Source organism: Gopherus flavomarginatus, chromosome 12 (assembly GCF_025201925.1).
Source record: "Gopherus flavomarginatus isolate rGopFla2 chromosome 12, rGopFla2.mat.asm, whole genome shotgun sequence".
NCBI classification, from domain to species: Eukaryota; Metazoa; Chordata; order Testudines; family Testudinidae; genus Gopherus; species Gopherus flavomarginatus.
The window spans coordinates 3841824-3912422 of NC_066628.1; the positions used below are offsets into that span (position 1 = coordinate 3841824).

The 70599-nt window shown below is 48.5% G+C and overlaps 2 protein-coding genes and 1 pseudogene across 3 annotated transcripts; 2 read left to right on the forward strand and 1 right to left on the reverse strand.

The window, feature by feature from the left end:
* The first annotated feature begins 3753 nt into the window (after positions 1-3753).
* Positions 3754-25723, forward strand: LOC127032332 (C-type lectin domain family 2 member B-like). The gene is made up of 6 exons (XM_050919544.1): positions 3754-3784; positions 5687-5888; positions 16416-16514; positions 18602-18774; positions 20684-20790; positions 23527-25723. The coding sequence occupies exons 2-6, from the start codon at positions 5810-5812 to the stop codon at positions 23693-23695; spliced, it is 627 nt and encodes a 208-aa protein (XP_050775501.1). The 5' UTR covers positions 3754-3784; positions 5687-5809; the 3' UTR covers positions 23696-25723.
* Positions 25724-27191: 1468 nt separating this feature from the next.
* On the reverse strand, positions 27192-51475 carry LOC127032320 (killer cell lectin-like receptor subfamily F member 1). Of its 2 annotated transcripts, XM_050919530.1 has the most exons (8): positions 50880-51475; positions 43661-43806; positions 39424-40311; positions 36692-36790; positions 34461-34631; positions 31606-31760; positions 30932-31044; positions 27192-29776 (listed from the first exon to the last, which is right to left on the reverse strand). In XM_050919530.1, exons 3-8 carry the CDS (start codon positions 39506-39508, stop codon positions 29653-29655), a joined length of 747 nt encoding a protein of 248 aa, XP_050775487.1. In that variant the 5' UTR covers positions 39509-40311; positions 43661-43806; positions 50880-51475; the 3' UTR covers positions 27192-29652. The 2 variants fall into 2 exon arrangements, with proteins under 2 accessions (XP_050775487.1, XP_050775488.1); XM_050919531.1 differs by lacking the exon at positions 36692-36790 and having other exon boundaries at positions 43661-43785.
* An 11278-nt stretch (positions 51476-62753) lies between these two features.
* Positions 62754-70599, forward strand: part of LOC127032328 (C-type lectin domain family 2 member D-like) — a 15562-nt pseudogene continuing 7716 nt past the window's right edge.

Here is a 70599-nt window from a genome sequence, read left to right on the forward strand (position 1 = left end):
GAATACTTCCGCTGGCCTAGCGACCACCTGCTCAGAGGTGGATTATCCACAGCTACGGAAGAACCACTTCCATTGCTATGGTGCCAATACAGCAGCTACAACACTGCAGCGTTTCGAATGTAGACGTACCCTATCTCATGTAGACAAGGACTTAGTTACATCTGTGCAACTCAGAATCTAGACAAGCAGTCAACCTCTGGAGCTGATTCTGGCTTGTGTCCTCACAGGGCAGGATCCCTGGAATTGGGATCTCTGCTGCTTTCAGTGGTGGATTTTCTGTATGTTCTGACACTGTCTCCAGGATTCTGTTTTGCATCTGGTGGCTGCCGGGTTTCTTTTTTGATGTTGCCACATTGCACACATCTGGCAGGTCAGTGTGCGTTGTGGGTGTTCTGATTTTTGTTACAAATAATCAGCGGTTGTCAGGATATTTACTGCTAAGGCGCTTCCTCCCGGCTGCTCTGGGGATTTGCCCTTTTCAGGTGTGATATTCCCTTCTGGTGCTGCTTGTAAACCTTGCCGCCTCTCTCCCTCACTCTCTGAGATACCAGGTGCTCTCCCTTCCTGGCTCAGCCCTCCGGCCAGGTCAGTGTTCTTGGGACATCAAAGTCTTTGCCTGAGACAGTTTCTATGGAGCCTTCTCATTCACTGTCCAGGCAATGGTGCTTCCCCAGTGGCAGGGAGGGGAACCCAGGCCCACCCTCTACTCCAGGTTCTAGCTCAGGGACCCTTTAATCAGTAGCCAAGAAGATGGGCCAATCTTAAACCTTTCTGCCCTTTCCCTCAGCCTTTTCCTACACCCTCCCCCCAGGTTTCCTCCTTTCCCTCTCCAATGTCCACAAAGCAGCTACAGGCTCCTTCACTATAGCCCCTTCGGTTACCAGCTGCCTGGCTTGACACCAGCCCTGCCTGTTCCTTCTCAGCTGGCTCCATTATCATTCAGCCCCCTATTTCCCCTCAGCTGGGGCCTATCCACTTCATTGTCCCCTTTGCAGCCACATTAACCCCTTTCTAGGCTAGCATGGTGGAGAGCATCTCATCTCGGCCCTGTGAGGAGCTTTGCCTGTCCAGAACTGTCTGGAGGATTTGGGTTTCTGAGTCTGATGCCTTGCACCTTCGCTGGATGGAAACCAGACTTAGCTCATTTGAAGGGGGAGTGGGATTTCTGATTTATTTGTTGCATTTCTTCTTGGAAAGAGCAACAGCCTCTTTTGGCCGCTCAGATTGAAACAACAGCTCACTGCATTGAAGGGCAGGAATCAGCTAAAATTCTTCAGCAAGTCCTGATCGTAGGGCACCGAGTTTAACTGAGGGGCTGATATTAGAATCATAGAAATGCAGGGCTGAAAGGGGACTCGAGAGGTCATCAAATCCAGCCCCCTGCGCTGAGACAGGACCAAGTAAACCTAGACCTTCCTTGACAGGTGTTTGTCCAACCTGATCTTAAATACCCCCAATGATGGGATTCCACAACCTCCCTTGGAAGCTTGTGCCTGAGCTTAACTACTCAGGAAGTTTTTCCTAATATCGAACCTGAATGTCCCTTGCTGCAGCTTAAGCCCATTATGCAAAGAGTCACCACTGGAACTGGTTAAAGGTCCCAATTAAACTTGCCTCCCGAGTTGTAAGCAAGGTTTAAAAATGTCCCTCTCTTTTTCCTATATGCTCTTAGCTGATTCTCACGCAATAGGGAGCATGCTGCAGGTGCAGGCCAGCTGCAGAGGGAAGGGACTGTTCTCGATTCAGTGCTAAATATGGCAGGGAAAGAAACTTTTTCCCCTGAAAAGAAATACCCGTAAGAAACCCAACCAACACCAGCTGTGAGCCTGAGGTGAGGAGGCAGAGATGGGGATGGGAGTTGGAGTGAACAGTGTATCAGTGCCGGGGAGAGACATGGCATTTACAGAGTCGTTGACCCTTGCAATGGTTTTTCTCTGCGGGCAACGGGATTTCTGAGGGTGCTGGAGCTCGTTGGGCAAAGCTCAGAATTTCTCATAGGAGGGAAAGGGGGAGCAGAGAGAGGCCCCCCACAGAGCCGGCTCTGGCTTTTTTGCCGCCCCAAGCCGAAAAAAAAGTAGGGGGGTGGCGGGAGTGGCAAAGCAGTGGGGGGACAAAAAAACCGCACGGCTGGTGCAGCAAAGCGGGGGGGGACAAAACAGCAGAGAGAAGTGGGGGGGCCAGCTCTTCAGCGGGAGGGCTCCTCGCCTCTCTGGTCAGTGGGAGGGAAGGACGCAGGCTGCCCTGCTGAGTTTGCCACAGGGCGCTCCCCTCCTCCACTCCGCCGCCCCCTACAGGGCAGCCAGAGCAGCGAACAACAACAATGGTTTGGGCAGAATGCCGCCCGGTAGAATCTGCCGCCCCAAACATGGGCTTGCTCAGCTGGTGCCTGGAGCCGCCCCGATCTTCATTAATGGTCTGGAGGATGGCGTGAACTGCACTCTCAGCCAGTTTGGAGATGACACTAAACTGGGAGGAGTGGTAGATACGCTGGAGGGCAGGAATCGGATACAGAGGGATCTAGACAAATTAGAGGACTGGGCCAAAAGAAATCTGATGAGGTTCAACAAGGACAAGTGCAGAGTCCTGCACTTAGGACGGAAGAATCCCATGCACTGCTACAGACTAGGGACCGAGTGGCTTGGCAGCAGTTCTGCAGAAAAGGACCTGGGGATTACAGTGGACGAGAAGCTGGATAAGAGTCAACAGTGTGCCCTTGTTGCCAAGAAGGCTAACGGCATTTTGGGCTGTATAAGTAGGGGCAATGCCAGCAGATCGAGGGACAGGATCGTTCCCCTCTATTCGACATTAGTGAGGCCTCATCTGGAGTACTGTGTGCAGTTTTGAGCCCCACACTACAAGAAGGATGTGGAAAAATTGGAAAGACTCCAGTAGAGGGCAACAGACATGATTAGGGGGCTGGAGCACATGACTTATGAGGAGAGGCTGAGGGAACTGGGATTGTTTAATCTGCAGAAGAGAAGAATGAGGGGGGATTTGATAGCTGCTTTCAACTACCTGAAAGGGGGTTCCAAAGAGGATGGATCTAGACTGTTCTCAATGGTACCAGATGACAGAACAAGGAACAATGGTCTCAAGTTGCAGTGGGGGAGGTTTAGGTTGGATATTAAGAAAAACTTTTTCACTAGGAGGGTGGTGAAGCACTGGAATGGGTTACCTAGGGAGGTGGTGAAATCTCCTTCCTTAGAGGTTTTTAAGGTCAGCTTGACAAAGCCCTGGCTGGGATGATTGAGCTGGGAATTGGTCCTGCTTTGAGCAGGGGGTTGGACTAGATACCTCCTGAGATCCCTTCCAACCCTGGTATTCTATAAGCAGAGGGGCGCACTCGGGCTGAGGCTGGGCTCTGACAGCCAGATGGCTGCAGCGGGCGCATCTCTCAGAAGCGGGGGTCCCGCTGCAGGTGTCTGTGTCCAGCCACCAAGTGCCGGGGGACCGGGTCTCTGCAGAGTGGAGCAGGAGGCACTGGGGGGGTGAACAAAGGGCATTTGAGCAGCGTAGGGGGTGACCAGTCGCGCGCAGGAGTAAACGGGGGCCTGGCAGAGCTACAGGCGGGAGCGGCTGCGGCTGGAGGGAAACTTCTGGGGAACTTTCACAAAATGCCCCCGGCATTGGAGGCGCATTGCGAATTTGTTTCCCCGCTACCCCGCCCTCTGACGCTGATTGGTGGAGAGCTGGCCCCACTCCCACCCCGCTCCCCGGTCCCTGCGGCTGAGCGCTGGTCGCGGGTCCGGCAGCGCAGCAGCATCTGCTCCCAGCCGCGTGCCAGGTGCGAGCGCTGGGGCTGGGGCTGGGGCTGGGGCTGGGGCGGGAGCCCAGGTTTGCGGGGGGCTGAGCCATAACGGGGCTGCTCAGGCTCGGGGGAGGCAGCTGGGGCCCGGACCCCGCTGGGCAGTGGCCGGATCCCATGGAGCCCGCAGACCAGCAGAGCTCCCCGGGGCACGGCGGTGGAGGGAGATCCCCCTTCCTGCTGCTGCACCGGGGGCCCGCAGGCGAGTGGGGCTGGTGGGTGTGTTTGGGGGGGGACGACGATTTGGCCGAGGTGCTGTGAGGGGGCCTAGTGTAGATCCAGACTGGAGGGCGGGTGGCGGGTGCATTGGGGCTGGAACTGGCGGCCCCCCCCCCGCCCCGAAGTGGTTCCCATCCCAGACCCGGTTTGCTGTCTGGTTCAGTGGCTCTCAGCACCCTGGGCGGTGGGGTGGGGAGATCACGGGGCGCTCTCAGCACTGAGGCTGGGGTCCCTGTGCAGCGAGGCGGGCTGCAGGGGTGCTGGGAGGGAGGGTGTGCAGAATGGGAGAGCATGGACTTGGCAAGTGGCTCCCCTTAGGAGGGCCCAGGAGGTGGTGGGGACCCACTGAATCCTAGTGTGGATGCTCTGGGGTGAAAACATACCTCTCCGATCGGTGCTATTCCCTTTGTGAAGGTGGGTTGTTTTTTTTTATAGTGCTGGGACACGTCTCTGCCAGGACTGCACAGCCACCTGAAAGCAAAACATTGTTACTGCTCACAGAAAGCAGCAAAGAATCCTGTATCAGAGGGGTAGCCGTGTTAGTCTGGATCTGTAAAAGCAGCAAAGAATCCTGTGGCACCTTATAGACTAACAGACGTTTTGGAGCATGAGCTTTCCTGGGTGAAGACCCACTTCGCCAGATGCATGACCCACTTCGTCAGATGACATGCATCTGAGGAAGTGGGTATTCACCCAGGAAAGCTCATGCTCCAAAACGTCTGTCGGTCTATAAGGTGCCACAGGACTCTTTGCTGCTTTTACAGATCCAGACTAACACGGCTACCCTCTGATACTTGCTAACAGAAAGTTCTCCTTTTAGAATCTGGCCGCCTATTTCCTTTTCAGTCCTGGGAATTGCAGCTGTGTAGAACTTGCTAGCTAGCTGGGTGAGGGGGGCATGAGATAGGAGGACTCAGTAGGTTGTTGAAGGCAGTGTGGAGCAGGGAATGCAGGGGGAGGGTTGTGTGCAGGGGGCTCCTGTGTTGAAGAGACTAGAGCTGTGCACAGGGCAAGGGTCCGAAGTGGGGACCTTAGTCCCACCATGCTGAGACATCAGCGCTTAAAGGCTGCTTTGCACACCGAGGCAGCACTGATGGGAAACTCAGGCAGGAGTGCCAGGAGATCCTGGTGCTTTGGGTCTGGTGTCCTTCCCTGCTGTGCACCTTTCTGCGCATGAGGTCTCCCCAAGACAATCCTCCTAGGCCCAAAGCTCCCCCCACAGCATTGCTTCCCTCTCCCACCAGAAGTGTGTGTGGGGGGGATAAATGGCTGTGTGAGGGCATAAGGGGATGGAATATGGAGTGGGGGGGTAGGATAGGCCTGGTGGGGAGAAGGAAGGGCTGTGCTTCTAGAAAGTGCAGGGGTACTATGCAAAGGGAGAACCTGCATCTGGGGAGCTCACTCAGAGGCCTGATGTGCTCCTGCCTCAGTTTCCTCTGCCAGTGCATCTGAGGCCGCAGTGTCTTGGGGAGCAGTTTCTACCTAGCATGTGGCCTCAGAATCTTTTAAAGAGCGGGGACAGTCAGGTCTAGTAATCTGCCAATGGGAACTTTCCATGCCCCATGTCCCAGGTCGATAACAGTGATGACTCTGTGACCCACCTACTGATGATCCACAGAAACTGCCCTTTACATGTTCTGTCCGTTCCCTCTTGTGTTGCAGAACAGCCACGTCAGGAGCCAGAAATCTCTCCAGCCGACCAGGACTGAATCCCTGCTCTGGGTGTAGCGAGAAAACGAGGAGCCCAGCGTGTGCCCACGTGTCCCACTGAGACGAGAGAAAATAATGGATCCCGCTGGGACGAAACCGGGGCCGGAGTTTTATCCTGAGATCCCAGGAAACCCCAAGAGCGGAGCGGAGCCAGGTAACTTAAGCCCCTTTCTGAGCACTTAAATGGGATCACAGGGACCACTGTGATCACCTGTTCTGATCTATCTATCTATCTATCTATCTGTCTATCTATCTATATACATACACACACACACACACACACACCCCGCCCACACACCCCACTGCTGCACAGCACGGGCCATTGAATCTCACTCACTGCCCCCTGCATCCAGCCCACACCTGCTGGGGGGAAGCTAGCAGCTCTTGTAAAAAACATGTGCAAACCTCTGGCTCTGTACAGATGGGGCTCTGCCAATACCAAAGAGCGAGTGTAGGAGGAGTCTCACCTTTCAGTGCCTGTCACTGTTACATCTGTGTGGGTGGGGGAATTTGCTGGAGCATCTGCTTTGCCTTAAACACAACTCTGGAAAATGCTGGCAAAGGACCCATGGAGAGACTGAAACTGTTTTCTCAGCCCCAGATGGCCGGGTAGCCTGGGTTTATTCCCCCTGGGTAAGCAGTTTGACTGGATGCCAGGCCATCCAGCTTGCCCCAATCAGGAGGTTGTTCAGGAGTGTGCGTGTGCATGTGGGGTTAGGGGCACAGGGAGAGCAGGGGCCCTGGTGTCAGATGTGAGACCTTGCACACATGTCTCCGCCCACCCCATTGCAAGCCTTAAGAAGCTGGTCTGCCTCCAGCAAGCTACAGCTACAATCTCAGATGCTCATCAAACCCTCTTTTATCCCTCTCGACCTGAGCAACTCGCCAAAAATGTGGTTTCTTGCAGTTACGAGGAGAAACAGACAGTGGGATCTGGTCCCCTTTCATAGAGTCTGGCTTATTTACAAAGTACAAAGTCGTGTTACCCCAAACACAGGAGGAGTCAAATGATGGGAGACAATTTCCTTTCTCATAGTTCCTAGCCTCTTTCAGCCAGCACTGTGCCCAAAAGCGCGCTCTCAAGGTTTCTTCTCAGGGTCCCACTGCCAGCACTTCTGTGTCTGGCTTTCTGGCTTCCTGCTCCCTCCACTTCTCTGGTGTTTTTTCTTCTCTTTCTTGTGCACATGTACACACACGCACACATCTATTCACAAACAATACCCGGGCAAGCCCCTCTCCTACATAGCACGAACTCCTGAGTAGCCCAAATGTGCCTCTGTGTTGGGATAGGGGCGTTGTAGTTTCATAAAGGAGCTTAGCTATAAGAAAGAATTATTGTAAAGGAAGGGTGGTGGTTACACCCAGCAGCTTCAGCAACAACACAACCACCTACAACGTGATAAAGTCTCTGAGGATCTGCTAAGCCTACTAAAGCTGCTTGTTGGTGATGGTTGTCACAGGACAAGCCAGACCAGTGTTGCCAAGGTGTTGGAAGAAGCCAGTCCCCAGGTGTCTGTCAGAGGCAGGTATGCCCCACCCAGGATGGGGTCACATGCAGTGTTTGGGGGTTGACCTCCTGTACCCCGTTACCGTTGCTGTCATTCCTGTTCCGGTGGCAGGTCACTCTGTAGTACAATGTCTCCAGGGTCAGCCTTGGTTTTTCCTTGATGCTTTTCAATGAGACTTACTGCACTTGGAGACAACATCTGTCACTCCCTGATATGTGGGACGTTGCAGTGGAAAATGCCTCTGTCACATCTAGTCCACAGTCTCCCCTCTCTACTCAGCACTCCAGGTTTGTGGAGGGGTGTGTGCTGCAGGGATAGGACTGCGTTATTCGTTATCGGGTTTTTCTGTTGGGCATTTTGTACTGCACCCAGAGCCGTGGTCCCTGGTTTTTAGGATCTATGGTATAAATTAACAAAACAGGATGCTTTTACCAAGAATAGGTGAGGAAATTGTCAGTTAAGGTATTTTTATAACCGAAAATGACAACAGTCATCACATTCCCCATTTCACTAGTTCAAAGCTCGCATGAGTCATGTTTTCCAGTGCAACGCAGAGCTGGGTAAGCGACGAGGAGATGATGGTGCGTTTTAGGCTGGGCTGCACAGTAAACACACAGGGTATAACTTCCCATGTGGACATTCTTATTCTGCAGTAAGTGGCTTTTTTGGTTTAGCTCGAACCCCTTCCAAAGCAATATTAGCTGATCTAAAGGCCACTCGTCTACTGGAATAAGAGTCTTCCCATGGGAGGCTGAACTGGTATAACTATTGGTTTAAACTCCCACCTTGGCTTCTACTGGGATCACTTTCCCATATAGACAAACCTTTATACTCCAGGGGATGGCGACCAGTGGTCTGAAGTTTGTGGCTGTCTCCTTGGGTAGGAAGAGTGGGTAAAAAACTGGATCAGAGGAGACTTCCGGGCATCAGACAAAATCTGCCCTCTGCTCTCCGTGTTGGCTTTAGCTGAGAGGCTTTAGATGAGCAGGCAAAGACCAGAGCCACCTAAGGGGTGATCTGAAGCACCATGAAGGGGCCTGATGCTCATTAGAACTGGAATCTGGGAAGGAAATAAAAGGAACCTACGAAAATTGCCTAGGGAGGTTGTGGAATCTCCATCATTGCAGGTTTTTAAGAGCAGGTTAGACACACACCTGTCAGGGATGATCTAGATAATGCTTAGTCCTGCCATGAGTGCAGGGGGCTGGACTAGATGACCTCTGGAGAGACTGACACAGCAAACCACCAAAAAGCAAAGCCCAGCACCGCCCCTCTGCGCCCTTTGTGAGTTGTACTCTCAGCCCACGCCCAGTCACTGGACTTGACAGAGATTTCCAGGCTTTTTAGTCCAACCATCTTAACTGGAAAACTGAACCATCTTAGGGAGCCTGAAATATGTCAACAGCCTTTTAGTTTTCCCAGCATGCTTAATGGGACTTGGGCTAAGTGACTTCAAGCCTCTCCCCCAAATTCCAAGCTACCAGGCCATGCTCCAGAGGCCTCCAATCCACTGGGGTCTTTTCACTCTCTCCTAGAGGCAGGAGCCACTGAAACAGAGGCTGTTCATGGTGATAATTCCCAGCTCTGATAGCACTTGTCATCAGGAGATCTTTGAGCACTTTACCAAGGGAAGCCAGTATCGCTCTCCCCGTGTCAGAGAGGGAAACTCAGTCCCCTAGAGGGGATGTGACTTGCCCAAAGTCAGGCAGTAGCAGAGTTGAGAACAGAACCCAGGCTCCCAATGTCCCAGGGCAGTGAGCTGACTTAAGCAGGTTGCCCCTAGTGAAGCACTGGGGATGGGTGGGTGCAGGCCCCTGCCCTCAGCCTAAGGAGAGAAGCCACTGAACCCAGGCTTTCAGCTAGTCACTGGGGGACAACAAATGAAAAAACGGGTGGGAGTGAGGGTCACAGATTGAAAATCAGGGATTCAGAGGGGGACCTCGAGAAAAGAACCCAGGACAGCACCTGTTGCTCCTCAAAGGTGTCCTGGTAGCCAGCGACACGGCGCAGAGGAACTCTGCCCAGAGACGTGACTTCAGGAGGGAGCAGGTTGCAGGTGGGGCGACATGCTGAGATTCCCTTCTCCATTCCCCTCCCTCTCTCTGACCACTTTTTTCCTGCTCTACTCCCACCCCCCCCCAAAAAAAATTCCATGCTGTTCTCTGCAGACCCCTCCAGCAGAGCAAACATCTGTATGCACCTTAGCAAGGCTGCAAAAGTGGGGTGCAGGGGCTGGAAAGGGGCTCTAGTGGGGGGCAGCCAAGCAGGGGAGTGCCCTGAATTTTACTATCTGGCAGATGAAGCCAAAACCGACCTTTCACCATCTTGCTGTCAAGTCGGGATCTGGGGTTTTTTTGAATTTTTTTTTTAATTTTCTAACTCATGACAGTCGCCAAATAAAACTAACTTGAATTATTTGAATAGTAGTTTAAGAGGGGAGAGGAGGGGAATTTATTAGCCGCCCACTGATTGCAAATGTACTGTCAGTGCCCTTTTCTGATTTACCTTAATCAGTGTTGGGTTTTTTGATTGGGTTTTTTTTTCAGTGATTCATTTGCTAAATCAAAGCAGGACGCTACTCTTAACATCTAAACTAAGATTGTCACTGCACAGATTTGCCGGAGAGCCAAAACAACATGAGGGGTGAACTGAAAGTCACGTGGGTGCATGTGTGTGTGTCAACCAGTCCCTAACTCTGCAAATGCCCAAGCTTTTGTTTAAGGGACTGTCCATACTGCAGTCACGGGCGAGTGTTTGCAGACCTGAGCCAGCTTTGATTTAGTGAGTGGCAGTATAAATAGCAGCGGAGCAATGGCCTGGCTTTCAGCATGGGTGATGTGAGCCCCTCTGACCCACCACGTATGTACCTGCCCTCCTAGTGTAACCCTTCTGCCCCTCTGAGTTGGCAGCAACAAGGGCCGGGTTCAGTATCCAGGGGTTCCGTTTCAATAACACCATGCATAACCGGCTCGAGCCCCCACCCAGTGACCTGGGACATTTACATACCACACCCCCCCTGGGCGCCTCTAGGAGGCAATACTTCCCCTCTCGCAAGCACGGAGTCCGAGTGTAGCAAAATCCTTTTAATAAAGGAAGGAAACAATGTGGCATCCCACTGGAGAAACACCACAAACAGGATTATAACACAAACCATAAACAAAACCCACCTCCAAGTACGTTTGGCAATGTCCTTTCCCCTTTAGGGTCTTAAGTCCAATTACCCCAAAGTCCAACAACCCAAAAGTCTCTGGTCAGTGCCACCCCAGACTTCAAGAGTTTATCTGCTGAGTTTTACCCCCCACCCCAGCCTGGGTGTAAAAGGGGGGTGGGAGTCCACACAGGGTGTTAAGGGGCACCTTACGTGGCCAGGGCCAACTGTTCCACCTCTCCGTGAAGTTCTGCTGCAGCCTTCACCACGACCCGCTCCACCACACCAGCCATGCCACTCCTCCAGCTGTCCGTGCAAACCACTTCACTCTCCTCACTGCTCCAACACATTGCAAACCACTCCGCTCTGCCAGCTGCTTAACGATAGGTCTTCAGGCTCCCCCACAGGTTAACACAGCACTCAGTGAGCTCAGCTCAGCTCAGCTCAGCCGCTTCAGTGATTTCAGCTCTTAGTAGGGGAACCCTGGTGTTGGTGCACCCTTGGCTCAACATGAATTCAGCTCAGCAGTCTTTAGATGGACTCCTAATGGAATCAAAATTAGCTCTACTCTTTAACAATGGAGAGAAGAGGCTGTGCAATTGGTGTTCCAGGCCCTCACAAGGGGCCCATACCATCAGGTGTGTGTGTATGTACACACGCACGCACGCACACACACCAGTCCCCAACCTCTGTCTCTGCATGGGGTTTTGGAACCCATGTCCCATGTTTAGCAAGTACCACCCAACTGAAGTTGAGTCATCTCTGTCACAAAGCAGTCCCACAGCTCCCCATTCACACAATCAGGGTGACAAACTTTTTTTTCTTCCTGCCCCAATAACAAAGAAATTGGGGATCCCAGAGCTGTTAAAATAACCATCCCAGTCTGCTGTGGGCTTATGCTAAGTGGGGAGTGGATGCCAATGCAAATCTTTCCCCACTCTTTGAAATTCTTGGAATTCTTTCCACATTCCCTACAATTCACCACCAGATATCAGGGTAGCGCTCATCCTGACTCTGCTTACACTAGCTCGCACCAAAGCCTGCACTGACACCGCTTCTCTGCCAGTTTTTAGCAACACTCGTTAGATCCAAGCTAGCTCCGGCACATCCACCCAAGCTGCAGTCACACCTGCCGACTGCAGTGTAGACGTCACCTGGTCTGTTCCACACCAAGTTCCGGCTGACGCTGGAGGAAGGTAAATCAGCAGCGGGAAGGATAGAGGGCTGGAAGGATGCAGAGGTGGGTGGGGGAAGGGGACATCAGCCAAAGGATGAGCTGTGATAAGGAAGGGAAGGGGTCAGCTGTGGGTAGGAGAGAGGTGGGAGGAGGGCAGGAACCAGCAGTGGTGGAAAGGGAGTGGAGGAAGCAGCGGGGTAGGGCAGGAAGCCAGCGGCAAGTGGGGGAGGGTGTATGGGAGGGGAAGGGGCCAGCAATGGGTGGGATGGGGATGATGGAGCCGCAGTGGTGGGGAGTGGGCTGTGGCTGTAGGGGGAGCAGGAGGCCTGCAGTGCTCAGTGGAAGGGGATTCAGACCGTGAGCAGCCAGGAAGGGGATGTGGTAAAAATAGTAACGTTGTAGTATGTAGTAAATCCACTGTCGCGTATGGACAATGGAGGAAACTGGAGTTTGCCTTATGGAAACTCTGAACAGCGTCGATGCCGGCTGCTTCCTTTTGGTGTTAAGTCTTTCCCTTCTGGTGCTCTCTAAACCTGTGAGTGACTCAGACTGGAAACCCCCGAACAGCGTGACTGGTGCGTAAAGTGATCACAGGATGCCACGTGGTCCTCGGGGCCGACATCCACGTCCTACAGGAGCGTTGGAAGGAGCAGTTCCTCGTTTGTGACTCAATATTTGTAGCATCTTGGTCCCTGTGTCAATGTTGGTGCAGGTGGCTGTTAGCTGGGCTCTGGGGCTGTGACACTCAGACAGCCTAGGAAAGCGGGGAAGAGCTGAGATACAGCAGCCCCTTGACGGCCATGGAGACCCGCTGGAGCATCCCTGGCTGGAGATAGAGAGGCTGCGGCTTGCACAAGTGGGGCTGAATTTTCAGCGTTGGCTGTAAATGGCCAGGCCCTTTGGGGGAGCAGCAGGGAGCTGATCACGGTTAGGAGCGGGGCAGGCAGTTTGCATTCGCAGCGATGGTATCTGGTGTGCGCATCCAAGATCAAGGCCGTGTCCTGGGGGTGGGAGGACTTGGCAATAGCCCCTTGTCTCCCGTTATTCTCCTGTCTTCCCTGTCCTCTTCCTTCTGTTGGTGAGGGTGAGATTTTACAGGTGCATCCACCCCAACCAGCCTGAACAACGAGCTGGGATTCTGACAGGTGTGTATGGTGTGGGGGGGCAGATATATCCTTGGGAGCCTCATATTGCACCCCCATTTGAAGATCTTCCCTGTCTCTCTCCCTTCATCACCTCATGTTCTTTTTCCTGCTGTTCTTTGGGGCCAGTTTTTCCCCGTGCGTCTGTGTGGACACAGACAATCCTGCCACATGTTTCCCGCTCCCACGTGTTACGAACCCTCCTGTGTGAACCCCACCATCCTGCACAGCTGCTGGGGTGGGACTGCAACTCCCTCAGCTCAGTGCACACACCTGACTCTTTGTTGCTGTGATTCACATTGTTTGAGAGCGGGATTTTTCCCATTCACCCCTGGCACTGACTGCTGAGAGAAGGGTGGCCTAGTGGTTTGGGGGCTAGGCCAGGCATTGAAAGACATGGGTTTTATTCCCTGTGTGACTCTGGGCAAGTGTTAGTCTCTCTCGCCTGTTTCCCATCTGTACAATGGTCAGAACAGTAATTCCCTCTCTCATAAGGCCGCTGTGCAGGTAAATTCATTAACAGGCTGTGAGGGGCTCACATATTGTGGAGATGGGGGCCAGAGAAGACCTTACCTAGCTAGGGCAGATTTTTTTTATGTTGGGGGCTGATCTAGTTCCCCCAGACCCATGGGATTCCTCTCCCACAGGGGTTGCCTGGGTTCATTCTGTCCATATCTGAGATCATCATGAATCATCAGTGAGCAAAGATTCAAAAATTCTTTAGAGGAAATGAGGAAAGCTGGTGGGAACATTTTCCATCTAAGTATGTGGCTTCATTGAAGCTAAAATGTTTTGCACAGTTGTATCAATTTTGATGGGAAGGTTTCTGAGGTCCACAGCTCTCTGGTCACTTCTGAAGAGAGAGACGTGCACGTGTCTACGCTGCAGGAAAAGGTGTGTTCTCAACTGGGGTGAGTAACCCACATTAGCTAACTTGGGTGAAAATAGTACTGAAGACACGGCAACTCGGGCTAGCAGCTCACATTAAATCCTGAAATGGAGCCTGGGATTGAACTTTGGGGGCTAACCCCAGTTGCTTTAAAGGTCTTTGCTGCCTTTTTAACCCAAGCTAGCTAATACAGGTTAGCCAACCCGACTTCAGAACATCCTTTTTTTTTTTTTTTTTTTTTTTTTTCAGTGTGGACATACACAGAAAAAGGCACTTATGAAAAATTTGTGGTTTGAACTAAAACATATGAGAACTAATTTCCAAACTCAGAAAACTATCACAAAAAGGAATTGGTATCAGCTCACCAGCCTAAAATAGATTTCTTGTGAGAAGAAAGATACTCATTGACCTCTCTAGAGTAGCCCAGCCTCTTGGGCATAGCTAGGCATGCAGGCTTAGTGTCTGGGAGATGGCACAGGCTGGGCAGGCGTCACAGGCTGCCAAGTGAGGGTAACTCAGAGAGTAGTTATTAATGGCTCCCAATCCTGCTGGAAAGGTATAACAAGTGGGGTTCCGCAGGGGTCTGTTTTGGGACCAGCTCTGTTCAATATCTTCATCAACGATTTAGATGATGGCATAGAAAGTACACTTATTAAGTTTGCAGACGATACCAAACTGGGAGGGACTGCAACTGCTTTGGAGGACAGGGTCAAAATTCAAAATGATCTGGACAAATTGGAGAAATGGTCTGAGGTAAACAGGATGAAGTTCAATAAAGATAAATGCAAAGTGCTCCACTTAGGAAGGAACAATCAGTTTCACACATACAGAATGGGAAGAGACTGTCTGGGAAGGAGTATGGCAGAAAGAGATCTAAGGGTCATAGTGGACCACAAGCTTAATATGAGTCAACAGTGTGATACTGTTGCAAAAAAAGCAAACGTGATTCTGGGATGCATTAACAGGTGTGTTGTAAACAAGACACGAGAAGTCATTCTTCCGCTTTACTCTGCGCTGGTTAGGCCTCAACTGGAGTATTGTGTCCAGTTCTGGGCACCGCATTTCAAGAAAGATGTGGAGAAATTGGAGAGGGTCCGGAGAAGAGCAACAAGAATGATTAAAGGTCTGGAGAACATGACCTGTGAAGGAAGGCTGAAACAATTGGGTTTGTTTAGTTTGGAAAAGAGAAAACTGAGAGGGGACATGATAGCAGTTTTCAGGTATCTAAAAGGGTGTCATCAGGAGGAGGGAAAAAACTTGTTCACCTTAGCCTCCAATGATAGAACAAGAAGCAATGAGCTTAAACTGCAGCAAGGGAGATTTAGGTTGGACATTAGGAAAAAGTTCCTAACTGTCAGGGTAGTTAAACACTGGAATAGATTGCCTAGGGAAGTTGTGGAATCTCCATCTCTGGAGATATTTAAGAGTAGGTTAGATAAATGTCTATCAGGGATGGTTTAGACAGTATTTGGTCCTGCCATGAGGGCAGGGGACTGGACCCGATGACCTCTCGAGGTCCCTTCCAGTCCTAGAGTCTATGAGTCTATAAGCCCCACACTCCTATCCCTTCTCCCATGTTAGTTTGGAGCCAATTGCCCTTGGGACATTCTGAGTGACAGCTCTGGGAAGGAGCAAAGAGTGGAATTAAACAGCCCCATTCATCATGTGGCACAGGTCTGGAAGCTGGGCTAAGTAAGCCACCATCTCTGCAGTCATCCCAATGAAACTGTTGCATGCCAATTGGGAATAGAGTAAGACTGGTGATTGGTTGAGTTACCTCTGACATCACAATGGTCTAGGCCAGGAGCTCTCAACCTTTTTCTTTCCGAGGCTGTGTCTACACTGCTCCTTTCGGCACCAAAACTTTAGTGGTTCAGGGATGTGGAAAAAACAGACAAACCCTGAGCAACAAAAGTTTTAGCACTGAAAAGCGCCAGTATAGACAGCACGTTATTGTCAGGAGCTACGCCTCATTCAGGGTGGTTATTCTTTTTATCGCCATGAGAGCTCTCCCTCGGTGATAAAGCATGACTACCCTGCCCAAGTCACAGCACTGCTGCAGCCGTGCCCTAATGTGGGCAGTGTAGACATCCCCTGAGGCCCCCCAACGTGCTATTAAAAACTCCACAGCCCACCATTGCCACAACAGCTGTTTTTCTGCATATAAAAGCCAGGGCTGGTGTTAGAGGGTAGCAAGCAGGGCGGCTGCCTGGGGCCCCAAACCACAGGGGTCCCCAAGGCTAAGTTCCTCATGTTTCAGCTTCAGCCCCAGGTGGCAGGGCTCAGGGCCGCAGGCTTCAGCCCTGCACAGCGGCAATTCGGCTTTTGGCCTTGGGTCCCAGCAAGCCCAACACTGGCCGTGCTTGGTGGCCCCCTGAAACCTGCTTGCGGCCCCCGGGGGGCCCCATATCCCTGGTTGAGAACCACTGGTCTAGGCTCTTGGCATGGCATAGATATATCCCTTACTGTAGCTGTACACTGCATGGTGTAATCTGTAAAGTCTGAATGGCTGAGAACTTAAAAATTGGGCGGTAACAGGCCAGGGATGTCAGTGGTGAATGAACCTGGTGATAGTCCAAACAAAAAGAGCTTTTGGCCATATTAGTATTTACTTCCATTGCTTCCCAGTGACTCTGCAGACATTGTAGGTTCCAGAGTGACACAGACAGACTGACACTCCTGAGGTCCTATTCCATAGATAGATAATGGCAGCCATTCAGCACAATGCTCCTTGCACCAACACAACTCAGACCCTGAAGAAGTTACTGACTCTGGGTACTCCGCTATCAGGAGAATTAAGGGCTTTTTCTCTTTCAGGTAATGGCTGTAGCTGCAGGCTCAGGAAACATGCTGCATGTACAGTCTCAGTGAGTGTTGTACTTGTCGTTCTGGTTGTTGCTGTTGTTGCTGTGGCAGGTGAGTGGCTAATCCTGGTGTCTGTGTGTTCCATTTACATCGAGCTGGCCATGCCGCTCAGGGCTGTGAAAAATTCTATGCCCGGAGCACCACAGTTAGGTCAACTCAACCCTGAGTGTAGACACGGCTGGATCGACAGAAGGGTCCTTCCATCGACCTAGCTACTGCCTCTCGGAGAGGTGGATTAACTACCGTGATGGGGAAAACCCTTCCGTTGATATAGGAAGTTTCTAGGCTCTGGCACTACCATGGCAGGGCTTCAGCAGCGCAGCAGTGCCATTGTTGTGCAGACATACCCAGAGTCACAGGCTGTCTCCTCTGAGGCATCAGCCGTGGGGTCCAGGAACGCATCTTCAGACTCTCCCTCCTACTCCCTTCTGGAGCCTTGTTTGTGATGACAAAACTGGCCCTTTAAACTGTCTTCCTGGGTAAGTATGTATCATTGTAACGAAAGGGAGAAACGTCAGTTCCTGAGATAATTCAAACAGCAAAGGAATTTCTCCTCCAAAGAGCGTACAGTCTCGGGAATGTCTGCCCTACGGAGACTACACTGGCATAGCTGCGTTGTTCTGGCTATGCTGGCATAACACCCTAGTATAGATCCAGTGTACGTGGACAAAGATTTTTTCCGTCGGTGTTGGAACACCACCTCCCTGAGCAATGGTACCCATGTCAAAACCAGCCTGAGCATGGAACAAACCCATGGGTCATGCCCCCAAGATCATGAGATTGGCTTAGAAATTATGTGACTTTAAAAAATAAATTTGAGTTCTGACATCTGCACTGCAGTTTGTAGCCCTGCAGGCCAAGCCCCGTGAGCCCAAGTCAGCTGACATGGGCCAGCCGCAGGGGTTTTATTGCAGTGTAGATGTACCCTAACCTGCAGCTCCCAGAGTGTGTCTACACTCCACTGACAAGGAACAGCCACGACTAAAGGCCTGTTACATTGATTCCGGGTTTGATCTGGACTCTAGAATCTCCCCTGTATTCACAGTGACACCTAGTGGCTGGTTAGAGTAATCCCAGAGGTGAATACGCTGAAGGTAACTCCCAAAGCTGATTTCGGTATAAAAAACTGCTAGGTGTGTGTCCCATTTCCAGCTTGCAGGGGGCAGTGGGCCAGGCTCAGCTTTCCTGTTTAACAGTGGGTGTTTGATTGTGATGTGGGATTTTGGTTTCTAGCTGCTGTATCCCCCAGATCTCCTTTTCCACCTCCCCACTCTCAGGGGAGTGGCCAGATTTTTCAGGACTGTGGAGCCCAGATGAATTCATCACACAACCCTGCCCCATTCTTTGCATACTGAATGAAGCAGGGGTCCTGTAGAAAAATATAACAGGTGACCTCATAAAGATAGTACAACTAGGGCCCTGGCAAATTCACCGTTGTGAAAAACACGTCACGGACTGTGAAATCTGGTCTCCCCTGTGAAATCTGGTCCTTTGTGTACTTTTACTCTATGCTATAAAAGTACCTTATACTATATGGTAAAAGTATATAGAAGTACACAGCGTTTCTCAAACTGGGGGTCCAGACCCAAAAGGGGATTGCAAGGCTGTTTTGTGTGTGTGTGGGGGGGGAATGTCACAAAATTGCCACCCTTCTGCGCTGCTGCAGGCGGCAGTGCTGCCTTCAGAGCTGGGCACCGGGCACCAGCGGCTGCTCTCTGGCCACCCAGCTCTGAAAGCAGCGCAGAAATAAGGGTGGCCAATACCATAACCTCCCTACAATAGCCTTGTGACCCCCTTTTGTGAAATGCTGAGCGTTAAGAGCTTTACGAGTTTACATTTTGCCATTTTTAAATATATATTCATATTTTGTTGCAATCCCGTGAAATGTAAGATTTAAATACCTGAAACTGTGAAATTCAAGATTTTTTAAATGCTGTGACCATGAAATGTAGGGAAATGAACTGTGATTTTGGTAGGGCCCTAATCATAACTGATGCACATAAAAAGGAGCAGGGAAACCGGGGTTAAGGTTGCACTTTGGAGCCTTTCCTCATTTCCATCTGGTGGGTGTTTGCATCTGGGGGAGCGGGGGAGGGAAAGGTCGAGCACTTACCCTTATGTTGCTCTCTCAATTTCAGTGCTGGTACTTAAAGCACAGCCCCAATTCATGGCCTGGTGCCCAGACGGCTGGATCGGATACCGAGGGAAATGCTACTATTTCTCCGAGGCTGAAAATAACTGGAACAACAGCCAGAGACACTGTTTTGAGCTTGGTGCTTCCCTGGCTGTGATCAACAGTGACCAGGACCTGGTGAGAAAAAAACAGACCCTGGGGACGATAGGCTATGCTGAAGTAATGGTCAAGGTCTTCAAGGCGCTCCGTGGCCTGGGCCTAGGGTGTCTAAAAGAGCCAAAAGCTCCAGGATGAAGACCTTGGTTGACATCTCTGCTCCTCTGGCACCATTTAAGGGCAAAACTTCTCAGTGAGGGAGATGGAGCTTCCTTGGTGGCTGGTCCTAGCTTGGGGAATGGACTCCACCAGGAACTAAGGACTGTCCAGAATCTCACCACCTTCTGCTCCGAGAGCGAGGTGCACTTCTTTGAGCTATCTTCTCGGATATCAGTGTAACCCACCAGTGAGCGTGTCACTGGTTACACTCTGTGCTCGTTCACAGAGGAGCTGTGTTGACTGGAGAGAGTTGCTTTGTTAGCTCCAGCAGTTGTGACTTGGGCTTTTTCGTTATGGAGGTTCCCCGTGTGCCAGCCAAGATGGCCGCCTTCACATAAACATAGCATGTGCTCTTCAAATAACAAAACCCTACTTAAACTGCTCCACTACATACACACAATTCTTCCCTTTGGGGAGAGACAACAAATCACATCTAATATTTTTAATTGTGTCGCTTAATTCATGAGTGGAAGATGCTCGACTACAAGGGGAATGGGGTAAGACCCCACGTAGGATAGAGGAGGCACATGCGATGATGCATATTGTTAAAATTGCCTAAGCCACTGGTCCCCAAACTGTAGGGTGTGACCTGCCCTAGGGAGGCACGGAGGAATGTTTTTTGGGGGGGTCTGTGGCAGGGTCTGAGCCAGCCCCTACAGGGGGCAGGGAGGGAGCCTCACAGACAGCTCAGCTCTGGCTCCAGCCGCAGCTCTGCTCCGTCTCCCAACCTAGCTCTGGCCCCCCATCCCCAACTTCCCCCTGCCTGTCAGCTGCAGCTCCACCCCGCCCCTCAGCCGCAGGGCTGCCCCATCCCCAGCTCTGCCCACCCTCCCCCCACATCTCCAGCCCCAGATCCATCCTGCTCTCAGCTCCAGCCCCAGATGCAGCTCCGCCCTCACCCTAGCTCAGCCCTCATTCCCTCTCCACCCCCAGGCCAGCTCCACCCCCAGCTCAGCTTCGGCCCCACCTGCAGCTCCGCCCCTCCACCAGCTCTGCCTCTAGCCCCAGCTCCTCCCCCAGCCCCAGCTCCGCCTTCAGCTCAAGCTCCTCCTCTGACCGATTCCGTTACTGGTAAGTGTGGACACAACAGGAAACGTTTGGGCACCACTGGTCTGAGCATTTCCATTTTTCAGTTGCTTATAACTGCCCCTGGGTTTTCCTTTTGTGTTCTTTTTGTGTGTGTGTGGGGGGGTGTTTCTCTGAACTTTACTCTCTCAAGACGACATTTTTTTTTCCTGAAAGTTTCAGCAGATCCACTTGATTATTTCTCTCGTGGTAGCACCTAGGAACTCCAGCCTAGAATTTTTCAATGAATTTACAAGTCACCAAAAACTTGCCCAGCTCTAACTGAAAATAAGTCAGAGCTCCCAAGTGCCACCTTAACTCTGGTTTTCCTTCTCCTTCCTTTTGGTGTGGCTCAGTTATGATCCAATCTTTAGTTATGTGGCCCCCTGCTGTGTTTTCCCATGGGACCCCTGCCTCATTCAGCGCCCAAAGAATGGGGCAGGGTTGTGTGATGAATTCCTCTGGGGTCCGCAGCTTCCTGCCACGTTTGCTGCACTGGTTGTATGGGGCACCGTGACTGAGGCGGGGCTGAAGGGATGGCCTTGAGGTTAAGCCACTAAAGTGGAACCCAGGAGCTCTAGTTTCAGTTCCACACTTTGCTTTAACTAACTCAGGAACATTTCTGTCTAACGTGGTTCTCTGTGCTGCCCAGAGCCTTGTGAGCAGCACATGTGGAATCAAACTCTTTCCTTTTTCTCTGTTACAGGCTTTCATGATGCGATACAAAGGCATCTCCGAGCACTGGATTGGCCTCTGGAAAGAGCAGGAGAGACAGACCTGGAAATGGGTGAATGGCTCTGATTTCAACAGCTCGTGAGTCTTTTTCTTCCTGTCTGTTTAGCTTCTGAACACGAGGTTGTGGGGCTGAATTCAGGCAGAGTCAACATTCACCATGTAAACCCTGGAATACTGATGGGGAGTGAGGTAAATCTGTGTTCTCTCCAGGATTTGGGGCTCACTCCCATTGCTGAGACATAGATCAAGCTAAGCAAGAGATCGTGCACTGTTAGGGGGATGGTAACACTAGGGTTGTTGAGAACTTTTCACTAAAACTGTTTTAGGATGGAAAATAGGGAGGTTGGTAAAATCTTTTCATGAAATGTCTTTTCATGGAAAATTTTGACTTTTTGATCAAACTCCTCCGTCTTCCGCCCCCCAAACAAACAAACAAAAAACAACCAAAACCTGAAATATTTCAGCCCCAAATGGTGGCCATATACCTCATGGGAGTTGTTTGGGGATATGAGGAAACCAACCTCCCCCTTTATGGGCTGGGCTCCCCAGCTGGAGTACATGTCCCATGGTACAGCATGGCCGAGGGACTCTACGATTCCCCACCTCCTCTCACCAAGAGCGAGATCAGGGGGCATCATGGGAGGTGTAGTTTGGACATGGAGCTTGGCCTATAGAGAAGAATGGGAGTATGAGACGGTTGCACTGCATCTCCCATGATGTATTGCCTCCCCTTGACCAGTAGTGAGGCCATGGTGCACCCTGGGATATGTAGTCTGAATGGGGAACCTGGTCTATAGAAGAGAAGGGGAGCACGAGGCACCTGAACTACAGCTCCCATGAGACACCACGTCAGCCTTACCAAATTGAAATATTTTAAGTTGTGATTTATATATATATATTTTTTGGTCAAACTTGTCTGGGCCAAATTCACCCACCTCATCTCCTCCCACTCGGACTCCAGTCCCTGGAGAGCTGCAGGCCAGTTACTTTGGAGAGTCTAATGGGAGTCGAAGGCTGGAGAAAAGGGGTGATACGGGGTCCGGGGTGGTACGTTTAACACCCCTGTCTTAGACTGAGACAACATCAAAAAGAGGGAACAGAATCTGCATGTGCGTCAGGATGATTAGACACAAAGTCTCCACAGATGGTTGAGTCCTTTGAGATTCAAGGGAAAGCAAAAGGCACCACAGTGTGTCAGTTCCACCACAATGTGTCATTTCCACCACAGCTAACAGGCATCATGGTTTGAGTTATTCACGCGGCAGCGACCGTCAGTATGAAAGGGGCCACAGAGAAACCCTTGTGAGTGGAGACTCACTCCCCTGCTCACTGCCACCTGGCTGGGGCCACCTTCAGGAATTGGGTTCCTCAATGCAGCCCGGCTTGGCCAGGTCCTACATGAGCCTGTCACGTACCCAGGAGTATTGGAAGGCCCAGGCTGGTTCTGGCCCAGGGTCCATTTGGCCCAGTCTCCTGTCTCTGCCAGTGGCCAGCGCCAGTTGCCCCAGAGGAAGGTGTAAGAACTAGAGCTGTCGGGATGAGCAATATTGCCGTTCGCTGGCTGAACTGAAAATTGGGAGCAGAAGAACTTGGATCAGCCAGAACTGAAAAAATTTCAGATTTCTCAGCGAAACAAAGAGCCAAAGTTTTTGCTTTCACATCAAATGAATTTTTTTGTTTTGTTCAGCCAGAAACGAAATGTTTCATTTCAGTTTCAGGCATTTTTAAACCCCTTTTATTTATTTATTTATTGTAAAAGCAAAGGAAATTTGGAAGCACGACGAACAAACCCAGTGGTGGTGTCTGTCCTCTGTCCCCCGTAGCCCCTGGTTAGGGCACTCAACCTGGGTCTCCTGTATCCCAAATCAAGCCCTTGCCTTGTCTGATTTGGCACCTGGCTCTGGCTAGAAAATCCTTCCCCCACACACCTGCAATAGTAGATGTGGGCTCATTTGGCCCCCCTCACACATTGGGGAGAGATATCGTGATCCAGGCTGGAGGTGTTAGATCAGCAGTTCCCAAACCAGGGGTCGCGCCATCAGCAGACAGGGTGGTAGTGACCTCCAGTGTGCAGAGGGTGCCACTTTCTCCACACGGCTTCACCTCGGCTGTACGTTTCCTGCGAGGGCGCAGTGCACGGAGGCCGCCATTTTGCTCTGCAAAGTAGCATCCTCCGCACTGCATGACTTTGCATGACCTAGGTATGAGGTCACGCTGTGGAGCAGATGCCATTTTGTAGAACAAAATGGTGTCCTCCGTGCGGCATGACTCTGCACAAAATGGTGCACAGGAGACCACGCTGTGCCATCGGTGCCAACTTACACAGATCCCTGCCCCTGCTCTGCCCCAGGCCCTGCCCCCGCTCACCCCTTCCCCCAAACCCCCAGCCCGGACCCTCCCCTGCCTCTTCCTGCTGCTGCTTCTCCCCCTTGCCCCCAGTGCATCCTGTGCGCCACTGAATAGCTGATCTGTGGTGGGTGGGAGGTGCAGGAGCTGATCCGCGGGACCACCAGTGGGCAGGAGGCGCTGCGGGGGATGGCGAGGCGCTGATCCACTGGGGGGTGCTGAGCACCCATTATTTTATATTTTTATCCACCGAGTCAGCGCCTATGTCCTATGTGGAGATGCCATTTTGTTTATGCTCTACAAAATGACGTCCTCTATGCTGCCTGGGGTCTTGGGAGGAAACCATCCATTAACGTGGAGTCATGCTGGCAGAGAGTTTGGGAGCACATGCGTCAGGCGCATTCTCCCACTGGCAGTAACAGGACAGGCCCAGCTGCTGGCTGATGATGGCTTTATCGTTTGTTGCAGGTTCCCAATGGGAGGAGGAGGGGACTGCGCGTTCCTGAACGACAAGGGCGTCAGCTCTTCAAGGTGCATCACTGAGAGAAACTGGGTCTGCAGCAAACCTGATGCGTATACAAGCCAGAAAAATGCAACTCAGTGTCAGGAGCTGAAAAGCTTCACAATGGGCTACTAGAGAAACTGCCTCTCGCACAATTTGTCTACAGTTGAATTTATAAACAAGGGCTGAAGAATAAAATAGAAACATTTCCAGTGGATGTTGGATTATTAGGTTAATTAAACTGAAAAACGACAGGAGGAAGGAACGTCAGCAGGGTCTGGCCACATGAGAGGAACGGACTACAAATGAAATAGTGTGACAAATACAGATAGGGTCCAGCAGAGGAAGAACTAGGCATTACTCATCCATCTTCCTAGGTCCAAATGCAATTGCAACAGCTCAGGAGAAGGAGCCAGGGTGAACTGCTGATCCCACTGAAATCTATGCACATTTTCCCATTCAATTCAATGAGGCCAGCGTTTCACCCAGGGGTGTCGTTGTAGATCACCCAGTGCAAACCTTGGCTGAGTGTGCAGCAGCTGACAACAAAGCAAACAAGATGTTGGGGTATATTGGGAACACACTAGGTGATGATACAGAAAATTCTCTGATGTCATTATATGAATCAAAGGGACACCTGCTGGGGAACACTGTGTACAGTACAGGTCACCCATCTCCAGAAGGACGCTGGAGAACTAGAGGAGGTTCAGAAACTGGTAACAAGAATGATGGGAGGCCAGGTGGGACTTTCGTGTGTCGAGATTGGAGCTGTTCTTGTCGGAGAATAAGAGGATGTGAACAAGGGGAGAAAAACAAAGACTGGGATGAGGAAGATAGATTGAGGTGCTGCTAGTCAATCCATCTCTTCATACAAGAGCAATGGGAACACTTAACAAAACTGAAAATCAGCAAATTTGAAACTGATCAAAGGACCGATGTTTTTACACAACACGCAATTAGCCTACAGAACTCACTGCTACAAGATGTCGTTGAAACCAAGAATTTGGCAGGATTTGTTTTTAAAAGGACTGGGACATTAGATACTGTTGTTCATACAAGAGAGGAAATGAACAGAAGGGAAGGGATCCAAACCTTCTTACTTCAGGGCATGAAGCACCATCTAAGTAATGAAGATCAGGAGGAAACTTCTCCATTTGGTCGGTTATTCCATCACTGTCCACTAGGGGGTCTCTTGACCTGTGTTCTGAAGCCGCTGGTGCAAGCCACGAATGCACTACAGCTCTGAATTCGTCTTGAAGTTACTCTACCCAGTGACCTCACCTTTTAATAACTGATGGCTCTTCCTGCGCCAAAGACGAGCCCTGCAGCTTTTAGAAATGAATTCAACCTTAGTTTTGCTTCCTGGGGCAGGACCCCCGGGCGGTATGGATTTTTGCCGAGCAGTGCGGCTGGAGAGCAGCAGATGTTCAGGATGTCCAGAACTGACTTTCCAACCCCAGGGCTCCTTTTCAGTGGAGCAATTTACCTGCCGGAGCTGCCCAGTGCTTGGGAAGGAGCATTTAAGAGAGTGCCTCCATGCTCCATGGTAGATTATCCATGTGGAATTGCTTCGTTTGATCTCATTTAATTTATTTATTATTAGGATGACAGATCTAAATAGTTGATAAATCAGCCGCTCGCTGCTTTTAAAACAACCGTCTCTCCTGTCTTCTCCAAAAGGGGGTGCAGACAGAGGGCTTTAACACTCTTAATACGTCCCAGAGAAATGGGAAACCGGCCTGACTGAACTCACTTGGGCCAGTTCTCTCAGGATTCAGAGTTTAAATTCTTTGGGCAAACAACCCAGCTGTGAAAAAGTCACCTTAACTGATCACTCCAGTGTGTATGGTAATACCCATTGTTTCATGTTCTCTCTCTCTGTTTTTATTTATTTATATAGCTATGTATCTATCATCCGACTGTATTTTCCACTACATGCATCCGATGAAGTGGGGCTATAGCCCACGAAAGCTTATGCCCAAATAAATTTGTTACTCTCTAAGGTGCCACAAATACTCCTGTTCTTTTTACTATGCAAACATTATTTACTGTTCATAGCCTTTCTCTGCAGACCTCCACATGTCTTTGCCTCACTGTATATTCATGTGGGTATTGCCTTTCGTGACCTCCTTGAAACAAAATAAAATTAAATCTTGTTTGTAACTGTGCCGCATCCATCTCTCATGAACGCCTCCTTCTGGGTGGGAGGGGCTGCAGTCTTTCAGTTTGCGGTGAGCCCTGTCGGTGATTTCTCAGGTAGTTTTTCAGTGAGAGCTTCTGGCCAAGTCTCACACGCCATCCGGGGTGTGCAGCCCTCCAGAGGCCTGTTCCAGTACCCCTCTGTTGGTATCTCTGTAGCCCTCCCTGGGATACACTGAAAGGGTTAAACTTCAGTCATTCACTGACTTGTATGGTCATCTTTCCCGGCTGCTGGGTCTGAGGAGAGTAAGGGCTCACTGAGTACAAACTGGCTTGGGTTAGAGCCGCTCTCAGAGCAGGTTGGAGCACTTCCCAGAGCAAGCACGATTATAAAAACGTGACACTGACTTGGCAGCTGAGATTTTGGTTTAAAAATTGCCTGTGCTGGAGAATCCAACACGATCCTTGGTAAATTGTTCCAATGGTTAATTATCCTCACTGTTAGACTCAGACTAAAAATAGAGCCTAAATTTCTGTTACGTGTTTACACATTGTATTCATTGCCCTATATACTCATTTGATTCCAAGGTGTAAGAAGCAGGTAACTAGCTTACTAGTATGCAAATGTTAGTTACTGTTCATATCCTTTATCTGGAGACATACATGTGTCTTTGCCTCACTGTATATTCCTGGGTATTTCCAGGGCAGGCGCTTCCATTAGGCAACCCTAGGCGGTCGTCTAGGGTGCCAGGATTCAGGGGGCGGCATTTTGTGCGCTCCCCATGGGGCACACGGGAGCTTCCGGTTCCGCTCCCATCACGCCGCCGAAGAAGGACCTTCTGCCGATGTGCCACGGAAAACAGCAGCAGGCAATTGAGCGGCTCAATGACTGCCGCTGTCGCCTACAGCATTTCAGCGGAGGGTCCTTCTGCGGCAGCGCGATCGGAGTGGAACCAGAAGCTCCCGCGTGCCCCGTGGGGAGTGCACAAAATGCCGCCCCCAGAATTCTGCCTAGGGTGCCAGAAACTCTGGCACTGCTCCTGGGTATTTCCATTAGTTCCCTCTTTGAAATTAATACAATTAAATCCTGTTGTTCAAAATAGACTGAGGAGTTGTGAATAATGCAGATTTCACTGTCACTCTGACTCCACTTCACTGCCTCTGCACCTGTATCATTATCAAAATTGGGCTGAACCATTTTTTGCCTTTGCTTAGACTTCACCAAAAAAAAATCACCTTTAGGCAAGAGCTCAGACATGACAGTTTTCAGCCCCAAAGGAAGAGTTCGGTAGGTGCTGAGCTAGAGGAGTCACTGGTATTCTCATGAACTCCGTCAGCAAAAATGAACTCTGCCCATTCCGCAGGCCAGAATGAGAAGCCACTCTCAGGAGCTGGTGCACGTGTGACATGCATGATTCCTGGACTCCCTGGGTTTAGATAAAACAAGTTTATTATAGAAAAATATATTTTAAGTGATTTACAAGTACTGAGGCATAAAAGTCATAATTGGTTACAAAGAAAATAAAAAGATAAACCACATGCTAATGCTTAACAAGCTAAATGAACTTAAAAGCAAAAAAATTTCTCTCCCAATAAGCTTACAGCAGTCTGGCTGGATTGCTTCAGCCAGGACCTCCCACATAGTTCAATGATGCTTCCTTTGTCTTTCAAACATTGTAGCTGCCATGAGTTGAGATGAGGAGAGGGAAGTAATTTGTGTTTTGTTTGTTTTCTGTTTTTATACAATTCTCCCTTCTTTGAGGATTATCTCCAGCTGGGGTTCAGGCAACAGACAGTCTGCTAACACAGGACGTCCAGCTGTTTCCATTGCCAATATGTAAAATTCTTGCTCACACTCTTCTTCCTGCCAAAAAATGGCCACTTAACTAGGTGATAGTCCATGATAGTTCATTTGATTATGCTGATATCTGCCTGGGGCACCAGTGTGTCTTTGTCTCCGAAGAACAGGTTTGGGCCTGATTTTCTAAGTCTGGAATATGTCAGCAATGCTATACAATATAATCTTATACATAGACAAACAATGATACTGCAAATATTTTACCCGGACAATAATGTTCAGCAGATTATGCGTTCTCAAATGATACCTCACAAGGCATACTTTGTACAAAAATTATCATTAGCGTGTAAAAAGGATGAACATAGGGGTACAGTTTGTCCCACCCACAATTAAGCTGGCTGCACCAGATCAATAATCGTCCTGTGACAGACTCCTAGAACAAAGCCATATACTGTGGTTGTGGACATTCAACACTATGGACCTCTGCCATCTAATGTATTGTTGTTATCAATGTCTGCTAGAAAATCCAGAGCCCAGCCAGCTTCCAGATATTATTATGTATATTATATAGACCTGGTGACCTCAGTAAAGATATGGGTCCCATTATGCCGGGTTCTGCACAGACACGCAGATCAGGGCCCCATTGTGCTGGGTTGCACAGACACACAACCACAGTGCCATCTTCCGGCATATAGCACCCACATATGAGCTTTCTAATTCCCAAAAGGTGAACATGTTTTGAGCTGTAGATAACACAGAGCTGTGTTGCAATTTGACTATTTTCCCATTTAATGCTAGTTTATGGCATTACATTTTCCCATTTATAGAGAGAAAGGCAAGTCCTGTTGCGTTTTTGAGAGCAGTGAAATCTGGTGGCTATGTACAATGTATAAAAAGCAGTAAAATAAGTCTTTTTATGTGTGATGTACAGGGGTGGTAGTTTTAATTTTTGTTGCTCTTTCATAGATTATTAGGGTTGGAAGGGACCTCAAGAGATCATTTAGTCCAACCCCCTGCCCAAAGCAGGACCAATACCCAAATGGCCTCCTCAAGGATTGAACTCACAACCCTGGGTTTAGCAGGCCAATGCTCAAACCACTAAGTTATCCCTTCAGAGATCAGTAATATCAATTTTTATAATTTTTAAAAGTTGTATTTAGTCACTATTTTTGAAATATAAATTGGTTTGTTTGGGGGATTTTTTGGTCAAAAATGTCCTTTTCTCGACATTAGTATTTTTCATTTAAAATAATTTCTTTTTAAATTTTACCACTATTTTTAGCAAATTTTCCCTTGAACATTTGTTGTTTATTGCTTTCATTTTGTAAAATAATTTTTAAAAAAATAATTAAATAAAAATCCACCATGTGACTACGCTGCCAAAAACATTAAAATATCCTTATTCTGAAAATGAAAGGTTATAAGCTATACAAAATGTTGATAATTTATTAAAAATGGAAAATGAAGAGAGGTGGTTAGAAATTACAAATGATGCAAAATTCACAAAAAATATGAGAAATGCATAGTCGTGGTTAGCAATGTTCTGATTTGTTTTGGTCAGAAAATGCCAATTCATCAAAACTGAAACTGTTCAAAAGCCATTGTCGGCTTCCATGAAACACCTGATTTGAAAAACCTTAGGTTAAAAAAGTTCCAAGCTTGTCAAGGGGATGCTGGAGGAGGAATAGTCAGAAAAGCAGGAGAAGACCCAGGAGAGATGGCAGAGAGACCAGATCCAGGAGAACAAGGATGTGAAAGTGTCCCTCCCACTGAGCTAGGTGGAGAACAAGGGAATTGAAGTATTGGCCTGAGAGGCAGAAAGCAGAAGAGGCATTGGGGGTGAATAAAAAGGGGTGAAGGAGGAAGGGATGGAGCCAGGGAATCAATGATGGTGAAAGGGGATACAGGGGGAGGAAGAGGCGTGTTCTTGCTGAAACAGAGTCAGTGGTGCAGTGTTTACGTCCATTAGATGCTCCTTTGCCCTTGGGCCTGATTTGCACATGCATTTACCCGAGCTGAAGATACAAACAGCTGGTTTGAGGATGCACGTACATGTCTCCACAGGCACATCCGCTCCTGGAAGTCTGGCCCGAAGACTGAAACCCAAGGCAGCGTACTGGTCTGTTACAGGAACGAGTGTCTCTAATGCCACTGTTTATAGCTGTATGGCTTCCTTCTGGCAAATCCATTTGAATTCAGCACTGCAGGTTTCAGAGTGAATCCGATTCCCTTTTATCACCCCGCAACTGTTCACGTCAGTAGGACCTGTTACTGGGAACCTGTAAAACAGAGGAGAAAGGAAGCCAATGAGCCAAATTCAGAGCCTCTGTGACTCTGCCGAAATCAGTGGAGTTGATTACATCAGGGACAAATTTGTCCTTATTGTGCTTAGATTAAATGACAGGAGCCTAGAGTAGTTGGGTCTTCATTCTAATCCAATGGGCAGTTTGAATTCTTTCATGAGCTCTGTGTAATCCACGCTAGCAAATCATTGATTTTTTTTTCCCAGTTTGGGAGCTAAACTGAAAAAAAAAATTGCTTGGTTCAAACCAAAACTGATTTTTCCCCCCCCCCCCTTGGTTTTTCTTTCTGGAATGAAAAACTGAACAGGAAAAAAAAATCATCACGAGTCAAAAAACATCCCTACATTAAATGAAATGCAAATATTTATATATTTGCATTATTTTTGTATTGTTCTGGGAACTTATTACATTTTTTTAACACACCGCTACATTTTGAAACAAAGCATCATTTCAGAATGAAAAGTTGCAACACTGCATTTCAAACAGTCAAGCAAACCATTTTAACTTTTTGGTGGGGAAAAATGGGCAGCCAGAACTATTTGTTCATTTGGGTTGACTTCACAAACAGTTAAATTGCCCTAAAAATGCACTATTTTTTCCAGTGAATTTACTGGTCACTGACAAAAAAAATCACCATTGTAGTTGCGCAGGGGTAGGCAACCTTTCAGAAGTGCTGTGCCAAATCCTCATTTATTCACTCTGATTTAAGGTTTTGCGTGTCGGTAATACATTTTAATGTTTTTAAAAGGTCTCTTTCTATAAGTCTATAATATATAACTAAACTATTGGTGTATGTAAAGTAAATAAGGTTTTTCAAATGTTTAAGAAGATTAATTTAAAATTAAATTAAAATACAGAGTCCCCCAGACCGGTGGCCAGGACCCAGGCAGTGTGAGTGCCACTGAAAATCAGCTCATGTGCCACCTTCGGCACACGTACCATAGGTTGCCTATGCCTGTGCTGGAGTCTCTGCATTCACAGAGCTGGCCCTGGAGCTGAAGGAATCTTGCAGTTTGGTTTGTTTAGATACACGGCTGCTGCATGTGTTCAAGGCCTATGAATAGCTAAACCAGATGGTGCCATTACATGTGCTCACAAAAAATAAAACAGCAACCACCAGGCAACACTCACAGGGTTTGGTCTAACACGGAGCTGTCCACCCAGGTCCAGTTCTTCTCTGCAGATGTAACACTGAGCCCGAGCCAGACGTGATATTTACCCCGTGTGACGTTCTGTATGAACTCCTGCAGGGTGAAGACAGAGGGTGAGGACAACCTGCTAGAGCTCTAGGGTTCTTTGCTTCAGCCAGCAAACTGGACAGACTGTTCTCGAACAGGCTTTTGAGTGTTCAGGATTTGTCTACACTAGAATTCCTTTTGTTGTTATAATGTCCCAGCGTTTCTACCATCCGTGCAGCGACACTAGTGAGAGCGCTCATGTAAACGGGGCTCAGGGCTAGATGACACAGGGTGGGAATGCCAAGTGTCTATGGGAATTAGGAGCAAAAGTAACAGTGACAGTCACTTGTCACCCCATTGACAGGGAGTTATGCTTTCTTTTGAGCTTCTGAAAATCACACGCAGAGCAGTTAATATACCTCTCTGCCTCCCACCCTGCTGTTCCCCAGCGTGGATCCTGATGGGGAGGGGACATCCATCAGAATGAGGCAGGAGGAGGAATACGCAGAGGCAGTGGGGGACAGACGGGGTTGGGGCTCTCCCTGCTCCTTCACCTCTTGCATATCTGGTACCATGTAACCAGTGACCCCCTCCAGCAGAAGTCTAGCCCCCTTTGTTTTACGTTACCATCTCCTCCTGGTCCTGGATCACTAGCTTTCGAGAGCTCTTTGCTGAGCAGTCAGCACGGCTCTCGGTCCAGTTTTTGCTGTCTTTGGAAAACCAGAAACACTTTCCCCTGTGTGACAGCCAGTCCATGGGGCAGAGTTTGCAGCTGGAGCTGTCTGGAGAGAGATGTGGCAAGACACAGCATTAATGATTCTTAGCCCCAGGGAACGTGTGTGCTTAGAACAGCTCAGAGAGGGTACAAATCTCACTGAGTTAGGTACTATCGGTGATCCCATCCGGAGTCTTTTTCAATATTTAACCATCTACTGAAAACCGTTTTCCATTAGAAAAGCTGTTTCAACAAAATGTTCTCATGAAACCGTGTCAATTCTGACACATATTCTCACAGAAAAGAGGTCCAGAATAACAAGTTTTTTTATTGTGGGAAATGTTCAGCTCCGAACAGTTCAAAATTTCACTTTGAATTTTATTTTATGGATTCTTATTTTTATAGGATTGGTATTATTTTGTACATTGTTTCATGACGTGTCATAATACGTTGAAAGATTCTGTGATTTTATTTTAATTTAATTTTATAATTCATTAAGGGCAGCTGCTACTTTGTGCTGATCAAAAACAATGTTGATAAACTGCAGAGAGTTCAAAGAAGAACCACAAGAACGATCAGAGGATTAGAGAACCTATTGTACAGTGATCGATTCAAAGCGCTAGAGCTATCTAGCTGATCAAAGAGAAGGTTAAGGGCTGACTTGATCACAGTCTGTAATTATCTATGTGGGAAACAAATATTTCATAATGGGCTCTTGGTCTAGCAGAGATGTATAATGTGATGGAACTAGACAAATTCAGATTAGAAATAAGGTGTAAATTTTTACCAGTGAGGAACCATTTACCAAGGGTCATGGTGGATTCTCCTTCCCTGACAATTTTAAAATCCAGATGGGGTGTTTTTCTGAAAAATCTGCTCTGGGAATTAATTTGGGCAGTTCTCTGGCCTGTGTCATACAGGAGGTCAGACTAGCTCAGCGGTTCTCAAACTTCATTGCACTGCGACCCCCTTCTGACAACAAAAATTACTATATGACCCCAGGTGGGAGGACCAAAACCTGAGCCCTTCCTAGCCTCCCCACCCCAGGGGTGGGGGCCCAAAGCCTGAGACATGTCACCCAGGGCTGAGATCCTCAGGCTTCAGCCCTAGGCTGTGGGGCTTGGGCTTTGGCCCTGGCCCCCAGCAAGTCTAACGCCAGCCCTGGTGACCCCATTACAATAGGGTCGCGACCACTTCGGGGTTCTGACCCCCACTTTGAGAACTGCTGGACTAGATGATGACAATGGGGGGGGGGAATTAAGCAAATAGTGAATTTGCAAAATAATGCCCTCTTTTGCACTCCAACTATTCACAATTTTGGGTTGAATTCCACAAATCATTTTGGCCTCAACTTCTTTTTTTCCCCTGGAAAAAGACAAAATGGTTCATTTCAACCATATCAAAATGTGTCATTTCGACCTCATTTTGAAAAAGTATTTCAGCTTCCAGTCTGGCTATTATAAAAAATAAATACATTTTAAAAGGGCGAAATATCCCAGAAAAATGAAAAACAATAGTTTTAGGTTGACAAAATTAAGCCAAAATGAAGCTTTTTTCATTTTTTTCAATACATTGAAAATTTTCCAAAAAATCCAGTTTTGGTTTGAACTGAACTGTTGTTTATTTTTTCTCCCCCCTGCCCCCCTTAGCCCGCTTTTTTCGTTCAGCCCCTGAAATGAAAAATCAATTATTCACACATTCTGTCATCCTGCCAATTGCCCTGACTGACCACTGTAGGTCACTGTGCCCCACAATCCCCACTGAGAGGTATCTGCCATTGGTGCTAGTTGGCCAGCAAACATTGTCCAAATTAGACTACAAAAGTATTTACTTGTCTGTCCATAGCCAGCACGTCCCGCTTTGCCTTGATGCCACCAGACTGGGAATTCAGGCACCCAATGTCTGCCCTACCTCCAGCCACTGCTGAGGAGGCTTGGAAAGAAATTTCCTTCCTCTGAACCCACTTGGATGGGGGAGGTCGGATATGGCCATGTCTCCAATCCCTGGCCAGTGCTTTCTCTGATGGCCTGGCCTCTGCTGGGATCTGGTGCCAGATGCTAATATCCATGTTTCTGCCCCACCTCCATGATCCACTTCTGCCCTCCCTCCTGTTGGTGGGGATGGGGAAAGATGTCCCAGGCTCATCTTCTCCTGGCCTGAGGTTAGAGGAAGGAGACAGTCTCTCAGCAGCACCACTTCTCACAGACTCATAGAAACGTTGGGCTGGATGGGACCGTGAGAGGTCATAAAGTCCAGCCCCTCCTGCGCTGAGCACGACCAAGTAAACCTAGATCGTCTCTGATGGGTGTTTGTCCAAGCTGTTCTTAAACACCTCCAGTGATAGGAGTTCCACAACCTCCCCTGGAAGCCTGTTCCAGAGCTCAATTACCCTCAGAGTTAGAACGTCCTTGCCAATATTTAACCTGATTCTCCCTTCCTGCAGATGAAGCCCGTTAGTTCTCGTCCTGCCTTCAGTGGTCATGGAGAACAACTGATCCCCATTATCTCTATAACAGCCCTTAACGTATTTGTTATTCTTGGAGGAAATATGGGAGAAGAGCCCCTTTTGCATCCCCCATCCACAGCACCCCCCAGCCTCCCTGAGTGGGAGAAAATCTCCTGGGCCCCCTGAGAACTGGGATGGGAGGAGCAGAGAGGCTAGCAGGCTGGCCTGCCCATGGCCTGCCTCCTTCAAACAGGCCCCCCTCCGCCTGCGTGGTGCATGGAACATGCCGAGTGGCTCAGGGCTACAGCGAGTTGTGGTTACCTGCAGTGGGGCTCTGGGCTGAGTGACACAGACTCTGCTTCAGACGAGACACGAAGTCCTCCAGGCTCCTGTTGCATTCTCTGCCAGGGGAGTGTCTCTGAGTGACACTGCCGTTCTCAGGGACCGATAAGACTGCGTCAGTGTCCGTCTGCAGGGAGCGGCCCTGGAAAACTTCCGAGCAGCAGGCAAGTGAGTGGTTGTTACTGCTGCTGTTATGGCCGCAGGAGCTCAGGTTGTGCACTTTAGGGGTCACTGATGTACGAGCTCCCAGGGGCCCCAGGGCTTTCCCAAGGTCCCTTGTGCTGTACAGCACCTGGCCCTAATGAGGGATAATGGCCAGGGCACCGGTCCAGACCATGCAATCCTAGGTGAGTGGCTTAGACTATGGGGGTTTCCCCAGGGCCAAGTCAGGAATGAGGAACAGGGTGAGAATGCAAGAGACACAGAGGATACCGGCTTCTTGGTGACCGGCACTGGGGCTTCTGCAAGGGGGCATTGCCAGGGAGCAGTTTACAACCAGTAGCCAAGATATCATCTATCTATCCCCATGCACCCACTCCCTATCTATCTATCCCTATATACCCCCCACCATCTATCTAGTAAATAAACAAATGGCACTAGGAAATATCCTGGATCTGCATTACCAGTCTCTCCTCCAGACAGGAAACTGACCTGCCAGACCCTGAAATCTGCCAGCACCCAGCAAAGGGGTAAGGAAGTGGAATGATCATCACTATTTAGGGATCTGAACAGTGAGAATGTGATGATGTGAAAAATTACCAAGGAGCATCTGTTGACCCTGGTAGGGACAGAGGTGATGGAGCGCAGCAGGAAGGAAGGAAGGGCTTTGTCAATGAATATTCTAATCCATTCCATGTTTTCCTTCATATCATGATATTGAAAGTTCTCATCCAGGGGGTGTTTGACCCAAGGACAATCGCTTGCCTAATGAAAGCAAGTGGGGAGCTAAGCAACCTCCTTCAACCTCAACAAAAGGGGCAATTAAGCCCCCTTATATGGCAGAGACAGCTGCAAGCAGCAGAGGTCACCACCCACTGCAACAGGCCACGTGCCAGCTCAGAGCTAAGCCAGGTGGGTGGAAAGGTTTCCTGGTTGGAAACGCAGGGGCTAAGTTATTGGCTGTAGCCTGTGTGTGTTGGAGGGAAGGAGCCAGGAGAAGCAGGTGTGAGCATGACGCCTGAGAGGAAGCACGGGGACAGAACTTCTTGGGCACAGAGTTCAGTGGAGAGGCAGGCTTGGGGATTTCTGAGCAAAGAGACTTCCTGCTGCTATTTGTTTCTCCTGTGATCAGAGAAACAGGACTTGGTGCATGTTTTTGTTAAATAAACAAGACAACACTAAGAACAGACCTGACTCATATTGATTTCTCCTGATGGCCATGGACAGCAGCGAACCATTCAGACCAAAGGGGCAATGATATTTGACAAAGATGACGTTTCCCCCCAACTGGATGAACTGAGTTTCAGGAACAAAGCTCAGACTGGACCTTGTTCTTGTAACACTTTGCCCCGGCCGTGATGAGGCTTCCAGTTATCTACTGACAAGTGGAGCAAAATTTCAAGGGAACTATACCGGGACAGGAGAATTGGGGCTACGTTGCTGAAGAGTTAGTCAGCTAACAGATTCTCCATTTCCAACATTTAGAAATTTGTTTTCATTCTGAATTGGAATGAAAAGTCAAAATTTTGACCTTTCCCGCAAAATGAAAACTCTGAAAAAAAAATTCTGTTCAGAAACATTGGTTTCGATAATGTCAAAAGGCATTTCGTTATGACAAGCCAAAACATTTTCATGTCATATTCAACATGATATTAAATGTGTAACATCTGGAACTATAAATATATCATTCACATTTTGCTTTTTTATAGACTATAAATGCAGAAACAAAATGAATCAAAATAGGAAAGTCAAAACAAAACCTTTACCTTATCGAAATGGAACATTTTTACCTTACTGAAACAAAATAAGTCAAAATGAAACATGTTTACCTCATCAAAACAAAACATTATTGAAACTCAATGAGAAAATGTAAAGATTTGTTTGGATGTTTTTCTGGTGACGATTTTATAGACATTGACACATTCCCCCAAAACTCTTTCATTCTGATGAAACTGCATTTTCCAATGGAAAACCGTTCCGTTGAAAATGTCCCAACCAACTGCAGTCACGAGGGACCTGTTCCAATGGATAGCAGGCCTTGAGCTACTCACCCTGAATGCCCAGTGCAATTACCGCTGTAGCCAGGATCACGTCGCCAGCCAAAGCAATCCACAGAACGAACCCATGCCTGCGTGCAAATCCCCGGAGATCTGTGAGATGCAATATTCAGGGAAGCACTTTCTGTAGCTACTTAAGGACGTGTTAAACAAAGAGGCATATGCGCTTATCTACACTGCAAACAAAAATGCGCCATGCCAAATCTCAGAGCCTGGATCGACTGACTTGGGCTCATGGGGCTTGGGCTGTGGGATCAAAAATAATAGTGTAGATGCTCTGGCTGGAACTCAGGCTCTGAGACCCTCATGGGATTTCAGAGCCTAGGGTCCAGGCCAAACCTGGACATCTATACTGCAATTTTTAGTCCTGCAGCCTGAATCACTTGGTCTGGGCTCTGACACTTAGTGCCACAGGTGTTTCTTTGCAGTGTAGACATGAAGGCAGTGTGCTGCTGGAGCCAGTTGTAAAGCTGTCAAACAGGGATACACTATTCTGAGGACTTCCCCATTGACTGGCTGGCCAGAGTGTTGGACTGTTATTTCTGGAGCACCGTGAAACTATTGGAAAAGTGGGTCAGATTTGAGCAGTGGTTTTAATCTTCCTGTCCCCGCTGCTGTCCTGTCCAGTCAGCCCATGAGAAAAGCTGCCAGCACCAGGAGTGATTTGGGGCTATATACCAAACGGACACATAATCCATTGCAGTCAATGGGTCAGATTTGAATTGTATCTAAACATACTATTCCTGTCTTGCGTTCAGCATCCTGCTTGTTGGCTGAGTTTCTGCTTTCAGTGCTGGGCCACAAAGCAGAACCCTTCAGCATCTGTTTAGACTCCTCGTGTCCGCTTCGCTATGTGCTGGTGTGACTTGTGATCACTGGTGATGTTGAACAAAACAACTTGATTCAGAGGTGAGATCTGTGCTGGCTTGTAATAATAGGTACCCCTCGGGCTGAGCCTCCTACACAGGCATCGGGCTAAATTCGTTGTGAGGTTTTGTCAGTTTCTAGCGGTGTGAACCCTGATGGAAATTCTGCTGTGGGAACAGGTGGCAGCTGCACAAAACATCCTCCCCCACTGGTGTGAAGGGGTGAATGTGCACACACACTCACAGATGCGCACACACACACAAACGCGTGCACACATACAGAGATGTGCACACACACACACACAGAGACACACATGCACATACACACAGACACGAGCTCTCACACACACACACAGATGCGCATGCACACACACGCACACAGAGACACGCACACACATGCAGACACACACAGAGACACACACGCACACACACACACACAGACGCGCACACAATGGGCTTAGCTGGCAGGGAGAGATACACTTTAGAATTCCCTACACCAACAGTGATGAATTGGGCCCATTCTTTGCCCTACGATTAATGGAATCTGGATTTTCTTTGAGCCTTTGAGCTGGGAGATCTAAACAGTTTCTAAATCAACCGACATTTCACTTTTCTAGTAAAAGGGAAGAGACACATTTCTCCTCAGCCAGTTCAGATGTGAACACATCTAATGGCAGCCACTGGGATAACCTCACTTTGTCCTTCTGTCCCTTCCACCCTTCTACACAACTTCCATCCATCCCAGCCCCGGTCGGACTCCCTCGCTAGTTTCATTGCAGCCTCAATGCCTGTCTCTGCCATGCTCGCCCTGCATCATCTTGTCCTGGCTCTGGATTCTCATCTCCGTTGCACTAATTCAGAACCTGAACCTAAGGCCGAGGACTGCAGTGGGGTTACCGGGTGTTACGTGCCTGGATGCTCTGCAAGGATGAGGCCCACACACACAGGTGAATTAATTGGCTTTAATGAAGGTTAAGTGACACACCCGCAATGGGAACTCCACGCGTTGCTGCCACTGGCTTGGGGAGTCCAACGTCCGAACAGCTCGGTCAGGTGCGAAGTTCAATGCGCAAGCTCTAGCCCTCAACAATTATAGCATCATGCTAATAGCATGCAAACTAGCCTTTACATATACAATAAGGGACTTTCCATCAGCAATGGCTGCCTCCCCTGGCCTCGGGCCAGGGACTTTCTGCAGATGGTCTGCAGTTCTCCAAAACACCGAGGCTTCCCACACAAAGCAATTTTATCCGGTTAAAAGCAGCAGCTGCTAGCAACTTCTGTCCGCTAATAACCTCTCCTTGAGAAAGTGCAAGCCCTAGCTTACACTGTGACAATATCTTCCGGGATCCCCTACACTGGGTTTACACTGGGGTCACCAGCATCAGGAACTTGGCTCCTCCCTCCAAATCCAGTCATCAAATTCTGCTCACTGAGTCTCTCAGGGTGTTCGTGCTCAATTGCCACCCTGAACTTGCCCCTTCCTTTTTTTCTCACTCCCAGCTAGACCCTTTGGGCCAGATCCCCAACTGGGGTATCAGTATAACTTACTGAAATCCCCCAGAAGATGTATAAAAGCTGTTATTACATTTTACTGCCCTGGCATGTGAGTGTAAAGGAAGTTCCTAGTTGCAAAGATTCCAGTGATATTTATACACTCATGTGGCTGTAAAGAGAAATCAAGTGTTCTGTGTTATGCCAAAGACTGGAAGATACCAGGACAAGCTTTTTCTAGGGTGCTGAACACCGCCTGGTAGCTACGGAATTGCTCTCTGAACTCTGCTGGCTAAACTTTAATAAATACATGTGTGGAAAGCGGAATCCCGAACTTAGGAGGAGAATAAAATCGAATACACTTACCATGGTGTTTAAGGGGAGAGGGTTGGCAGGCAGGGGATGGATCTTCCAGAACATTTATATCCGTGTAGATAATTTCCTCAGTCATGGTCCAAACAGCAAAAGATGACAGCACCCAGCAAGAGACGTTGTGTGGAAGGGCAACCGCTGAGATATACGTGCAATCCAAGGCAAGTGGTGCCTTTTAAATCAGGAAGTAGCACCTGTTAGGGGCTAGTGAATTTCCATCCTATCTCTGTGTTGGGGACTTCCTTCATTAGCAGGTCTCACCTCCTTACCCAAGAGCAATTGACACCAGAGGCAGGGGCAGTCCAGTGCCTCCGAGGCGCTGACAGAAAGCCGTCCTGTTGGGCAGCGAGCCCCCGACACGAGAAGTTCTGCCTTCAAAATGGCCGTGACAATAAAGCGTTCAATGGTTCAGTGGCAGTTTCCTGCTGGGGTCAGCCATCTTGAATCCAGACACGTTGCCCTTTCTTTCCCAACGGTTTTGGGATGGCCAGGCCCATGCGTCGATGCTCCCATGTCTACACAACTGGTGCGGTCGATGGACGCTGGGCGTGAATCCTCCTTTCACGGGAGCGGCTGCTCTGCTGCAGCGAGGTGAATTTGAGCGTGAGTCACAGTCGTTTAGAACCAGGTGTTAAGTGACTGGGTTCCCCCAAGCAGTGGGGGCTGAGTTTTGAGGGGTCCTTCTCACCTTTATACGCCCCCGAGGGCCCTGCAGACGTCTCCGCTCATATCAGCGTTGTGACAGCCAACTCGATGGCCACCCAAAACCAGCGGGGGTGGAAATTCAAGTTAAGTTTCCATTAGACCCAATCCAGCCATCGCTCCGCTGCCGCTGAGCCAAAGTGTGGCTTGGAAGTGAAGAGGCCAACGACTGGGTCCGTCCTGTGGGGAGAACAATTGTTATTTCTTTTTCCCCCCAATCCCCTGGCACTTGGCACTCCCCATAAACGAGCCGTGCCCCTGCCTCCCAGCACTGGCCACGTACGCTCAGTTCTGAGACACCAAGTGAGGGTCGCCCACGGGCCCAGGCGAGAGGAAGGATGAGGGTAACACTAACAGGTTCCTACAGTTGCTCAGTGTATGTGTGAAGGTCGTTGCTTATGCAGATGACAGCCGAGTGAGCTGTTAGAGGGCTTAGAATGAGGCCTGGGTGGCAAGCTGGTAACAGGGTTTGGTGATCCCATAAGGGGCAGCATGAGAGAAGGTATATTTGAGGCCACTTCCCTCCCTGCTAACTCAGTGTCCCAAATTTAGCCAGCTGTGGGAGCTGCTCATGTTCACCGCTACAGGCCTCGGCAAACCCCTTCTCTGCTCAGCCACTGCACCTGCCCACACCCATGTGCTGCTGGAGACCCCTCCACAGCTTTGAAGGAGAGGGAAGCGTGGACGAAACGGCAAGAAAAGACAAGAAGGGTGGAAAGGCAGGAAGGAGCAAGAGCGAAGAAGACTCCAGACTCATTGATGAGTCGCTATTTCCGTTTCCAGCCTGCAGGGGAGCCCCAGTTTGGGACAAGCGTGCTTGGGAAGGGGGTGCCCCAGAATTGGGAGTGTCCCGGAACAAGAAGAACTCTGGGGCGCAGCGCAAGCTCATCAATCCATGCAGACCATGTTCACCCCACAGGGGTAGGTAACTCCTTGGGAAAGAAAACTACGTGCAGAACACGAGTGGCGTAACTGGCTCTCCCAGTGGCAGGGCTGGACTGAAGTGCACTGGCAGAAATGTGGGTGAGATGACCCAAGGCTGAGACATCGGGGCCTTGTGCATTGGGTTTGATGGGCGTGGCAAAGCTACATTTGTATGGGAGAAGTTAGCATGGCATCGGCCAACTCCCCAGGCTTGGTTCTAATCAGCCCCTAAGTGAATTCACTCACATGAACATTTGAAGAATAAAATGCAGATTCTTTCAGAGGCAGCACTGCCAGTCACTGGCCAACAGGAACTGTGGCATCAGGAGCCCTGATTCTTTCTCTTTTCAGACAAAACTCATTCTGCTTTCCATGGGAGGAGAGGTGCTGATCCAGGACGCAAGGGATCGAGGTACCCACCTCTGCCACAGGCTCTCTTTGTGCCCTTGGGTGAGACACTTAAAGTGGACTGTTTCCCTTTAAGAACATAAGAACTGCCATGCTGGGTCAGACCAAAGGTCCATCTAACCCAGTATCCTGTCTTCCAACAGTGACCAGAGCCAGGTGCCCCAGAGGGAATAAACAGAACAAGACAACTATCAAGTGATCCATCCCTTGTAACCCATTTCCAGTTTCTGGCAAACAGAGGCTAGAGACACCATCCCTGCCCATCCTGGCTAACAGCCATTGATGGGCCTATCCTCCATTAACTTATCTAGTTCTTTTTTGAACTTGTTATAGTCTTGGCCTTCACAACATTCTCTGGTAAGGAGTTCCATAGGTTGACTTTGGCAGCATCAGGAAAAAAACCCTCAACCATCGTGCCTCAGTTTCCCGTCTGTAGACTGGTCCTCCTGTTGAGAGAAAGTGTGGCTTGGTGGCTAATGGAGAGGGACTCAGGAGGCCTCAGTTCTGCCAGCTGGATGACCTTGGGCCATGGGCCCTACTCTGTGACTCAGTTTTCCCATCTGTAAAATAGGGATAATAACACTGGCGTTGCTTTGTGAGCGCTTGGTGCTCTATAGATGAAAAGTGCTAGCTAGGAGCTAGGGATTATTATCAGTTTAGGTGAGGGGCTCGGATAGCACAGTGAGGAGGGACTGAGTCTGTTCTTGCGCCTTTGGCCTGGCGATGTACCTCCACACTAGTCATTTCCCTAGTGCTAAAAGCAGGCAGTATTTTTAGAACAGACTCAGCTACTCTGTTTCAAAGTCTGTTTCTATGCAGGTATTGGTCAGTGAGGTCTGCAGTCTGACTGGAAATTACCTTACCACACAGACCCCAACTTAACCCACAAATGACCTTATGGGTTTGGTTTTTTCCTTCCTGTGTGGACTCTGCGCACCTTCTTCCACTTGCAATAGGTGCTGAAAGATGTCGTCTCTCAGATCTAGCTTGTGATGGCAACCCCCTGACTTGCACCCTCTTGATATGTGGACCCGCCTCAGAATGTTGTTACTCAGTGTCCACACTCGACAGCTGCCCCTAGGGGTGAAGACCAGTGCTGGGAAATGGTTTCTTTTTCCTCTGTGAAAATGTCAGGTTGGTAAAAAAAAAATCAAACCCAAAATATTTAAGAGTCCCAAATGTCGCTGCAGTGCCTTGTGGGACTTGTAGTTCCCCATAATATATTGATTGCAAAGCCAGAAGGGACCACTGTGATCATCTGTACCTCCGGTGTAGCAAACACCATGCAACTTCCCCAAAATCATTCTGATCTGAACTACAGCAGGTCTTTTAGGACTAGTCTATACTAAAAGCGCTGTGGTGGTGCAGCTGTATTTATGCTGACAAGAGGCCGTAGCTATGTCAGTGGGAGAAGCTCGTCATACACTGGTGCTTAGGGCTGGTGTAATTTACCTTGTTTGGGGTGGGGCTTGGCTTATTCACAGCCCTGAGCAACAAAAGTTATACCGACATAACCTGTAGTGTAGACAAGCCCTTAGAAAAACATCCAGTCTTGATTTTAAAATGGCCAGTGATGGAGAATCCACCACAGCCCTTGGTAAGTTGTTCCAATGATTAATTACACTCACTGTTAAATATCTTGCACTTTATTTCCAGTCTGAATTCATCTAGCTTCAACCTCCAGCCACTGGATCTTGTTTGATCTTTTTGCCTGCTAGAGTGAAAAGCCCATTATCAAATGTTTTCCCCCTGGTAGATACTCACAACCTTCTATTTGTTAAGCTAAATAGATTGAACTCCTTGACTCTTATCACTATAATGATATGACCCAGTTGCAACTATGTGGATGAAACCAGACAATCACTATGTTCTTCAATGAACTCACACAGGAAAATGATAACAAACAAAAACACCCTGTCACCTGTGGATGAACACTTTTCACAGAGTGATCACTCCATATCTGACCTCTCAGTGCTCCTCTGCAAAGGAATCCTGCACAGCGCCTTAAAAAAACTGAGCCTGGGAGCTTAAATTCATTACTCTGGTAGGCTATGTCTACACTACCACAGAAAGTTTACCTAAGTGACGCTACTCCAGCTATGTGAATAACGTAGCTGGAGTCAACGTAGCTTATGTTGACTTACTGTGGTGTCTACACCGCACTGGGTAGACGGGAGACACTCTCCCATTGACTTACTTTACTCTTCTCATTCGGGGTGGAGTACTGGAGTCGATTGTAGAGCGATCTGCAGTCGATTTGGCAGGTCTTCATTAGACCTCCTAAGTCGACCCCCATCGATCCGGTTGTAGTGTAGACATAGCCTAGACACAAAAAATCCTGGACTGAACAGAGACACCGGATTTATGACTTATTACAACAATCGGTAGCCTGCTAACCCTTCAACTGCCCTTTTTGTCCTGTGACTGCAGAGGTGTTAATGGGCCATTCCACCTTGAATGGTCCCTTTCCATGTGTGCTAACTAGTTATGCTACTTACAGGCAACAAAATGGCAGATGAAATTCAATGTTGATAAATGCAAAGTAATGCCCTTTGGGAAACATAATCCCAACTATCCATACAAAATTATGGGGTCTAAATTAGCTGTTACCACTCAAGAAAGAGATCTTGGAGTCATTGTGGTTAGTTCTCTGAAAACATCCACTTAATGTGCAGTGGCAGTCAAAAAAGCGAACCGAATGTTTGGAATCATTAGGAAAGAAATAGAGAATAAGACAGAAAATATCATACTGCCTCTATATAAATCCATGGCATGCCCACATCTTGAATATTGTGTGCAGATCTGCTCATCCCATCTCAAAAAGATATACTAGAATTGGAAAAGGTTCAGAAAAGGGCAACAAAAATTATCGGGGTATGGAACAGCTTCCATATGAGGAGAAATTAATAAGATTGGGACTTTTCAGCTTGGAAAAGAGATGACTAAGACAGAATATGATAGAAGTCTATAAAATCATGACTGGTGTAGAGAAAGTAGATAAGGAAGTGTTCCTTACTACTTCTCATAGCACAAGAACTAGGGGTGACCCAATTAAATTAACAGGCAGGAGGCTTAAAATAAACAAAAGGAAGCATTTCTTCACACAACACACAGTCGACCCGTGGAACTCCTTGCCAGAGGATGTTGTGAAGGTCAAGACTATAACAGGGTTCAAAAAGGAACTAGATGAGTTCATGGAGGATGGGTCCATCAATGGCTATTAGCCTGGATAGGCAGGGATGCAAAACCATGCTCTGAAGTGTCGCTAGCCTCTTTTTGCCAGAAACTGGGAATGGGCGACAGGGGACGGATCACCTGATGATTCTCTGTTCTGTTCACTCCCTCTAAAGCAACCTGGCAGTGGCCACTGTCAGAAGACAGGACACTGGGCTAGATGGATATTTGGCTTGACCTAGTATGGCCACTCTTATGTTCTTAATCTGTTGCACCCTGTATTTTGCTGTGACGCTGGGAGAACCTTTCCTAGCCCTGAAGGACTCAGGATGCCTCAAAAGCTTGTCTCTCCTCCCAGCAGAAATTGTTCCAATAAAAAATATCAGCTCACCCACCTTGTGTCTCTCTGTCACTCGCAGGCAGGTTTTCTAATCCTTTTAATCGTTCTTGTGAACCTTCTCTGACACCTCTGCAAGGTATCAACACCCTTTGTGAACTGTGAACACTGGTAGCTCACATTCAGCTGATTACCCACCAAGGCTCCCCAGGACTTTTTCAGAATTCCAGGATAGAGCCCCCAGCCTATCTGCAAGGCCTGGTTTCTTTGCTCCTACACGGATGGCTTTACATTTTTGAAGTATTATCATTAAGGGACTGAGCAGCTGGTTGGAGTAGGAAATTCCCTTTGATAAGTAAGCCCTGTGGTACGTGGGCAGTGTTAGTGTTAGCACTACAGACATCCTGTAGATTGTATCAGCATTAGAATATGGGCTAGATGCAGAAAATAGTGGGTTTGTCACTGCTGATACCGCTGCCTGTCATATTAACTAATATTGTCTCGTTTACTTGTAAACCTCCTCCCTCCCCCAATCTGTCTGTATCCACTTCTTATTGCTTGTCTTAGAATCATAGACTGAAAAGTTGCTGCCTTTCTCTTTTTTACCATGTAGAATGATAAAATAAATCGATTGGAATATAAATATTGTACTGTGTAGGCTACAGAGCAGCATAAACAAGTCATGGTGTGAAATTTTCGTTTGTGCTGACTTTGCTAGTGCTTTTGATGCAGCCTGCTGTAAAACTAGGCAAATAGCTAGATGAGTTGATGTGCCCCCTGGAAGAGCTCTGCGTACCCCTAGCTGAGAACCACTGAACTAATCTAACCTCCTGCCAAGAAAGAGGCAGGATTTGTTGTGTCTATTCCATCCAAGACAGATGGCTTAGACTTGGATTGTCAGCTTTTGGGGGGCAGCTTTTTCACCCTTTGTTTTTACAGAGTTTAGCGCAACAGTGTCGTGGGACATGCCACTACGATCATGCAAAATAATAAATAATAACAACAAATCTCTGGCAGTGGAGCCTAGTGGGTCAAGCACAGGACTGGGACTCAGGAGACCTGGGTTCCATTCCCTCCTCTACCACTGGCCTGCTGGGTGATCTTGGGCATGTCACACCTCTCTGTGCCTCAGTTTCCTCATCATTATGTAAGCGGGGAAATGGTCCCGCTATTGTGGGGAACTTTCCTGGCTTCTGCACTACCCCAGTGCAATGGGCTAGCAAACGGATCTGACTCCTCGCTCCCACTTCCTTTACCCAGAGGCCTCCCTGCCCTTGAGAACTCCCCTTCCACTCTCCTGTCTGGCAGAGTGCTCGTAACTCCAACAAGGCTGGGCCTAGGATTCCTGGGGGGGCTCAACCCCCAACCCTGCTGTGGTCACCCAGGACAGGGGCTAGGGTGTCCCCACTCCGGGGTGCTCTCTCTGCACTGGGCACTTCCCTGACCCACTGATTATTCCAAACAATGTAAAGCAAATACAAGTTGTTTAATTAACAATTAATTTTCAAAAGGAATAAGGAAAATGGGAAAGGTTAAAGGAAAACACATCACCCCGCTCTGTGGCAGGGAACATCACAAACAGTGTTTCTGGACATCAGGGCAGTTCACAGTCTGTTCCGTGTAGGTCCCAGGCCTCCTTCTCAGGCTCTGGCTGTGCTGCGGGGATGCTGCGGGTTGGACACTTGCTCTGGCGGTGGCCACATGCCTCAGGCTCTAGGTGGCAGGACTCTTCTTCCCAGCGTCGCTCCCGCCCTGTCAGGGTTACAATGCCCCCCCCAAGTCCAGCCTGCAGAGCCTCTTAGCTGAGGTGTCTCCCTGTGCTGGGCCCACTGCCCAGGGTCCCCCTCGCTCTCCCCAGCTGCTCACTGCACCCGGCTCCAGACTGCTCCAGCTCCAGCTCCACTCTGCCTCAGCACTGATGCTGCTTCTCTGGACCCTCTGGCTCTGGTTGCTGCAGCTCTGCTCCCAGCACAGGTCTGCTCCCTGGGCTGCTTCTGTGACTCTGCGCCCAGCACTGACCTGCTTCCTGAGCTGCTTTTCTGGCCCCTCTGGCTCTGGTGGCTGCAGCTCTGCTCCCCGCAGCTCAGCTCGGGCCCCTGCTCCCTCCTTAGCTTGGCCCCACTCCGACTGCCCCCAGGCAATTCCATTTCACATGGAGGACAGGACCCACCCTGGCCTCCTGACTCCCTGATTAGCCTCCCGCCCTGCCAATCGGGCTGACCTGGAGCACTGGTCTCTCCACTGTCAGTCTCAGGCTCCTGATTTCCCATTGACCCTTCCCCTTTTAGTGCTGGGAGCAGCCAACCAGAACACCCCCACTGAATGTTAGTAATGGGGCAACAGTCCCCTTACATGTAAAATAAGGCTACTGCCCCCGTTTGTAAAGTGCTTTGAGCTCTACTGCTGCAAGGCACTAGAGAAGAGTGAGGTGTTGTTCGCCAGGAGGTCTGACTCAGTACTGCCAACCTCAAACGTCCAAAAATCGTGAGTCAGACACTAAAACAATCGCAGGAGACTGGCTACGATTCGTTAATAAAGTCGCCACTTTCGTCTCGCCCAAAGCAGAGCCCAGACTCTCAGCTGGCAGCATTTCCTTTGATTAAAGACAGGCAGCAGGGCTGGAAGATAAAGGGCAGTTGCTCCCAAGGCTTGTCTACGCAGTGAGATGATACGCGCTTAGGGGGGTGTGAATGCTGAAGCTCACTGAATCGCTAACTAGTCCACATAGGCCCTGCAGGTGCATGCTAGTTTCCGTAGTGTGTTTTAATGTTGTGTTGACTACATTAAAGCACACTAGGGAACCTCTGAGGCACCAGCCTACACAGATCAGTTACTGCATTATGCATTAGCAAGGGTGGCGGGTATCGCAGGCCAGGGAGGCTGAGCATCCTCAAACAGCCTGGCGTGGCCCTGTCCCCATCCTCCCTGTTTCCAGTCCCCACTCTTCCCCCGTGGCCAGGCCAGGGCTGGGGCAGGCTGGCCTGCAGCCAGGACTCTGGGCGGCTGGTGCTGGTGCTCATGTCACCTGGCGCTAGGGTGACCAGACAGCAAGTGTGAAAAATCTGGACAAGGGGTGGGGGGTAATAGGTGCCTATATAAGAAAAAACTCCCAAAATCGAGACTGTCCCTATAAAATCAGGACATCTGGTCACCCTACCTGGCGCTGAGGGCTGCATCACCCTCCTGGTGCTCTGTGCTGGGGCCGCACCACCCTCCTGGTGCTCCGGGGCTGGGGCTCTGCCACCCATCCAGCGCTGTGGGGCTGGGGTTGGAGGGGGCTGGGATCGTGCCGCCTGCCCAGGGCTGGGGCCTCACTGACTGCCTGTTGCTCCAGGACTGGGGGTGCTCAGGCATCCAGGGATGGGGCAGGGGGCCCAGTGGCCACAGTAGGGGTGCTCTGGGCTCTGGTGGGGGAGAGGGTTGTGAAGGGGTGGGGACGGGCCTCGAACAGAAGCAGAGGAACCAGGGACTAGCCTCCTCCAATGGACGGTTCACGCGCTGCCCACGTATGCTGATGAAATCACCCCCCTGGTAGTGTGCAGTGCCCCACCATATAGACAAGCCCATGGCATCATTTATGGCTAGGCCGAGATCTTCAAATGCAACTAGTGATTGCAGGTGGCCAATCTGAAATATTTTAAAGGGGCCTGATTTTTAGAAGGTGGGTGGTCAGGCCCCTTTAAGATCTCACAGGTTGGGCTCCCAAAAAGCACTAGTCACTTTTGAAACTCACAGCCAGAAAAGGTGTGTTTTTCAAAACAATCTAACATAATGTCAGCGCCACCAGTCCTATGGATTTTCAGCAGGACTTTAACTCCTAGGTAAAGCTGGGCAAAAACATTTGAGTGAAACTTATTTTGGGGGACAAAAATGCAGATTCAGGTTTGACGAAAACATTTCATGACTTCAGGCCAAATTTGCCAAATTAGTTCAGTCTACTTCCACCTTGCCCAAATCTGAAAATGTTTTGTTTCAACATTTTTTTTAAAAGAACCATTTTGATGTTTCAATTTGAAATGACTTTTTGTTTAAAAATTTCTTACTGTTATAATTGTAAAACCCCCTTAAAATAGCTCAAAATCAAACAATTGTTTTCATTATTATTATTATTTGGAACTGCCCAGAAACCAAAACCTCAATTATTCCTCCAGCTCTATTCCTAGGTCACTTAGGTGCTTTTTGAAAATTCAACCAACTTAATAAAATTCTAGGCAGGGCTTAATTTGTAATGAAAGAGGTGCTGGGAATCAAGCAATTTTTTTTTACATCCAAACTGATGCAGCAGGCCCAGAGGCACCGGGGCTCTGAACTGCCAGGCCCAGAGGCACCGGAGCTCACTCCTGGCACAAATTGAGTACTGGTTTTAGGGTCATTTTTGTCCTGCAGTCAATCTTTTGATTCATTTTTGTCTTCTGGCTCACAAAAACAACTTTGCTTTGTTTTACAGAGCTGAGAGGTCCTGTTTAACAGCCGTAGCACTCGTGTGTCCATCATCTGAGCTTCCTGTGTGGTTTCAGTCAGAACTTTTGAGGAGCTCTGTGGGCTCAAACCCAAAACCAAACCGGCCTTGCGACCAGTCGGAGCGGTTTGCTTTTCCTGCTCTTAAATCCTTTGGAAAAGAAAAGAAAAGGAAAGAAAAGAAAAGAAAAGAAAAGAAAAGAAAAGAAAAGAAAAGCATCTGGGTGAGTGTTGGATGGTGCAAGATGAAGAACGATTCATGGTGATGAATTTCTGATGGATGAGGAAGAACCCAAAACATCTGTCTCAAGGTGAGACCCTAGGGCAGAGGTCCCCCAACTGTGGGTCAAGGCCCCCTAGGGAGGTGGGGAGGAACATTCCAGGGGGCATGGCAGAGTCTAGGCCAGCACCCAGAGGGGGCGGGGAGGGAGCAGCACCCAGCCCCACTCCACTCCCGCCTCTGCTCCGGCCCTGCCCCCAGCCACACACCTGGCCCCGTGCCCAACCTCAGCCCTTGAACTGCAGCCCGGCCATGCCTCTGGCCTCGCCCCTGCCCCTAACCTCGGCCCCTGGAAACGGCTCTGTTCCCAGCCCCAGACCTGCCCCCAGCCTCAGCCCCCTTATCCCTGTCTGTGTCTCCCTGACCCCAGAGCTGCAGCCCTACTCAGTGGGAGGTGGGGGCGGGGAGTGGCATGGAAAGGGGTAAGGGAGGGCACGACCCAGAAAAATGTGGGGACCACTGCCCTAAGGACTAATTTCAATCCCCATTATGGTATTTATAGTCGCAGTGCAGGAACTTTCTGAAGGGGTGTGGAAATCTCGCTCCGAGGGTATATCTACACTACAGCTGGATGTGTAAATCCAGTTCAAGAAGCCGCACCTGAGCTATCACCGAGCCAGCTAGCGTACTAAAAATAGAAGTAGAACCTGTTGTAATGACTGGGCCCACACATTTAGGCTAATTCATCCACAGCTCTAAAAAGTTTATAAAATGTCACAATAACCTGTAGCAACAAATGATGGGTAAAGGTACACAAGGGGAAAAGAGAGCCTACATTAGTCCAAACAAAAAGACCTCCTGATATAATTCAAGGTATAGACACTGACTTCACCTCTACCTAGGGGTTGCTCGACCCCCGCTCCTGCCCCAGAACCCGTCCCCACTCCACCCCTTCCCCCAAGACCCCACCCTGCCTTGTTCTGCCCCTGCTCCGACCAAGGCCCAGCCCCCACTCCACCCCTTCTCCCAAATCCCTACGCTCGCCTCTTCCCACCCAGATCCTCCCCTCCCCCAATCACAGCCCGTCCCCACTCCTGCCCCTCGCCCCTAGAGAGAGGGAGCCAGGGGACATGGCAACCTCCACCAGCTCTGACTAAATCCTGAATAGCACCTGGGATACGAGACTTTGTCATCTCCTTTTCCCCCCGTGCCCTTTTCCTTCCTTACCTTTTTTCTTTCCTCTCCTCTCCCGCTTCTGTTGATTTCTGTGTAAGATCCCCCAGCTGGAGTCAATTGGCCGTATCTTCTCTGGACTCAGTGGGGCCAGATCCCAGCTGGGGTGAATCAATGAAGCTTCGTGGACTTCAGAAGAGCGATACCAATTTACACCACAGGGCCCGTTGTTTATTGCATGTTTAGAGATGTGTTTATCACTGGCAGGCGCAGCAGGGCGTGGGGATGGACTCAGGAATAGCCCCCCAGTGCCCTGGCTGTTCTCGGTCCGGCCTGCAGCTTGCAACTTCCCTGTGACCTATTTCAGGGCATCGGGTCCAGTTTTGCCCTGTGATTGCTCCCTTTACGTGCTCGCCCACTTAGTGTTATGTTCTGACCCATGCTCCAATCCTCTTGCCCTGCAAGTACCAAGCCCTGCAGCTCGCTAGCAGGTTGGTCGGCCTCTTGCATCTGAGCAGATCCTGTGGTTTGACAGCTCGAGATGGGGCCAGCACTTTCTCTGCAGTCTTGAGCCCTCAGTTAGAGCGAGTCTGTGGAGGGTCGTTTGTTTCTTCTCTTCTCGTCTGGGCAAGCCTGGAAGATGGAGGATGAAGAAGGTTACACGGTATTAAACCTCCAACACCAGGAGAAAACCACCACCCGCTTGTCACCAGGGAGGATCCAAGGTACGGACATTAGAAAGTTGTGCTTCGTGACCATGTGGCAGGGAGAGAATGAGTGAAGAGCATAAGTGCAGAGCGCCATTATTCTGATGTGTGTCAGACAGGCTTTTCTTTGACCCTGTGACCAAACATTCCCTGTTCCTGTTCAGAAATGGATATTTGCACTTGAAGATTGAGATTTTCAATGCTGCCTAAGAGATTTGGATATCCAAATTGAACCAGAATAGATGGGATTTGGACATTCAATTCCCACAGGCTCTGATTTTCAAAGCTGCTTATTTTTAGGGCTAGCTGGACAACAGGAATTCCCCTTTGTGAAAAATGCAGTGGTCTCAATGTTTGTTTTAATTCTGCAGCAGAACAAAAATAAGATCCTTTGATATAGCAGGAACTTGAGCCTGGCTCCCCCACATCCCAGAGGAAATGCCATAACCATTTTCCGACAAAAATAATTTTGTTGACAAATTCCTGACCAGCTGAACGTGAGCCTGAAACAATAGTCCTGATATGTGAACTACCCCACCCACTTTAACAGATGCTGACTTACAGTCTATGAGTCTCAGGCCAGAAGGGACCATCATGAGCGTCTATCTGGCATCCTGCACATCGCAGGCCACAGAATTTGTATACTCATTATGATACTTTAAATGTCAACATTGTTAGCTATTTCACTGTGCAACATCGCATGTGAGAAAGGAGAAGGAAGATCATCTTTTGAAGAGACCCCAGCCGATAGGACCAGAAGCAGGGACTGCTGCAGTGAGAGGAGAAGAATAACTGCAGAATAAGAGGCTAGGTATGGGGAATAAGAGGCTTGGTGGTGGTTACAGTGGATCATAAATGGAATAACAGATGAACAAAGTAGTACTATCCCTATATGACAGGTGGGGAAACTGAGGCACAGCAGGTTGCCATGACTTTTTCCCAGGTCACACAGTAGCGTGTGTGGCAGAGCTGGGAATTGAAGCCAGATCACCTGATTCACAGTCAAGTGCCTGAACCTGCTGCATGGAAAGTGTTGAACCATGAAGTGTCTTCAGCCCCATTAATGCCGAGTCCCTTTTCCCCAGTTGGAGGCTCTGAGTGCAAACTCTGTCCCATGGACCGGCTGTTGCACAGAGGAAGCCTGTTTAGAACAGAAAAAAGAAGACGTTATTTCAGGGCGGGTCCTTGGACAGTCACTGCGGCCAAAAGCGAGTGAGATGGACTCTCTAGCCTGGTGGTTGGGTCACTCACCTGGGAAGAGACCCAAGTTCAGTTGAGCATCCTTTAGGTTCTCTCTAGCAAGGGCTAAAGAGTGTCGGAGGGTGCTTTGTAGGTTGCTTACAAAGTCCAGAATGTTAGTTCCTGGAGAAGGTGTAAACCCCTCCCATTGCTGCTTCACCAACTGTAATGGCCCCTTAACCTCGTGACCATACACAAGTTCAAATGGTGAAAACCCTAAACTGGGATGTGGTACAGCCCTGTAGGCAAACAGCAACTGCTGCAACACTAGGTCCCAATTATTGGAGAATTCGTTGATGAATTTTCGTATCATGGCCCCCAAAGTTCCATTGAACCTTTCCACCAGGCCATTGGTTTGATGGTGGTATGGGGTGGCAACCAAGTGATTCACCCCATGAGTTTCCCACAGTTTTTTCCATGGTCCCTGCCAGGAAATTAGACCCTGAAGCTGTAAGGATGTCGGAGGGCCAACCTACCCTGGCAAAGATGTCTGTTAGGGCCAGGCACACAGTGTTAGCCCTGGTGTTGCCTAGAGCGACTGCTTCTGGCCATCGGGTAGCAAAGTCCACTAAAGTCAGTACGTACTGCTTTCCTCTGGGCGTCTTTTTTGGGAAAGGGCCCAGAATATCCACAGCTACTCGCTGAAATGGGACCTCAATTATGGGGAGTGGCTGGAGAGGGGCCTTGACCTGGTCTTGAGGCTTTCCCACTCTTTGGCATACCTCACAAGACCGGACATACTTGGCAACGTCCTTGCCCATCCCCTCCCAGTGGAAGGACTTCCCCAACCGGTCCTTGGTTCTGTTCACCCCAGCATGGCCACTGGGATGATCATGGGCTAAGCTTAAGAGCTTCCCCCGGTACTTAGTTGGAACCACCAACTGTTTTTGCGGCTGCCATTCTTCCCGGTGTCCACCAGAAAGAATTTCCTTGTATAAAAGTCCTTGGTCTATAACAAACCGTGATCGATTAGAAGAGCTGAGAGGCGGTGGGGTGCTCCGTGCCGCCGCCCAAGCTTTCTGAAGGCTGTCATCCGCTTCCTGCTCAGTCTGGAACTGTTCCCTTGAGGCTGGGGTCACCAGTTCTTCCTCAGACTGTGGACTTGGGCTTGGTCCCTCTGGAAGCGATGTAGGTGATGGGGTTGTTTCCGTTGCTGGTGAACCGCTCTCCGCTGGTGCACCTGAGGGTATTTCAGGCTCTGGCTGAGCCTTTTGGGTATGGCTGTCTGTTGCTTCTGCCAGTTCTGGCTCGCTGGCGCCCTCTGGCGTTGAGTTTGAAGATGTGGTTGCACTTGCTGGTGCTGGTTGCTGTTCCAGTTCCGGGCCTGGGACTGGAGATGCTGTGGCTGTTTCAGTGGTAGGCATGGAATCCGGGTCCACTACTTCTGTCTGGGTCTCTGGTAACACAGACGGGGCGTCTGTGGACGGCTCAGGAACAGGAATGGGTCTGGAAGCTTGCCTGGTTTGGCTACGTGTAACCGTTCCCACTCTCTTGGCCTGCTTCACCTGGTTGGCCAAGTCTTCCCCCAGTAGCATGGGGATAGGATAATTGTCATAGACTGCAAAAGTCCACATTCCTGACCAGCCTTTGTACTGGACAGGCAGTTGAGCTGTAGGCAAGTCTACAGCTTGTGACATGAAGGGGTAAATTGTAACTTTGGCCTTTGGGTTGATGAATTTGGGGTCAACGAAGGATTGGTGGATAGCTGACACTTGTGCCCCCGTGTCTCTCCACGCAGTAACCTTCTTTCCGCCCACTCTCAAATTTTCCCTTCGCTCCAAGGGTATTTGAGAGGCATCCGGGCCTGGGGATCTTTGGTGTGATGGTGGTGTAATGAATTGCACTCGCATGGTGTTCTTGGGACAGTTGGCCTTGATATGTCCCAGTTCATTACACTTAAAGCATCTTCCATCTGATGGGTCACTGGGCCGAGGTGAGTTACTGGAGACTGGTGAGGTGGAAGGGTAGGGTGTCTGTGGCTTTACTTGGGTGGTATGTGGGGTCTTTGGCTGTCCTCGGTTGTAGGGTTTATGGTCTGTGTGCCCCCTGGGGTAATCGTTCCCCTTGACAGTAGCTTTCTTGCTTTCTGCCTGTTTCATCCATTTGGCTCCAATCTCCCCCGCCTCAGCGAGATCTTTGGGTTTTCCATCTTGTATGTACCGTGTGATGTCTTCAGGAACACCATCCAAGAACTGCTCCATTTGTATGAGGAGGTGCAGTTCTTCCAAGGTTTGAACGTTGTTTCCTGTTATCCAGGCCTCATAGTTTTTTGCAATGTAGTAGGCGTGTTTGGGAAATGACACCTCTGGTTTCCACTTTTGGGTTCTGAAGCGCCGACGGGCATGATCTGGGGTTATCCCCATTCTGTATCTGGCCTTGGTTTGAAAAAGTTTATAGTTATTCATTTGCTGCTTAGGCATTTCAGCTGCCACCTCTGCTAAAGGTCCACTGAGCTGTGACCTCAATTCTACCATGTACTGGTCTTCGGGGATGTTGTACCCAAGACAGGCTCTTTCAAAATTTTCCAAGAAGGCCTCGGTGTTATCACCTGCCTTGTAGGTGGGAAATTTCCTGTGCTGTGGAGCAATAATTGGCGATGGGTTGTTAGGATTGGCTGGAGTCTGTTGCTTAGCCTTTTCTAATTCCATGGCCTGTTGGTGGGCTTCCCTCTGGAGTTCTATCTGTCTTCTGTGGGCTGCCTCGTCTTCTGCTTGTTTCCTTCGGTGGGCCACCTCTTCTTCTTCTAGTTTTCTTTTGTGTGCTGCCTCTTTGGCTGCCTGTTCTCTTTGGTAGGCTGCCAGTTTGATGCTTTCTTCCTTTTCTTTCAGCTCCACCTCTTTTTGTCTTTTTTCCAGTTGTCGCCTGTGTTCAACTTCTTTGCTTTGTTCTTCGGCCCCCATTTTTGTCTTGGTAGACATGGTTCCTGTTTTCTTGTGTTGGGGTGCCCTCCGGTGTTTATCTTCTGAACTGCAGGTTCTCTGTTGCCTCCTGAAGTCTGCCTAGCAACAGTGCCTTTAGCTAATCTTCAATGTTAAGTAAACCTGAAAAACCACTTTATTTGCATTTATATAGTGCTGGTAATGACTCTCAATGGGAGTGCTATTGTGTGACAAAAGACTCTTAATAGCACCTTAATGGTTTCTTGCTTATTATGCAAGCCACAAACTGCCAGAGAGAGCAGAAAAAAAAATCTCTCTGGTTCCCTTTTAAAACCAACTGTTTCTCTCTGCTAAAAAGCTCTTAGCAGAGAAAAGAAAAATGTAATATTCCTACTGGCTTCTGGATTCTGTCTATATCCCAACCGCTGCTACACCATGTCATAACCTTAGTCCCAGATTTGGACCTTAGCGTCCAAAATATGGGGGTTAGCATGAAAACCTCCAAGCTTAGTTACCAGCTTGGACCTGGTACTTGCTGCCACCACCCAAAAAATTAGAGTGTTTTGGGGCAATCTGGTCCCCCTGAAAAACCTTCCCTGGGGACCCCAAGACCCAAATCCCTTGAGTCTCACAACAAAGGGAAATAATCCTTTTTCCCTTCCCCCCTCCAGGTGCTCCTGGAGAGATACACAGACACAAGCTCTGTGAAACTACACAGAGTGACTCCCCCTCTCCGTTCCCAGTCCTGGAAACCAAAAGCACTTTCCTATTCCCCCAGAGGGAATGCAAAATCAGGCTAGCAAATCCAACACACAGATCTCCCCCCTGATTTCTTCCTCCCACCAATTCCCTGGTGAGTACAGACTCAATTTCCCTGAAATTTCCCAGTAAAGAAAACTCCAACAGGTCTTAAAAGAAAGCTTTATATAAAAAGAAAGAAAAATACATACAAATGGTCTCTTTGTATTAAGGTGATACAATACAGGGTCAATTGCTTAAAAGAATATTGAATAAACAGCCTTATTCAAAAAGAAGACAAATCAAAGCACTCCAGCACTTATATTCATGCAAATACCAAAGAAAAGAAACCATATAACTTACTATCTGATCTCTTTATCCTTACACTTAGAAACAGAAGATTAGAAAACAGAACTACTTCTCCAAAGCTCAGAGAAAGCAGGCAGACAGACAAAAGACTCAGACACAAACTTCCCTCCACCCAGAGTTGAAAAAATCCGGTTTTCTGATTGGTCCTCTGGTCAGGTGCTTCAGGTGAAAGAGACATTAACCCTTAGCTATCTGTTTATGACAGCCCATTTTGTAGTCTGGTTGCTTCTCACCTTTTCAGGCAGGGTGTCGATCCCAGCCAGGGAGGCATGGAAGGAGGAGCAGTTGCTCTGGGTGAAAGCCCAGTCTCCTTCGTCTCTGAGAAATAGTAACATTTCCCTAGATACCCGACCCAGCCGTCAGGACACCAAGGGACAGCAGGGGAGCACGGAGGATCAAATTGAAGTTTCAGTGCTACCCCTGGGGGGAAAGAGAGAAAGTAACAGACACAAGGTGACAGAGACCCATCTGTTCTTGTGCAATTACACGCAGCACTAAAAATTTCACACATTCACTTTCCCCCTGAGACTAACCCAGCCCATCCTGTGCCAAGTGCTCAGATCTGTATATTTGATTCAGTAAAAATAAAAAAAGAAGAGGATTTCATTTTTAAGAATAAAAGCATCTGACTGAAAGTCACAGCATGAGACCAGCCACACTGGGTCAGACCAAAGGTCCATCTAGTCCCATATCCTGTCTTCAGACAGGGACCGATGCCAGATGTCCATCCCAGAGGGAATGAAGAGAACAGGTGATCATCAAGTGAGCCATCCTGTCACTCTTTCCCAGCCTCCGGCAGCTGGATATTTGAAGCATGGGGCTGCGTCCCTGATCACCCTGGCTAATAGCCATTGCTGGACTTATCCTCCATGAACTTATCTAGTTCTTTTTTGAACCCCCATTATACTTTTGGCCTTCACAACATCCCCTGGCAAGGAGTTCCATAGGTTGAATATGCGTCGTGTGCAGAAATACTCCCCTTTGTTTTCAACCTGCTGCCTATTCATTTCATCAGGTTACCCCTAGTTCTTGTGTTATGTGAAGGGGTAAATAACACTTCCCTATTCACTTTCTCCACACCAGTCATGATTTTACAGACCTTTCTCATATTACTACCTTAGCTGTCTATTCTCTACATTGAACAGTCCCAGTCTCTTTTATTTCTCCTCATACAGAAGCTGTTCCATTCTCCTAATCATTTTTGTCACCATTCTCTGCACCTTTTCCAATTGGAATGTATCTTTTTGGAGTTGAGGTGACCAGGACTGCATGTCGTATTCAAAGTGTGAGTATATCACTGATTTACTTAGTGCAATTTATGATATTTTCTATCTTATTATCTAATCTCTTTCCTAATATGGTTCCTAATATTCTGTTAGTTTATTTGACTGTTGCTGCACATTGAACGGATGTTTTCAGAGAACTATCCAAGATCTCTTTCTCCAGTGGCAACAGCTAATTCAGACTCATCATTTGGTATGGGTTTTTTTCTAATGTGCATTACTTTGCACTTATCAACATTGGTTAATACATGCAGGTAGCCTGCATTGTTTAAAAAAAAAAAAGAAAAAACTAGATAAAGTCCAGGCACAAGAGCCTCATCACAAAACTTTGCACTGACTGGCTCGGAGAAAGGTTTTAACTCAGGGGTGGGCAACCTGGGGCCCATCAGGGTAATCTGATTGCGGGCTGTGAGACATTTTGCTGACGTTGGCCATCCGCAGCCACCACCACCAAACTAGGGTGCCCAGACAGCAAGTGTGAAAAATCAGGACGGGTGTGGGGGGTAATAGGAGCCTATATAAGAGAAAGACCCAAAAATCAGGACTGTCCCTATAAAATCGGGACATCTGGTCACCCTACCCCCCGCAGTTCCCAGTGGCCTTGGTTGTCTGGTTCCCTGCGGACAGTGATTCCGGGCAGAGAGGATTGAACAGCGCAGAAGGCAGCACCAGCCCAGAGGACGTCCTCACTCATCTGAGACAGAATCTGTGCGAGCTGCAAACACACAGCAGCGCAGGTAACCGCAGCTCCTTCCATGCCTGAGCTGTCCGCCTGTCTAGTGCATCTGTCAGAGCTCCTCCTAGAAAAGTCCCTTCCTGCTACTAGGCCCACATGTGCCTTTCAGATGGGACTGAGAGGAGCAGCAGTGACACCCAGTAGCCAGTAAGGGTAGCTCTCAGTATATACAGTACCACAGTAAAAAAAAAACCAGAGTGAGGGACAAGGGAGTGGCTGTGCTGGGACATGGCATGAAGGGACATCAGGTGTCTACCCATCAATCCACACACAGACACACAGCGAGAGAGAGTCCCTGCCCCAGCCAAGATCAGGGCCCCGTTGTCCCGGGCGCTGCACAAACACACAGCGAGACAGTCCCTGCCCCTCCTGAGATCAGGGCCCTGTTGTGCCAGGTGCTGCACAGACACACAGCGAGAGACAATCCCTGCCCCGGCCAAGATCAGGGCCCCATCATGCCGGGTGCTGCACAGACACACAGCAAGAGACAGTCTCTGCCCCAGCCAAGATCATGGCCCCATTGTGCTGGGTGCTGCACAGACACACAGGGAGAGGCAGTCCCTGCCCCAGCTGAGATCATGGCCCTGTTGTGCCGGGCGCTGCACAGACACACAGTGAGAGACAGTCCCTGCCCCAAACAAGATCAGGGCCCCGTTGTGCCGGGCGCTGCACAAACACACAGCGAGAGACAGTCCCTGCCCCAGCTGAGATCAGGGCCCTGTTGTGCCGGGCGCTGCACAGACACACAGCGAGAGACAGGCCCTGCCCCAGCTGAGATCAGCCCCCCGTTGTGCTGGGCACTGCACAGACACACAGGGAGAGAGATCATGGCCCTGTTGTGCCGGGCACTACACAGACACACAAAGAGTGACAGTCCCTGCCCCAGCTCAGATCAGGGCCCCGTTGTGCCGGGCACTGCACAGACACACAGGGAGAGACAGTCCCTGCCCCAGCTGAGATCAGGGCCCTGTTGTGCCGAGTACTGCACAGACACAGAGAAAGAGACAGTCTCTGCCTCAGCCAAGATCAGGGCCCTGTTGTGCCGGGCGTTGCACAGACGCACAGCGAGAGACAGTCCCTGCCCCAGCTGAGATCAGGGCCCTGTTGTGCCGGGCGCTGCACAGACACACAGTGAGAGACAGTCCCTGCCCCAGCCAAGATCAGGGCCCCATTGTGCCGGGCGCTGCACAGACACACAGGGAGAGACAGTCCCTGCCCCAGCCAAGATCAGGGCCCCATTGTGCCAGGCGCTGCACAGACACACAGGGAGAGACAGTCCCTGCCCCAGCCAAGATCAGGGCCCCATTGTGCCAGGCGCTGCACAGACACACAGGGAGAGACAGTCCCTGCCCCAGCTGAGATCAGGGCCCCCATTGTGCCAGGCGCTGCACAGACACACAGGGAAAGACAGTCCCATTGACTTTTCCTTGCTATTTTTCCTGTTTGCATTGTGGGATGTTTCTTCTTCAGGATACATCATCCATTTGAATGGATCATATTTTCCTGTAGTTATTTTAAAAAGACGCGACCAACAATATTTTTATTTAAAAAATATTTATTTTAAATAAATAAAAAAGACTTAAAGAAATCGCTTTAGAAAACAACTTCCTTTGTCATATAATTATAATAAATAATAATACCCAGCTCCTATGTGGCTAACCTCAAAGCTAAGGGACCCAGCAAGGACATCCAGGAGTCATTCTTAAACTAACTAGGGCTCTGAGCCTGTGAACCTTACACTAGGGCTGATCCCCACTGAAATCATGGTGGAAGAGGGTCTTCTGGAGGAAAAAAATCATCCAATTTCCCATCTTTACTGTCTCCAGTAGTTGCCGAATGCTGACCCCACAGGACATTACTGGGAGAGGGCTGGAGATTCTCACCTTCATGGAAGAGATTAATCCCTCCCACATAGTCATTGCTGGATACCCAGTACTGTTAGAGAAACTGCCCTTGGAAAAAAACCTTCTGCTCCATGCGTGTTGTGGTCAGGGATGCATTTGAGTGTTGTGTAACTATGTTGTGGAGCAGTCCTTTGTGGAGTGAGGGGCGGAGCAGTACTTTAAAGTAATGTTTTAGGCCTCTTGAAGTGTGATTTACAATACGGAATAATTAAGGAACTGCCTCAGAGAAGTCCGTTGAGGAAGAAATCTCAGCAGAAAACTTTGGCTACAATCCACTGTCAGCTCCTGTCAAGGAAGCAAAAACACCTGTTCAGTGAGTGGTGTGGTTTTATATCTATACAGAAGGAGCAATCTGAAACTTTGTGCCTGGATTACATTAAAAGAAATGATAAAAATAAGATTTAAGTAAAGTCTCCAGGAGAGAGCACAGTGTATGTGTCTCTCTCTGTAACAGTCTGTGACACTGCTGAGAACCGAAGTGGCAGTTTGCAGACAGCGTAGCCATTTAAAAGTTTCAATGTACAGAAAATAAAATCCGTAGGTTTATCACAATGCACAAGTAGTTAAAGCGAAGCTGCTACTGAGAAGTAAAAGGGTGCTATCAATTTGAAAAGCACATTTCCATATGGAAACTTGGTGTTTATTAGTATTACAAGTAACCTTTAAAGCCATGTCTACACTCAGATTTCCAGTTGTGTTTTAACAAATTTGAACCAACTTATGTTAAGTGGAGCTAGACAAATAACGGGTTTTTCAGTTTGCTGGCAATTCCAAAAATCTGGGAGGAAAAACATTGGTCTCAGGTCAAACCAAAAATGAAATGTCAACCCATCAAAAAGTGTAAACCATAATAATAATTTCACATTGAAGTAGATGTTTTGACAAAATCAATTCAATTTTTCCTTTTTTTTCAAATATCATTAAAAAAAACAAAGTCATTTTGCACAGAAAAATCAAAACATTTAATTTTTAAAATGTCAAAAAAGAAAAAGAATTCTGAATTTGTTTCCTTTGGTTTTTCAGCCAAAAAAATTTCACCCAGCTCTAGTGTTAAGTAACATGATTGTAGATTCTAGTGTAGGCATGACACCTGTGTTTATTCCTTGTCATTAAACTGGGATGAAGAAGAATTTACAATTATGTTAAACACCTTAGGTAACAAATATCTGTCATATTTTAATGTAAATGTAGACAAACCCTAAAATAACTGACAGAGATAAAAAGAAACCTTTTGCTTTCCTCTATCTTTTCCTATCTCAGATGTCCAATGCCGATGATTTAAATGTCTATATTGTTAACTATTTCACATCTCAAAGAATGTAAGAAAAGAGAGGGAGGAGGGTCATATTATGAAGATCTCTATGAATGCCAGCTCATTCTGATGCTGCAGGAAGCAAATTTGGGACATTATGCCAATTTCCCCTCCCCCCCCAATTAAGAAGGAGCCACACCCCCAAAACCCAGCAGAACCCAGAGACCTTCCCTGATCATATTTTTAACATCTGAACAATCTACTCTGAGGGGCAATTGAACAGGTCAGGCATTTTTCATTGAAACGTTTTTCATATCAGACTGTTTCATTTACAAATGCAAACAGGAGCTACAGCTTATGTTTTCTAGATCAAAGTATCTATCAGTACTGAGAAGCTGCCATCTTTCATGATTTTAAACAAAATAATGGACTATTTCAACTTTGTCATTTGATAACATCAATAGCAGTAATGCATATTGTGCACTAATACATGGAATAATAACAAAAATGTAAATTAAAAGCCCCATCAAATAAAATAAAAAATTCTAACCAAAGGTTTTAAAATGCCAATACAATTTTTTTTCTAAATCCAAACATTTTTCGAAATTTCCAACTTGGTAGAAAATTTCATATATATTTGCGTGTGTTCTGATTCGGAATGAAAAGATTTCGACACATCAAAACTTCCGGCGAAACAGAAATTTGGAGTTCTGACCAGCTCTAAGTGGCATCTAATGTTAGCATCTCAAATCAGTGGGACTTCGTTTGGAGGCTGATTGTGGAAGAACACCACTACTATTTTCCCTTTCCCTCATTGGCTCAAACCCTCATCTGGTTGCTGCCCGTCCAAACTACCCATGCTAGAGCCTCACTCTCATAAGCCACACCTCTTATTTTGGCAGACATCTGATCGCTTACTGGAATACTGCAGAATATTTCAAGCACAGCAGCTGAGCGGTGGTTTGGCTCTGCACAAGGGTTATAGACACCATCTGACCCTTTCTCTCTCCAGCATTTCATGACAGAGCTGATTAGACTCACTTGAGAGTCTTTTGTTATGAATCACTAGAGCTGAGATCATTGATAACCAAGAACGTGCTAAGTCTTATATCTACTGTAGTGAAAAAGACTGCCCAGTCTGCACTAGCAGAGAGGATCCCCCATTAAGAGCCAACTAAAGCCAACAACTGCAAGTGGGATACAGTAGAAGGAAAGGGGAGCGACGTGTTAAAGGAACATTTGTTTGTTGGACTTTCACACCACAAGGTGAGGAACTGAGGCAAAGGCCACTGCCCAGCGTACTCCGGGGTGAGCGTTTTGCTCATGGTCATGTTTTCGAATCCTGCTTGTGGCGCTTTCCTGAATGATTGCTGGGTTTCTTTACCTCTTTTCATTAGAAGTTTTCTTTGCTATACACAGATGCAGTGCTTGCGAGAGGGGAAGTACTGTGTCATTGAGGTGCCCGGGGTGGTGTGCAATTTTCCCAGATTTCTGGGTTGGGGGCTCAAGCCGCTTCTGTGTCATATTGTTGAAAGGAACCACTAGATACTGAACCCAGCCCTTATTGCTTCTGACTTCATCTGGTAGAAGGGCTACATTCATAGGTGCTGGAACTAGGTGTGCTGGGGGTGTAACAGCAGATCCCCTGGCTTGAAATGGTTTCCATCATATACAGTGTTTACAGCTTGAGTCAATCGCTCCCAGGCCTCCCCCTCCCATACTATACACATTGTTCCAGCACCCCAGTTACATTTACTTCTATGGGCATGGGCACACTGCCTAACATCTGACTAAATCAGAATGGAAGTGTTTCAAACACCCTCTGCACTGGGGTAAATGCCGGCACGAGATGCAAGACAGCAGAGTCCAGTTTAGAAAGGGGAATGAGTCTCGCAAGCTTTCGATCTGTTTTTAAAAAACAGCAGTCTCGGGTTTTAGTTGTAGAATGCCGTGTACGGAAGTACTCCCATTTCACATCACTCTCCGTTGGACATATTTGCCATACAGGTCATGGCTGGGCTGCAGGTGCCATCTTGGAATTCATCAAATTGAGCGGGAGTTGGATAAGATCAAACAAGATTGGGTGTGGCTCGGCTGCCGGCACCATCCTGGAATTCTTTAAATTGGCTGGGTGTTGGTTCAGCCCCCTGGCTAGTTAGCTCTGTTCAAAGTACCCACTCGTTATCTCTTTTGCAATTTATAGTGGAAAATGTTGTAACAACGGATCGAATAAATTCCGCCTCAAGATCCTCTCAGAGCTACACAAGGGTCAGAGAAAATCAGCAAACCCTCTTTGTCCTGTCTCCTTATACATCACAGTGGCTGAGGTTAAACCCTACCTCGCATTCAGATGGGACTGTTTTAGAACCCCTGTTTCACACTGCAACGCACTGAGGGTAAACGCAGGATTTCCCAAATGTGTTCATTGCGTGGACCATATTTAAATACGTAGCTCAACCTATGGATTCTCTTCTCCTTCCATTCCCTACCATGCAGTGGTCCTTGTGGCTAACGGGGAACTGGACTAGAAATGACCTCTCAAGGTCCCTTCCAGTCTTATGATTCTATTCTATGATTCTAACTGCAGTGGTTGATTCTGATTAAGAACCTATGTAACACTTTTATCTATGATTTTTTTTTTGGCAGCTGAAACAAGGAGAAAGAGCCAGTGCTCTGCGACCAGCTAGCTCTCTGCTGAGCCTCACCAAGCAGCCTGCAGACCACTCTCTCAGATCCTCTGTGCTACACAATTTTACCATGTGGTAAGTCTCAGCAGACATGCATAAAAAGAAGTGCACTACTTTGGTTTTCTTGCCCCCATGCAATGCTTCCAAAAAATGGTTTTAAATGCTCCATTGAGCCAGAAACTTTTCACTCTCCTTCATCAGTCTGGGGAGGGGAAAATAAAGACATGGGGAGCTTGGACATTAATTGCGTAATAGGACTATGATCCTGATGGATGTATCTCTTGGTGCTATGAACATTTAATAGTGAATGAAGTCTGGTATCTGATGGCTCTCAATATAACTTTCTTTTTAAACACGTTTCTGTGGGCTGATGTGCTCACTCCAATATTTAGAAATTAAGAGTTAGATTTTTAAAGATAAAAGCTGCTTTTTTGACCAAAAAACGAACTATTTTTTGGATTTTGGCCAAACTATTTTGGGGGCCTTGGAAATTTTGAAATATGCAAAAGTTTTTTTCAGACGGCACTGGCAGGCAGACCATGCCCTGTGTTGTTAGGGCTGGATCCAACTCCCCCTGAAATCAGTGGAAAGACTCCTATTGAAAACTTTGCAGAGGGGGAGGGATAAACCCAGGATTGTGAGTTCAATACTTGAGGGGGCCACTTAGAGATCTGGGGCAAAAATCAATACTTGGTCCTGCTAGTGAAGGCAGGGAGCTGGACTCAATGACCTTTCAGGGTCCTTTCCCGTTCTATGAGATAGGTATAGCTCCATATATATTCTGTCTGCATTTTCTGTAGAACATCCCATTTTCTAACCAGCTGTAGTTTACACGGTGCCTGCCACCACAGAGTTCTAGTCACTGGCCCATGCTATGAGACAAACGCTAGATATTTAGTATGGTCTTTGAGAGGCCAGAAAAGGTAAGAATTTGTCTACCCTGATTAGAAAAAAAGTCTCGCCTTCAAAAATATTTTCTGACACCGATTTCAAATATAATTTATATAGTGATTTTTTTTCTGTTTTACAAAAAGTTGCCACCATCATGCTTTGCTTTCCCCAGGTCACAAAAATCTAATGGGGCCAGGTCCCTCCCTCGTGTACCTCAGCTCTGTTGCAAAAAACTTCCATAGGGTGGTCTGTCTGATCTGCAACGCTGTCATGTTAGAGAGTTTCACTTGCAGAGTCTATCACCCCAAAGCAGAAACTGGGTAGCGTGAGGCATTCTCCTTCCTCACTTTAATTTTGTCCCTGGTTTGTCATTGATTTCAGAAGAGATAGAGGGGGCTACATTGCAAACTTGCCCAGCACCTCTGCCAGGCTGACCACTTATAACTTTTTACGTTTTCTGCGCTGCAGTTTTTAAGCAGTTCGTGCATTGCATATTTTGCCTTGTTAACAACAGTCACTCTGATGATGCTGAGGTGGCAGGTTAAACTGTCTGAATTTGGGGAGTAACTAGAACAGGAAAAAATGTAACCAGTAAACTTAGATCCCACCCTCACTGTCCTTCTCAGGCTCACTCACTGTTCTTTCTGGTCACTATGTCCAACATTATCCTTCTCCACATCAGTCCCTGTTTTACCTGTGGAAGATTGAAATTGTCCACATACCTACTCGCTGAATGCCCTGGTAAGTCCATACTTGCTCACTGTGGGTCATATCTTCATTACTGCAGCCACGAGCAAACAGAAAAATCAAAATCTCCCGGGCAGAAGGGCCACCAAGAAAGATAAACGTGAAAGGAAGCTGGAAACAGCAGCATAGAGTTCACAAAAACAGCCAAATAACAGTTATGAACCACATAGTACGATATCACTGCAGGCGAGAGTCTAACGTACCCATCTGGGCTTCGCTAGCTTGGTGCAATGAGACACTGAAGTGAACAAATATGGTCACAAAAGCAGCTCGGGGAGCGGATCAGGAAGTGTTTATGCAACAGAGCCGTTAGCATTCTGCCAGCACCCTTTGGCTTCTTTCCATCTTCCTGATTCATAGGGCTCTTCTCCCCACTCTGCGTGTGTGAATGTGTGTGCGCGCACTGGATTCACCCACCGTACCTCTGTGTGTGTGTGTGTTTCTGAATTCACCTACTCTGTGTGTGTGTATGTATGTGTTCTGGATTCACCTACCGTGTGTGTGTGTGTGTGTGTGTGTGTGAGTCTTCTCCCAACTCTGTGTGTGTGTGTGTGTGTGTGTGTGTGTGTGTGTGTGTGTGTGTGTGTGTGTGTTCTAGATTCACCTACCCTGCATGTGTGTGTCTGTGGCCTGTGTGTTCTGGAGTCACCTACCGTGTGTGTGTGTGTGTGTGTGTGTGTGTGTGTGTGTGTGTGTGTGTGTGTGTGTGTGTGTGTGTGTGGCAGAACACAAAAGGACCAGGAGCATCCGAAGCCTGGTGTCTGACCCAGGTAGAAAGCTGGTGATTGGTTTTTAGGTCAAGGGTGCAGGAGGAAAAGATTGTCTGTGAAGAAGCTATTTCTTGCTGTTTGCTTCTTTCTGGGTTCACAGACTCAAGACTTTGTACATGCTGTCATAAACAGATAGCTAAGGGTTAATGTTCTTTTACCTGTAAAGGGTTAACACAGGGAACCAAACACCTGACCAGAGGACCAATCAGGAAACAAGACTTTTTCAATCTGGGTGGAGGGAAGTTTTGGGTGTGAGTTCTTTGTCCTTTGTTCTTGTTCTGTTCCCTCTCTCGGTTCTGAGAGTGATTTTTCTGTCTCCAGGTTTTTCTAATCTTCTGTTTCCAAGTTGTAAGTACAAGGATAGTAAGACAATAGGTTTATATTGTTTTTTTTGTATTTACATGTGTGTAGTTCCTGGAATGTGTTAAATTGTATTCTTTTGGAATAAGGCTGTTTATTCACTTTTTTTCTTAAGCAATTGACCCTGTATATTTTCACCGTTATACAGAGACTATTTTTAATGTCTTTTTCTTTCTTTTTTATATAAAGCTTTCTTTTTAAGACCTGTTGGAGTTTTTCTTTAGTGGGGACTCCAGGGAATTGAGTCTGCAGCTCACCAGGGAATTGGTGGGAGGAAGAAGTCAGGGGGAAAATCTCTTTGTGTTAGATTTACTAAGCCTGACTTTGCGTACCCTCTGGGTGAGGGGGAGAAAGATTAGATCTCTCGGTACTTGTGTTTCCAGGACTGGAAGCAGGGAATCTCCTAGGGTCATCCAGGGAGGGGAGCCTGGGAGGAAGTAACAAGGAAACAAGGGGAGGGGGTTATTTCCCTTTGTTGTAAGACCCAAGGCATCTGAGTCTTGGGATCCCCCAGGGAAGGTTTTGGGGAGACCACAGTGAGCTAGGCACTGTATAATTCTTAGCTGGTGGCAGCGATACCAGGTCCAAGCTGGTACCTAAGCTTGGAGGTTTTCATGTTAACACCCATATTTTGGACGCTAAGGTCCAGATCTGGGAAAAAATGTTATGACACATGCCTTGTAAACAAACAAGATTGCATCTAAGAAATACCTGTCACCGGGGCGGCGCTGTGGAGGGGGGACCTTGCAGGGGCTATAGCCACCCCAAAATTTACCTTACCCTCCCACCCCATGTAGCCACCCTTCCCAGTGCAAAGCTCAGACATTCCACAGATACTTCTCTGCTCCCATTCAAATTCATTCTTGCCATCCAGTAGAGCAGGCAGATTGAACCTGTCTCCTGCCTCCTGGGTGAGTGCTCTGCCCACTGGGCTAAAAGTCATAAGGTTGGCAGCTCCTCTCCTATTTTTTTAATATAGTGAAGCAGGTGCCCAAACTTCCCGCAAGAAACGATTTTGGCACAGAAGCCGCATGGCTGCTGGAGAGGGGTCCCTGGCAAGCAGCGAGAGATGCTTCCCTGTAGCCTGGATTTAAGGACCTAACTCCGTGACAGGGATGGTGCTTAGGACACGCCCCAACTGGATTAATCTTTTGTGGGCCTCGGCGCCCACAGCGTGGCCCCGCCCCCCCCCCGCTCCGACCTAAGGCCCCTGCCGGCTCTGCCTCTTTCCTCCCCAAGACCCCACCCATGCTCCACCCTGAGGGCCTGCCCTCACTTAGCCTCTTCCTCCCAAGGCCCGTCAAGCACACGGGTGGAAGGGGGTGGAGGGGAGTGAGTGGGGACATGGCCTGAGGGCGGACCACAGGTGGAGACGGGGGCAGGGGCCCCAGTCAGGGCACCAGAGACCCTTCTGAGTGTGGGCCTGCCACCACGTCACCAGTGGTGCCATTGTAAACCTGGTGCTGGACACCCTCCCTCTCATGCCATCTCCCATTGGCTAGTTCAGGCAAGGAGCCCCCTAGCCAGCTGGTTGTTGTGGCTCCCATGTGGGGGCACCTATCTCTCCCCATTCACCTAGGACCACATGACATAAAAACGTGGCCAGGCCATTAACCATCTTTTGTGCAGCTATTCTGCAGCTGAAAGGAACCTTAGAAAGGTTTACATGTCCCTGGGAGAAGGATTTAACCCATCACAATTATCTGAGTTTGCTGTGTCCTCTTTCTATGAAGACTTTCATCTTGCATACTCATATACCAGTGACTCACCGTTGCCACAAAAAACTGCCAAGAAAATCTCCTGACATGCCTTTTTGCTGTGATTAGATGACATTCATCTGGTGATTATCCTTATATGTTCATGTTCTGACTCCCAGCTGGTCTTTGGAAAGTCACTCTCAATTGGAAGAGTTTACGACTGTTACCCTGTGGGTGGCACTCACTCTTTTCTGGGCCCTTCACATTCGTCTGTCTGCTGAGCAGCTCTTAGCTCCCACGTAAGACGTGAGTCTTGTATTGTGCAGAGGAGCAGAGGAGAGGAAATTGAAGAGTTGGGTGTGTAATTTAGATTCTAAGTTTTTTGGAGACTTTAATTTTTCTGTAAAGTCCCATGTACATCTGTCTAAGCAACCAGACTAATCGATACAAGCCCTCTTCAGAGTAAGGTTGCCTACATCAGTGGTTCTCAACACCCCTGGGGGTACACCGAGGTCTTCCAGGGGGCACATCAGTTCATGTAGATATTTGTCTAGTTTTACACCAGGCTACATAAAAAGCACTAGTGAAGTCAGTCCCGACTAAAATTTCATACAGACATTGACATGTTTATACTGCTCTATAGACTATCTGCTGAAATCGAAGTACAATATTTCTATTCCAATTGATTTCTTTTATAATTGTATGGTAAAAATGAGAAAGGCAGTAATTTTTCAGTAATAGTGTTCTGTAATGCGTTTGTATTTTTATATCTGCTTTTGTAAGCAAATAGATTTTAAGTGAGGTGAAACATGGGGGTACGCAAGACAAATCAGACTCCAGAAAGGAGTTCAGTAGTCTGGAAAGCTTGAGATCCACTGGCCTACATCATGTTGATTATAGAGACAGGGATGGTGGTGAAAGAAAATAAAAACGAAAGGGAACTATGACACGTTATCCTGGGTGTCCTTGTCAAGTGGACACACGATGTTGCATCAGCTTGGAGAAAGGAAAGAGAATACTGCCAAGAGGTGAGATGTGTCCAAAAGGACTCTGTATCCTCCTGCAGATCCCCTAGCCAGCCAAGTAGAAGCATGTGTGTGTGTGTTCCTTCCACATTTCTCTTTTCCTTCTGTGCCTGCGCCTCTTTTTCCCTCAATTTTTCATTTCTCCTCCCCACTATTAATCTTTCTTTCCCCTCCCTCTCTCTGAGTCTCCCCCTTCTCCTTCTCTCCTTTCCATCCCTCTCCAACCCTTTCTATCCCCAACACACTTTTCTCAACCTGTCCCCAGTTTCACCGTGTGCTCCCCACTCCCCTTGCTGGCCGGAGGAGGAGTAGAAATGCGCCTTGAGGCTCAGCGTGGCTGAGACCAGGGATTGAAATGGATTGAAACAGGAGAGGGGAGCCCCTCAGCACACCAGCCTCAGAGGAAAGGCAGCTGTGAAGGGGCCCACACGTTCTGCCATGGAAAACAACCAGCCTGTGAAATCTACCGCTCAGAACCCACAATGCCAAG

Coding starts and splice junctions, on each gene's coding strand:
- LOC127032320 (XM_050919530.1), bottom strand. CDS start 39,508: ATGACTGAGGAAATTATCTACACGGATATAAATGTTCTGGAAGATCCA. Junction 34,632..36,691: donor AATTGCACTGGGCATTCAGG/GTGAGTAGCTCA, acceptor GCTGCTCGGAAG/TTTTCCAGGGCCGCTCCCTG. Junction 31,045..31,605: donor TCCAGGACCAGGAGGAGATG/GTAACGTAAAAC, acceptor TTCACCCTGCAG/GAGTTCATACAGAACGTCAC.
- LOC127032332 (XM_050919544.1), top strand. CDS start 5,810: ATGGATCCCGCTGGGACGAAACCGGGGCCGGAGTTTTATCCTGAGATC. Junction 16,515..18,601: donor TGCTGTTGTTGCTGTGGCAG/GTGAGTGGCTAA, acceptor TCTCAATTTCAG/TGCTGGTACTTAAAGCACAG. Junction 20,791..23,526: donor GGCTCTGATTTCAACAGCTC/GTGAGTCTTTTT, acceptor CGTTTGTTGCAG/GTTCCCAATGGGAGGAGGAG.